Genomic DNA, 71,590 nt, shown 5'->3' with positions numbered 1-71,590 from the left:
TGACAGATCTCATGATAAACTCCTTAACAAAACAATAAAACTGGGAGGATGTCAATTGGCTAATTAGATAATAATCAATATTCAGCAGCAGCAGCTGTGACGAGATTGCAGACAGATACTAGGCTCTGTTCAAGGACTGGGTACTTTGTTGGTTCAAGTTTCAGGGAACATGTTGCCAAAACAATAACAGTGTCATATGACGATAGTTAGGAGAAAGCAACAGCAGCCTAATAGTGATATTAATCTAAACTGAGTACTTAGAAGGGCTTTCTCCTACATAGATTACTATGAAATAGTTGATCCTGGCAATTCAAATTTTTTCTTGAGATGGGTATTGGACAGGGCAGATATGAAACGCCCTGGGTAGAACCTTAAATTCATAAGTCTCAAAGGAGCCAGCAATATGAACCCAAGATATATTAAATGTTTAATTATAACTCCACAGATACAAAGCTGATCAAAGTACTCCTTTACAATCTCAGAGGCAACCAGAGCAGGATTTACCTCATTTAACTGTAGGCATCTACAGAAAAGACATAGCCATTTAATTCTGAGCAAGCTATCTCAAGTCCCATGATATCCAGAAACAAAAAACAAGAGTTGTCTGTTCTAATGGAAGTGTCTGCATTATGATGGAGATGAGATACGTCCTGGAAGTCTCTGGTTCTGTTCATTAACTCCAGAAGCCTAGACAGCCACGTCAAGTGCCTGAAGTTGAGAGAGATGAATCTCACCATGATTAACTGCACCACAAATACTAGTGGTAATGAGAACTTGTCTGGTGGGTCTATTTGTATGGTAGCTCAAATGACACAAGTTATGCTTCGCTTACTGACATACAGCTGAAACTTTGCTTACCAAAATTCAGCTTATTCCAAATGTAATTTGGAGGTATGCAAGGGTGAGTACAATTTGGCCTTGCATTTCCACTCACTTGCAGTCCATCTTCATTGAAAAGGGTGCCCCCATTGTGCTCCATTGCACTGGGTTGGTGAGAACCATACAGTATCATGGACAGGATATTTCCTCAGAAAATTAAGCATGATCCTAAATATTGTTTTAATCACCTAACTGCAAGACATCTTCGTGCAGAAAACCCCTAAATTTCCCAGAATTACTTCCCACAGTAGCTGGGGGTGCAGGGTTTTTTCTGGGCTTGTGTGAGGTAAAGAAGCAGGCAGGAGAAGACAGCGTGGCCTGGATGGTCAGGGCTGTGCTAGAAGCAGCTCCCTCCCGTGTAGTGGAGGAGGCTGTTAAAAAATGCCTCCTGCAAGCTTCTGCCCCTGGTGCAACTTCTCCTGAGGGTTGTGCTGTGCTGCAAAGCACCTCAGCGATTCTTCTCCTTCCCCAACAGTTTCTGTCAGGCCTGGCTTGCGCTGTCTGACTCAAGCCCAGAAGAGATGACCACTGCACCTTGCACCTGCCAGCGGCTGAGAGGTCTTCAGTCTGGGCTTGGGTATACAAGGAGCGAACAGCATGCAGCGGAGAGACGCAGTAGCTCCGAGTTTTGCAACTGTAGGGCTAATGAAAGACTCAGGCTTGAGGTTTGGCTGACAAGTGGAAAATAAGGATTGGGGGAAAATGAAAAAAAAGTCAAGAAATGGCAGTACAGCAGAAGCAAACAGTTGACACAGCTTATTGCGTCTTAAAGCAGGTTAGTGTTCCAGGGTTGTACTGCCGGGTGAGTTTGACAGGTTTATGCTGAAAGACACCACTTAGAAGTGTTAACTTCTTTTAGCTTAGCCTTATGGAGCCTTTTCACTGCAGAGTATAAAGCTGGCTATAGTCTTCATAATTCATTCTTAAAATGTGAGGTTAATGTGTAGCTACATTGGATATTAAGGGAAACAGATGGAGCAAGGAACACAGTGAATCACAGGGAATCTGTTCAAGAATTTTTCTCAGTAAGAGAATTTTTCCTTACTGAGTCTGCCTTAAATATCAAAGAAATCTCAAGTCACCATATAAATGCCAGTTCTACTGTCCCCTGGTTGGTATTTGAAGTTTCGAGCTAAATGTTGAGTTTGTCTGTTCGGGTTGGGGGTTACCAAGGAGAAAAAGAAAATTCATTCTCATTGAATTCAAGTTAGATCTTTGTTCCCGGTCTCTCTTGAAAATCTAAGAGTTTGATTTCTCTGGTGACCATCTGGACTATTATGCTTCGTAAACCTTACAGTTTGGCCATAACATGCAGGTCTGCTTATTTCAGCCAGAAGAAGACACTCCCAATTCCTAACACAAATCATACCTCATATCTAAACTTACTGTAATTCCAGACTACCCATCAGCTTCCTGGCCAGCTGCCCCAAGGCAGAGGAAGGCTGTGTGGTTACATAAATAGGGTTGTTGGAAGCATCAAGTGAGGTCAGCTGGCATGGTTCCCACAGTCAGAAAGCCCAGCCAGGATTTCCATTGCTCTTCAATCAGATAGGATGGAGGAAGAATGGCTCTGATGATCTCAGCTGCAGCTGGGGGCTGATATCTTTCCAGAGCTGGATAAATAATAAATGGCCCTGGTGATGGATGTCTCCAAAATGTGCTAATAATTTTAATATAATGGAGTGGATGGTATAGGTGTATGTTTGTGCCCTCCGCTGGTTGGAGCCAAATGATCTGGTGTTTTTCATTTGTGTGTAAGTGAACAGAAAATTAGGGCCCATTGACAAATTCATGGTTATCCCCTGGAGGAAACGATCAAGGGATGTATCACTACCTCTTAATGTTTTCAAAACAGGTTTGCTTTCAGGAAGTAGAAGCTTTAGCTGAATATCTCTCATTGTGCTTGGTGAAGAAGTGAATGGATGAAATTGAAGTCTATGGAACATGAGGAGACCACACCAAGAGATCAAATGGTCTCTTTGTGCTTAGATTCTACAGAAAATATTTTCCCTGTATTTTCTGTTAAGAGTTTTGAGTGAAACTTTTCTAACCATCCTTTGAACTGATCAAAAAAAGAAAAGTAACTTTTTGTCTTGTTCCCCATTTTGAGAAAAACATTTTGTCAGCTGGGTTTCATGTCTCTTTTTTCTTTTTTTTTTTTTTCCCCCCCCATGGCTCATATTGCAGTAATCTGTACTTTTGGAACAAGATGATCAGAGTTTTGTATATGCCTTTACTGAAATAATCCTCTTGGCTATGATGTGTGGCAAAGTGGCAGGTCTGAAGTCTTTTGTAGCATTTGACCTCACCTGCTGGGTAGGATGTGGTAAGGAGCTGTGCTACTTTGCGTGGAGCTACAGCAAAGTATCCCCCACTGTTCCCTGTGCAGAAACGAAGGCTTTGCACCATGCATTTGGCTAGAACACCAGGCTCATCTTGGCTTACCTCCTCACAGGCTAGTGATGGGGAAGAGTGGATGTGTCTGTGAGTCGGTCCTCCCCTTTGTCAATTCCACCTCCTTTGTCTTTGGAGTGTGAGCTACAGTCAACTAACTTTTAACCATCTAAACCCCTTTTTGTTCCCCTATAGCAAGGAAAGGAAACTCAGCTTCTATTTAGAGGGGACAGAAATCTGTGCTGATGTCAAAGTTCGGAGCTCCCATTAGCAGACGTATGTAGTAGTTCACTCTCCAAAAGGCTCTGTCTGGACTTACACTTGGTTTCTCCTGAGGCAGAAGAAGACAGAATTGACACATTTGCAAAGTCAGAGATGGAATTCTGTAGCTGTTCTGCATAAGGCCATAGGTTCACTATACTGGGGGTCATGAGCAGCCTGGAGAAGGTGTAGGCAACCTCCTTTCCATGGTGTCCTGTTGGTTTTCTGCGCTAATGTGGTGGCAGAGTGGAAAACTGCAAGCTGCTGGGCTAGGCAGACAATCCCCTATATGATTCTGAAGCAGGCTGTCTCTCTCTGCTTGTGTGGGGTGTTGGTTCTTTCAGTCCGTAGCCTGAATGGTGGAGCCCTCAAAATGAGCTAGTATTACACGGCCCTGCAGGTTTATGTGTCACTATTCAGGACCTGAAATGTGCCGAGTAATCAATAAAGAAGAAAAAAAGCCTCATCCTGTCCCTGCTATTTCTCCTTATAGAATATGCTGTGGTGGCATCCAATGAGCCAAAGCATGGGGCTTCTCTTCCCTTTTCTGTGTGTTGGTTTTCAGCAATGGTGTTTCTGGATACGTTGATACATCTCTGCCACCCTTTATTTCACAAGGTTCCTTCTTTGCCAGCCCTTATGAAACTTGTGACCTTTCCTTAGTATTCATGTCACTTCACATCTTCTGGGCACTAGCAGGACGCAGTGCAATACCAAGCCTGCTGGTGGTCAGAACTCTTTTTAGACCAGAGGTGGCAGGAACACTGGGCCTGGTTTACACTGTTGTTGTTTCTGTGGCTTGAGCAGAGATGTTGCTTACCCACCTCCTCACCTATGAAGTGATGGGAGAGTCAAGGTGAGCATTTCTCATGTTCTTTTGCAGGTGGGTGTTGTGTGGCATGTGGCTTTGGTACCCTGTGTCACCGTAGTAACAGCAAGTCATTGTTTCCTGGCAACTGTCAGGGTTGCTAAGAGAAAAATCGGCACCATTCGTAAATCTGACGTCCTTGACATCATCTGCTCACATTACATTGGGATGAGTTTGATGGAGAAAAGAAGACCTGGTGGCCACTCTCATCTCCTTTAACCCATCTGTTTGTTGGTTTTCATAAATAATTACAGTCTCTATAAGGCATTGGAATAGCCTGTCTGAGAGTCAGGAAACATGGATGCTGTTGCTTGCCCTCCTTGATCCATTCAATAACTAGAGGTAACACTTTCTGCCCTCTGATATAAGATGGAATGAGTTCTGTGGATAAAAATCACTATCTAGGTGCTAAGTGTTATCGCTGATCTTTGATGCTGTGGTTCCCCAGTACATTTCATAGGTGGCTTCACTGAGAAAGAAACTTTCATCGAGCCATCTACTCTGACAGTCCTTCATTCTTGAAACATTTTGCTTCATAAACCCACCTGTCCATAGGCCATTGTGTGAAAGCTGTAGTTGAAGTGGGGAGTGTGTGTATGGGGAGGGGAAAGAACAGCAGATTCAGTAAGGTATTACTCCAGCTTAGCTCTGTGGAATTCAGTGGAGTTATACCAAAGCAAATCTAAAGCAACACAGTGATGGATTGATAAATCCTATTTGCTTGCATCTGCCCACTCTGAGCCAGAGCTGGAGACATTACTATCTGCTGGTGCCTGCCAGAGCATGTGCAGAGTGAGTTGTTGTGCTATCTACGGTGCACAGGAGACAGATGGTGAAACCCACCCATTCTGAAGCATGCCTACAGAGAGTACGGGTTTTGCAGTGTCGTGGTGCTGGCAGACAATGCCACAGCAATATTCGTACGTTTTAGAGAACTGGCTAGTCTCAGAAGTGCTATTGTACCAGTATTCTCTTCTGGCACCTTTTTGTTCCGCAGCTGCCTGCACAGCTTTTGGCACAAACCACTGATGGAGACTGGGAACTGATGTGGCTGGACCAGCTCTGTGATTTAATGTGAGAACTGGACTGCAGGCAAGAAAGCCAGATCATCTCAGCTCCTGAGGTGCTCTTAGGAGAGGAGAACCAGCGGAGTGATGTTCTTCACCCCTTCTGAAATTACAGCAAACCCTCCGAGTTAGCACTGTATAGGCAGAGCTTCTCTTGGTTGCGGGGTGGAGGGCAGAGCAGATTAATGGAGAGGATGTTTCCTCTACCCTAAATGGCTAACATTTCTTTAGCTGTACAAGTGGCGCTTGTGACAAGACAATGAAGCCCTGTGCGCTTTTGCAGAAGCCATCAGAAATCCTGGGGACATTCAGAAATGCTCAGTTTTCCACCAGTTCCCTGCAGCTGACAGTACATTTGTGTTGACCTTGGTGACAGCACCAGCCTCACAAATGAAAAGGACACGCATCACTAAAAGAAGAATTAAATTTGCAACGAATGGCTTGTATTTCATTTTCTGTTACTGTCATTTTTATCTGTCCCGGCTAATCCTCGTGTCCCTAGAAAGCCTGCCCTAGTGTTCTGTTTCCTGCAGAAGGAACAACGCCTGTGCCCACGGCAGGGGTAGCTTTCTCAGGTCTTTTGTCAAACGCTGTTGTGTACCCCCCGAGCTCCTTGTTCCTTTGCTAGTGGTGGGGAGCCTGCGGCTCGCTGATGTGGAGTCTTCTGCCTCCTTCTCAGACACAAAAAAAAAATCAGCTCTGACTTTTGAATGGAGTTTGTAAAAGCAGCATTTCTCAAATGAAAGTGTTGTTACCAGTTTAGCAGACAGGGACTCTGTATTGGTGTGAGAAGGGGAAAAAGTAATTTGTTAGACTGCAGCTGTCACTTCTGAGATTTTCATCCCTTTTTCTCTTATGTAAGCGTGAGAGTATTACGGACATGAGATATGGGGGTTACAGGCACGTGACATGGCTTCACACACCTATCTAGACATCCCTTTCAGCCTAGCTTGAGTTAGAAGAGGTGGGGGATTAAAGAACATATCCATTTCTTGTTTTAATAAAATGTAGGTGTTTGGCATAATTACCAGTGCAACAGTGACACCGTGGGTGAATCCAGATGTGATTAGTGTGTTATTTTTCTCCTTTTTTTTTTTTTTTATTGTTGTTGTTTGTATAAAACGCCACTGTGGCTCATTTTTCAGGATTGTGTGATTATTATTTTATAGTGATCTGGCTTGGCTCAGAAATTCCTACCTGGAAAACCTGATAAGGTGAAGGTGTCCCTTAGGACCAAGAGACAGTCACCTGTAAAGAAGTGGGCTAGTAGTCTGAGCTACCTAGAGATGTTTGCCTGAGTTGCAGAGGCCCGTGATCTGAGTTTTGGGGGAGAGAAATTATTTGGTGTCAGGCTTTAGTCCTTGGCTTCTGGAGCCAGGCCAAATCCACTTCCTAGAATTAAATCATAGTAGTCAGGGGCACGATGATAGCTGGAAATGACCAGGTGATCCAGTAGCCTCTCCTGTCCTCCATCAGAGATGAGGAGGAAGAGGGATCAGAGCAACTGGGGAATTGAAAACGGAGCCCGTGACAGGTGCCACTCGTGCCCCACTACAAGAGGCTGGCTTACAAAAGAGGGAAGGGCGAGAGGCTGGCTCCTTTCCACCGCGAGCTCACTGACTTTGTAAGGTCATGGCGGGGCTGCCTTGACTCCCTGTGCACCGCGCTTTCTGCTGCCCTGCCAGCGCAGCGGCTGCGGAGCTGTGGAGCGGCGCTTCAATTCAGCACACCAGACCGCAGCCAAGTCGAAATGACTTTGCAGATGCCGGTGTTGCGCATGAAACGACCTGAGATGAGCCATGATGCAGCTCTCGCTGCAGGACTGGAGCACTCTACCCAGAGGAACAAGATGGTGGATTCCTCTTCTAAGCGGAGTCCCTCAAAAAGGGTTTCTTTTGCAAAAGGTTTGGGATTCATGCAGCTGGCCAAAGTGAGAATGCGTTTGTATTTCAGAGTCAATGGGAGTTTTCCTTTACCCTCTGTCAAAAATGAGGGAGACAGAAGAGCTTGGGAACCATGAGAAAAATGTTCCCAAGAGCTCTGTGGATAGGAGAGATTTTGTAGCAGCAGCTTGCTCTTTGTATCCCCAAACAGATCTAATCCAGAGAAACCTGAGCACAGCAAAGCCTTTTTCTTGGCAGTATCCAGCACCATTTCCTCTCTATGGAAGTACATGGCTCCAGTTCTATGCAGACAAAATGCCAGGGCTTCATCTGTCTCCCTCTCTTCTACCAGCTGAGAAGCCAGCGAGTGCCTCTCTAATGAAGGATTAACTTTGCACTCAGATATGTGCTCCTTGTGCCCTCCCCACATACTTATGCAATCATACTCAAAGCATATTAAGACATGCTCACTGAATAAAGCCAGGTCAGATGTTGAGGTGTCAGTCTGCTGGCTTATAAGTAGCCCTGGCTCCTTGGCTTTGACTTGGCTAGCAACAGCAAGGCTGTGCTACAGGTTCAAAAAAGTACGATTGCAAAGGTTTTGCTCCCCACCTCCCATCTGAAGGCCATGGCTCCCTGAGCTGGCTGGCAGCCTTCTTTTCTCCATTGTGATCCACATGCAGCCCCCAGCAAAAGTCCTGAGGCATTTAAGCCCCTTAGCGAGGCCGGGGCTGTGCTAGCTGCCGGTGGGTGGAAGAAGAGCCGGGGAGGCACAGCAGTAGCAGTCCAGCAGCAGGGCTGTTTTGTATGTTTTTGAATGTTCTTGGATGCCAGCCCTAGCTAGAAAAGGGGACGTGCTGGTTGGGTGACAGGGAAACGGGAATGAAAATGAACTCTGGGCATTTTTTGTATTAAAACATGTCTCCCTAGCACTGACTGAACTAATCCTGCAGGACTTGGGGTGCCCGTGTCCCGACAAGCAGGGTTTTCAAGGCAGGTCTGGCTGGTGGGCAGTGATGAATGTGCCCTCACTTTGCATGCAGCAGGGATGGGGAAAAGAGCCTGAGAAAAACAGTAGCTCCCGCTGCCAACAGCGTAAGGCAGCTGACTTCTCAGATGTCATGCAGATCTGAAACATCAAAGGGGCTTCTCCTGAACTAGCTGACCTTTTATTACATATATCCTTTCGCTAATACCCAGCAGATTATCTTTGCCTTATTTTCGCTACTGTGTTCTAGACGTGTGGCAACCCCCTTGCTTTGAACATGCTCCATGATGGCAGAGAGCTGGTATTCGCAGTGACTCTGCTGCTGCAGGTGGCTCCCAGTGGGTGGCGGTTGTTCCTCTCTGAATTTTTTTTTTGCATGTGTGTTCCTGGAAGTGCCTCAAAGCATGTGTCACCACCCCCATGCTTCAATCTATCTGAGCCATAGGTGAGCATCAGTTCAGCGGACACCGAGAGAAAGTGGGTTTAGCCCTGTTGCTGTGAATGCAAGAGTTGACCATGCTAATACACGTGGTAGGCTGCATCCCAAGACCACTGAGGACAGTAATGTCCAGTGGCTTTCTGTCTCCCTTGAGCAGTCTTGCTGGAATCCACGGAAGGGTTCATGGAAACAGATGTGAGAGAGGTGTTTCTGGGGAATGTGTTACTGGTAACTTCTGGAGATAAACATGATTATGAGATCATGAGATGAAGGAAAGACAGCACGGAGGAGAGAAACCCCCTGCTTTTAAGTACTGTTCTGCTGTGTCTTAAACATGCTGTCATTGGGCCCATCACGTTCTTGTTGAGAGGCAGCTGCACAACGCTGCCATGCCCGCAGATTGCCTCTGACTCTGCTCTCAGGGCTGTCTGCAGCATTCTTTTTCCTGGGTCTGCTGTTCTGGTCCTGGACTTTTTCCAGCCAACGCCTCCCACCTGCATTGCATTCTGGTATCAGTGATTCCCTTATCATGTTCTAATCTGCTGGAATAATTTGCACCGTGTAAGCAATTCTTGAAATGTGCATAGAGCTTATCCTTAGGGCAGAGGACAGACACTCACAAAGAATACGAGAATCACTAGAGTAAAAACAGTTCCTCTAGGAAATAAAGGGTAGAAAACTTGTGTAATGTATTACTTGGACCATTAGGAAACCCTGGTTTCTAGGAGAAGAGAAGAAATGAAAGAGGTGCCCGTGTGAGCCTGCCTGCGTTGGCATACTGGCCCAAACAGTGAGGGTCAGCTTCAGTCTTCAAGAGTCAAGACCCTGGATGTCTGTTGCATTCACCAGCTATCATGTCATGTCAGCCAGTCGTGAAAGCTAGCGGCTTGAGGCTGTGCCTGTAAAAATGGGTGTCTGGTTCTCTCCACTGTCCTTTTGCAGCCTTCAACATCCATGCAACTTGTGTGTCAAGTCTTTCCATTGTGATCTGAATTCATCCTGCCTTCATAGTCGGCCCATGGGGAGAATGTTCAGTACTGAGTTAAATTATCCCCCAAACTGACTTCCATCTACTTGAACAGCCCAACTTTCAATGTGCTTGCACAGGTTATCTTCTTTGCCAGCAAACTAGCTTCACTGTTTGAGGGCTGCACTCTCCAAGTGGCACTCAATTAGCATTTTCACTCCCATTTGATCAATTTGTTGCTTCCTGCATGGTCTGTCCCTTTCTCAGTATAGAGATGGGCTGCTCAGGAAGGCTGAAGTGCCACCGTGAATGTGCTCATGTGCTACGCGGAGGAGCACTGGAGCTGACAGAATGAATAATTCTGTTGGGCATGGCTACAATTCAAAGTACTCTTTGCCTCTTTCGTCTCCTGGGCACCTATTGACTACCATCCCTCTACTAGTCTTAAAAGAGGCAGGGGTCCCTACCATACCAGGACCAGTGGATCAAACCCTCTAATTAGCTCTCTGTATATTTTTTTTCCATTTTTCTCAACCCCAGTGAGTTTTCCTGATTGAAAGATAGGTTTTAATGCTGGACTTAATCCTTAAATAGTGAAGCTGAACATTTATATAGGGTCTTAGTTTCAGGAAGGATGGCCAGGAACTCTACTGACAGCAAAACCACGGTGATTTTTGTTGTTAGCAAGAACACAAATAATAATTGATTATAGTTAGCTCAGGTTTGCCATCTCAGAAAGAATCTGGGAGCCACTGGATGAGACATAGAAAAATCAGGCAAAGCTGTATTTGTAGAAGACATGCATGAACTGTACGAAAGGTAGCCTGTTCTATATAGGGATAGCTTTGCCTAGGCTATGAAATATTATTGAAACAAAATTGGAACAATCCAGTTAGGTCATGCAATGAGATATGTGATTTATGAGGGTAAAATCAACTCAACATCATCTTAATGACACACTATTAAATACACATTACTAAATTTGATATCTCCAGGAGCACGCTGCCTGAGAGCCAGTGTTCCTATCTAATTAAGTGGTTTCTACTCATTTTCAAACACGTTGCATAGCCATAAGAAAAAGAGTAGAAGCACTGTTTTGGAAGGTTACTCTTCTGGATACAGGTAAAGGTATACAATTTCCAGAAGCCTCACTTTTGCACAGCACCTTTGTTTTGACCTCCTGAGCAAAGAATGACTGATGTTTTAAGCTAATACACCATATATAAGGAATGGCAGCCAAAGAGCCAACATATGTTCGCTTCTGTTTCCCCTGCTGCAGGTAAACTAACCTCTGATTGCAGCATGGGTGGTGGCAATGTCTTAAACAATCACAGCTAATATAATGGCGTATCCATGGACCAAAAACATAGCCAAGCACAAACACAGAGTTACTTAGACTTTCCCTGCTGTAGCAAGGAAGGGAAATAGTGTAAGACTTCCTGTACTTCATCTACCTGAGTTACCTAGATGACCTTTCCAATGCTAATTAAGCTGAGTCAAAGATGTGATATGAATAGTTCTTGAACACAGGAAAAAGCAATAAATATACATACAGAGTTCTGAAAGCTTAAATTACTCTTCCTGATGCAGAGAATGTCTGTCCCCTAAGATAAATGCCACCAAACAATGCTGGATTCCTGTCAAAGTGGCAGCTGATGGCCATTCTGGGAGCATGACTACCAATGGTTCAGCATCTGACATCTTGGCCTGCTCTGCTTCTGCAGGATTCAGGCATCAGTTCAAGTTGGCCTCTCTCAGCAGAGCTCATTCCAGGGACTGAGAGGCGGAAAATCCCTTGCATATAACATACCTTTGACACCCCAAACTTCTATCCCCTCTTGAAAACTGGAAGGTGTCCTGTGCCTCAATTTCTACATACGAGGAGAGAGCTCTTTCCTGTGCTTCTAAGGTTTTGCCCCAAAGACCACAAAGTTCTTCCGTGCTATTTTGATGGGAATCATGTGGAAACATGACATAGATCTTTTCCTTATAATTGTAGTTTATGATTTCTGTCCTTTTCATGAACAACAGCCAGCAAGAGGAATGAGCAAGCGGTTTATTGGTATCGAAACTTGCTTTTCTGTTCTTGTGACCATGCAAAATCCATGGGGTGTTGCAGCGCTCCACATCCAAGCAGAGTGATATCTGGTGATACTCCAGATGATACCTGGAGTGCAGGGGAATTTGTGAGGAAAGTCACAGCATCCTAGAAAGCATTCTTGGACCTGCAAAGAGGACCTGTTCTGTTACAAAGTCAACTGAAGTTTCTAGGAACGATATAATCATGTGAAGGGAGACCAGATTTAAATTACCAAGTCAGTAGACGTCATCTGGAGGAATGCAGCTCTGAGGTGAAAACAGATAGCAGTACCAGGGTGAACCAGAGTTCATTTGAATTAGAGGGCACTATGCATGAAATTAACTATGCTTTATGCAAAGCAGTTGAGTGGATGAGCAGCCAGCAAGCCCCTGTAGAAGTGCAATAGGTAGAAGGTTATGTGTTGATGTCTAAAGCAGGACAATAAGTTATTAGTCTCTAGGGGCAAACTGTCACACAGACTGAGTTGCTGGGCTGGGTCCAGGACAGACATACAGGAGACAGGACCACTGCTTCCTACAGCAGAGCGGGCCTGCGTCTTCTACTGCAGCACAGATACTATATCAGTGTCCTGAAGTGCTCCATGAAGAGGAAGAGGTGCCTTGGTAAAAAGGTGCAGTAGTGGTGGGATTAGCATGATGCTACTGGATGAGATATGCAGGTCGTGTAAATACGCTTGGTATCAGTGGACCTCCATCCACCTTCTGTTTGTCATCGGCAAACAAACTCACTCCATCTCCGTTCTGTCTTCATCCCCTTCTCTGATCACGCATGGCGAGTCAAACAGCTTGGTCTGTGCCAGCCTTTGGGTCAAAGTTCTTGAACCCAATATCAGCTCCACTGAATGCTCCTGTTAGCCTGCATCTCAGAGCAACCCTCACTGTATGCACTAGACTGTCACGTTCGACGGACTATTTTCACACTAAAAGTCCCCTTGCGTTAGATTAACAAATGACAAATAAGCTGCTGCAAGTTCTCATGAGAATCCTACAGGATATGCCAGTGTGGGGACATTTTTTCTTGGGGGAAATCCTGTCACCTTCTATGCATAGAGAATTGCAACAGAAGGGTCCATATGGATTCACAAAGGAAATGCTTCCTGAGCATTTGAGATGGCAACAGCAGACAGGATTCCCTGTCAGTATAAGCGTATGAATGTCCTCTGCAAGCGCATGAAAGTGCCAGAAGTTCTTGGTGTCCAGTCTTTTCATTTTTATTTTTTTGGGGGTGACTTAATTTTAGTTTGCAAGTGCATCAGGTCTCTTCCTAGGCACTGATAGTCAGAAACCCAGGAAGACTGAATGTGATTTACAGTCATTTCCCCATAAAAATTGGAGGGCCAGCACAATCAGGGTCAAAGACTGAAGTAATAGCAGCTTTCACAGTAACAACCAGTCTTTCATTTCTAGATCACTAGCTCACTAGAGTAGCTCCAGGTAAATTACGACAGAAAAAAGTTCTAGGCCAACTAAGCCAAGTGCCAGAAACGCCAGAATGGCAAAAGGTCTGACAGGAAAGAAAGTAGCCATTTCTATGCCACCTTCCTCCCAAATATGCTCATAAAAAGCTAAACCAGGAAAGATAAGAATGACTGGTCTTCATTCTGCCTTTACTTAGAGCATCCTTATCTGAATTTAATAGTTGACCACAACAGCTAATATCAACATGAACAACAGCACAACAGCAGCTGTAGCTTAGATGTTCAGGTCTATATTTCAGGAGAAATCTTCCTGTGGTGTTAAACAAGCCTTTATCCTTCATTTTCCCAGTTCCCTGTTTCATAATGCCAGTAAATGAAGCATATCCTCCTGCTTCATGTGATTTTTAGACTGGCCATTAGGAAGCATTTCTGTACCAAGAGGGGGGTCAAACACTGGAACAGGCTTCCTAAAGAGGTGATTGATGCCCCATGCCTGACAGCGTTTAAGAAGCATTTGGGCAATGCCCTCAATAACATGCTCTATCTTGGTCAGCCTTGAAGGGGCCAGGCGGTTTGACGAGATCATCATTGTAGGTCCCTTGCAACTGAAATTATTCTATTCTATTCTATTCTATTCTATTCTATTCTATTCTATTCTATTCTATTCTATTCTATTTTTGCTGTCATTGCCTCCCCTCTGAGTCTGGATAGCGGGGGGAAAAGGGAATGAGAGTCCCAAAGGGCACAGCTGTTCATTGAAACTATGGGTAGCAGATTTCAAGTGAAGCGGCTGCCAGAGCAGTCCACACATGCCAGGCTGTCAAGGAAGTGCAGCTCAGGAGCGAAGCACATTAACAGCACTGCAGAGGCTGCTTACCCAGCACCTGCCTGCTTTGAACCTGGCTTGAATCAAATACATGAGCCTGTGAATGCTCACAAGTTCTAAATCTAGTGTTTAGTTTCGAAAGCCCCGTAGGAACTTGCTTTTCCTCCCCCCTCCACGCCTTTCCCCTGTGTCAAGCCTTTCTCCTCAGTGACTCTGCTGTGTGGGCTGGGAGCAGGATGCTGAATCTCTGCTACCCACTCTGCTCCCGGATGGGAACAGGAAGGATGCCACCATACCGTCGCTGCCCTGTGCAGGCTTCCACTTCCACAAAAAGACATAAGCTGTGTTTGCATGCAGGGAATCTCTGTGTTTCCCATGCCTGTTTTGTTCCACACCTAAACCTCTTCCGAGTGTGTATGCTGAACAGAAAGCTGGCAGAAGCAGTACCTCCATCAACTTAAGAAGAATTGTTCTTTAGTTATATCCATACAGTAAGAAATTGAAGTGCGGGGGAAAAAGTGAAACTTGTCATTATTTCAAGTGTACATATGTTTTACTGCATGGAATCCTGTTATTAAATAACACTCTCTGTGTACATACATAATAAGAGCGAGTGTATTTGCATGTGTGTCTGATTTTCCCAGCAGTCCCACCGTATTTCTCTTGTCAGGAAGGCGAATGATCATACTTTGCACTATTTTTTCAGTATATGATGCTCCTGAAAGAGTTGGTGCTTTACTTAACTACAATTTGATGTGGCCATTTCTTCTCTTATAGAAGGCAGAGGCTTGTGTTTTTAAGGCAGTAGCTATGCTGCTTCTTTCATTTCCCCCCATAATTTGCTAACCTAGGGTTATAAGCATTTGGTGATTTCCTGGCTTGCAGGATTTAAGCACTGACTATGTTTATGTTCCAGAACATGGGTAGCTCCTGCAAACCCCTTGTTCATCTGCAAACTTTCCGTCCTGCTTGTTGACAGGTGGCTTTTCACTCCAGTCAAGGTCTGACAATCTCCAAGCATGCTGATTCCACGGTAAGTCTGGAATACCCGTTCCAGCACTGCACCACTCTCACTGTGATTTTCTTTTCCTTATATCTAGTCAGCGTATCCCCTGCTGCAGCTTCTGAACAATCAACACAGATTAAGAATATTTTGACTAGGGTTTCATGAGTCTGAAATACCTCCATGGCTCTGCTGGAATAATTTCATTTTGCAAAGTCTGAAATACTTTATTTGTATTTGGATCTTTTCTAATGTGTTGAATACTTTAAAATAAGCTAATTTTAAGTAAAATTTGAAGCTCATAGTCATCCTAAAATTAGGGAAACAACATTTTCACTTTTTCACTTAAGCAAATGTTGTTTTAACAATTTCTGAGGATTTTTCCATAAAATTATCAAAGCCAGCCTTTTACTTTTTATATTTTGGTATTTCAGTGTATTGTGTTTTTTTTTGTTTTGGTTTGTTTGTTTGTTTGTTTGTTTGTTTTCAAAAAGTATGTTTTAGTCAAAACATATCCCACTGTATCAGTTCAGGAGCCCATGGAAATGTCTGCACAATCAGGTACTGATGAATCTAATGCTAAGTGTGCACTGGTGGGACATGATCCAAACTGATGAGCTTTGATCCAAACCTGTTAGTCAGTGAAGGTCCAGGCTCCACAGGAAAACCTGCTGAGATAGAGATAGCTCTCTCTTCTTTCATATTTACAGTCTAGATTCATTCTGCATAACTATGAACTCTAAGTAGGTTAGTGACTCCTTGCCCCTCCGTTGCATCTGAGGAGAGAGAAGCATCTAGAAAGGGCAGCTCAGACCTCATCTGACCTGGTTTCCCACCATAGGTGTCTGCCTCCCTGTGATAACTACCCAAGGATCTCAGCTTGATCCAGCTGCTAATTTAAATGCTTTACAGAGGTGGCAAAAACCCACTGCAGCAAACAAGGGCTCAAACTCCCACAAGGCAACTCCCTTCGGCCTATTGCAGGTATTTTCATCATCTGTGTTAAGATTTAGAAGCCGTTCGTAAAACAGACATTAAAGACTTGGTTTGTTGCACAGAGATTGAGGAATGAGGGGATGTCTCCAGAGTACTAATGCTTAAGCTAGTACTCTCCATCGGGACAGTATGAACACCTTCCCTCCCAGAGAAGGTGGGCAGAAGCAGAGAAGGTGATACTTGTGCATCTTTCAGTGGTGGTTTGAGCTCACTTTTCTAAAGGATATTGGTGTGAACATCCATTTTCTGTGAGAAGGCTTTCCAGAAGTGCTAAAGCAAGCTTGTTGTAGAGTTGGTGGTGATAATAAAATTTGGGACGGCAGGTTTCATCCCCAGCCCTGGTTCCTGGGCTGTTATCACCTCCTTTTCATCTGATGGCTCCCCATGTTTTTTCAGCGTAGCATAGAGAGGGAAACAATTTGCAACTGAGTCGCACTGAGGCATTCTGCCTCCATCACCAGAAGGCTTAGTTTTGCTTTTTATTAATTACAGGAGTTGAGTGACTGCTTAAAATGCAACAGTATGGCACTGGTGTCCTGTGAAACATATGGGCCCAGAAGAAAGGTCTGACCTGAGCCTCAGCTGGTGTCCCCTGACGTCAGACCGACTACACCTGTTTAGAGCCGCTGAGGGAGCTGGTCTCTTGTGCGCAGAGCTAAGCTGTTTGCTAAAGGGCAGCCTCGGCTAGGCTGAAGGACTTGTTTTGGGATGAGAGAAGGGATAGTTCCGTACTTCCCACCTATTCTTTTGCAATGTTTGCATCGGCTTACCGATGTGGTCTTGAGAAAGGGAGAAAGCAAGCCTTCCCTGATGACTCCAGTGGTGCATGTATTCTTTAGCAACCCTAGAAAGGGAATGCTGGCTTCCTACGGTGAGAATTTCCATGAGTTAGAAGCTGATAAGTTTCCCAGGGTCACCGAGTCCTCTGGCTCTTCTGCTTTGTCAGAACAAGTAAATATACAACTGTGCCAGGGACACTGAGGCTTAGATGGTCTCTGTTCCCTAGAGTTACTGCACCAAATCTACAGCTGGGGAAAGGCAGCATAATTCTGCTTTGCTCTGTTCTCCTGTTTGAAGCTTCAGCCCTGAGGATTTGTTTATCAGCGCTTCAATATGCCAATACGCCATATTTCAATATGAAAATTCAGCATGTTACAATGCTAACTGGAATGACGTTTAATTTTAGAAGACACCTCCTTTCTGTGTGTAGGAAGATGGGATTTGCTGTGCGCTGAAGTGCACAATAAGGCTGTTATCGAACATTCCCATGCTGGTGTGAATTAGAAGCAGCACAGTTTTAAAATCAGCAAAGCTGCACCCACTTAAAACCAGTCTGTTTTCAAAGTCTTTACAGGGGCATTTTGCACGCAAGTGACCAAGTACGTATTAAGGGTCATCTTTTTTCTGGAGCCACATCGTTTTATATCAGCTGAGAACCTGACTTTGCACCTGTATTCTACCAAGTGTGCCAGATTTGCTATGCGTTTGTGCAGCAAATGCCTAAAGACTGGTATGGTACCTGGAGCAATGCATAACAGGACTCAGATATGCCCGTGACCAAGCAGAAAAAGTCACGTTCTGGGGAAGGACTGTGAGGGAAGTCACTCATAGGGAGAGGGAGGACTTTTTGGATCACTGCTAAGGGGAGGGAGGGAAAGGGGAAGGAAGGGAAGAACGGCCCATGAAGCTTTCCATGACAGGAGCTGTGCAAGAACTAGTGCAGAGGAGGATGAGTCACCTTCAGGCTTTGGCTTGGGTGGCAAGGGAGGCAATTCCACCCCCCAGACTCCCCCTTCTTTTGCTTTATCACTGCTTTTCTGCTCTCAGACTCTGCTGTGACCCCCGATTCTCCGTTCAGAGAGGGATGGTGGCAGTGCCACACATGTGGGAAGAGCAGAGCAGGGAAGCACAGCGCCTGCTGTGGGGGGTCTCAAAGCCATGCCTTTTGCTGGGCTTTCATTTGGCTGTTAGAGGGCTGGCCTAGGGGCTGTGGGTAAGTCTGACTCTCCCATGTTTTACGTAGTCATTTTACACCCACAGAAACGGGGGAGGAAGCACCAGCAAATCAAGAAATCTCCATTTCTTTACACTAGATTTTGCTTGCTTTGCATTATATTCCACGGAGGGAAATTACTGCACAGAGCCGTAAGCAGAGACCTTCAGACCCTCATGTTTTCAGTACTGCTGCTGATATACAAGACTGGAGGCAGCGAAAGGGACGTTTCGCCTGACTTGAACTATCTAACACTTAGGCATAAAGTCAGTTAATTGTCTAGGCTCTTTCTGTTGTTAGTAAAAAAGCTAGGCACTGCTAACGGGTGATTCATGCCGCACTATGGTAGATCTGACAGATAGGCACGGTGACTCACCTCCTAATAACCCTAGTATGCCTCCGCTGGCTGTGGGTTTGCTGAAGACATCTAAATTCCAGGTGGGTAAACTTAGGTGAGATGAATCTTACCTCAGGAATCACTTTTTGCTGCCATCTCTCACCTTCCTGTGCAAACACTTTCAGTGAAACATGTGCGGTGACTTGTGAAGAAATAGGCTCTTCAGTATGAAGCAGAACCTCCGAAATGAATATTGTGAAATGTCAGTGGCTCTACCCATGTACCTATGGCCAGCTTGTAAGGGAGTAACGGTTAGACCTGGAGTTGGCAGCCTGGAGTGTGTCAGCAGTAGAAAACCACCAGTCTGAGTGCTCGGTTTGTTTTCACCCACAGAGATTCAATTACAGGCTGAGATCTCACTGGTTCCTCTGAAATCCCCAGAAAAAAAATAAAAAAATTATTTATACCCGAGGAAAATATTTCCCTATCAGAGCAAAGCAGACTGATTAAATGGCCAAACCAACATGAAACAAAAAAACCCCAAACATTGTAAACAGCACTATTGTTTTGGAGATATCCATCTCTTATTAGAAGAAAAAAATATTTATCTGATAGCATTAAATATAGCCTTTATACATAGGTGAGGTACTTTTTTCAGACTACCAACAACAGGGAAGATGTCAGATGTGCTGTATTTGCAGATCAAATGCGCAAACATCCTAGATGTGAAGATTTATTCCTAAATTTCCATTTATTCCAAACTTGAAACTAGCCGGCTGGGTGTCTGTTCAGTAGATTCCAATCTGAGCAATATTACACATGAGTTTTAAAGAGAGCTGAGGAAAGTTTCTCACATGCATAAATAGTATCTGATTTGATTATTAAGGGTCCTCTCATATTAAACCACTGAGTAGTTGCTTATTTGAACTTGCTCTGTCATTGGCAGAGAGTTGTCTTTGGAAGTTGAAATTAAATATGTAGAAACTTCTTTAAAAACATTATGCAAATTTGTACTCACAGTACTGTTGTGCCACTGGCAGATAATGTGGATTTTGCCAAATGCACGGCACATTACAGGCCTCTAGTTGTAGAAATAAAAATATATATATTAGGATCCATCTCTGTAACAGTTCCTGATGGTACTTATTGCAGTCTTACTAAATTGCGTAATGCTTTCTGTTTATAGATTTGGCCTGCTAGTTTGCTCACTTGAGGGATATGGAAATTCTGCAGAGCTCAGAGGTGTCAGTGACAATTTTCTGTTAATCTGAAAACCACAATAAGAAAGTAAACTAGGTTGAAAAAGAGAAAAGTACATAGAGTATGTACATTTGCTACTACTCTTGCTCAATTTCAAGGGCTATTTGCAGTGCCCAGACATGGCAGAATGCAAGCCCTCCCTGTGAGTCTGGCAGGTTACAACCATGCCACACCATATATGCTGAGGCTCAAGCCTTAGCACTGCTTTTTCTGCCAGGTCTGTGCATGCACAGGGGCCTACCAGTACATCTCAAAGCCTGGCCATTGCCCGGTTGGTATCACCTCCCTGACAAATTTGAAGGTGTTAGTTGTCCAGAGGCATCCTCCTTTCAGTCCTTGTCAAGGAGCATACCATCCTGCCAGGCTGATCTGGCAGCATTTAACACTTTATTTGCCCAGCGCAAATTTATTTGTCTTGCACAAAGTACAAGACAGTGACTAATCAACTCCCAGAAGGTTCTTTGGTGGTTTGTCTTGGGTTTTTTTGAGAATTACAAATTTTCACTAATATTGAGAATAATACTCTCAAACGTGGCTTCAATTCTAAGATAAACATGATGTGTGAATTTATACCTCCCAAGGCTGGACTTCTGTACCGTTTCCACTACCTTCTTTCTTCTCAAGCTTGTGTTCAAAAGGAGCTGAGAACTGCAGGTGAAGAACAGGAAGAGAGATGATTTGGAGGATGTGAAGGTAATGATTCCTGTGTTTTGGATAGTATTAAGTGGAAAGTAATAATGAAACCTGAAGAAGATTGGAGGTGTTGGGGGAAATTATGTCTGCTTGGTAGAACAGAGATAGGAATACTTGCACATATTAAATGCTGATGGTAACAAGGCCAGCGGTTGTTATACAGTGTCTCTAAATGGAAGAATTTCAAAATTGTGCATAACTGCTAATGAGCTAGTAAGGCTCGCAGGTTGTCTGTAATGAAGTTATCCCTGTTTTATAGGAGTGATACCAAAGAAAGCGTAAAGGTAAACACAGCCCTGCTCACACAGGAATAACTCAGAGCTGTGGGCTGTACTGTGTCCAGTGAACTGGACTGACATGGTATAACCAGGATCTAGGATCTCCAAATGCTGGTGCATGCCTCAGTCTCAGCATTCTACTATATTTATAAAGGAGTTAATGGTTCATTAAATATTGTTGATAGAAGTACTATATGTAAAAAAAGTGAAGAGTGTCAGAAGAGACTGAAGCTAGATAAACTACTCCACTCTTTTTCCCACTTAGGTGTTCTTTATTGGACAGTGGGATTCATCACTGGTCACCGCATTTTAGTGAAGTAGGCAAATTTGAGAGGCTTCAGAAGAGAACATACTCGGAAGTGAATACGTTACTGTAAGATGCATCCTCTTGTGCTTGAATTTCTTCAGATCCTCTTATCTCCACTTATCAGGCAGGGGAGGAAGTATGTACGTTGTTGAAGTTTGTCAGGTAGAGTAAAAAAGAACTTGCTCATCCTCTTATTGCTTTCATTTGGTTTTCTCTGTTACACTCCTTTATCCTGTCCAGGGGATGTGTGAGTTTGGTACACAGAGCACCCACATTTCTCAAACATTCCCACTCACGATCCACAGTGAAATTCTAGTGACCTGCAGCCACGAGCTTGGAAACAATCACTCTTTGTGTTACCTGTTTGTAGCTATGTTTGAAGACAAGTTCAATGTCTTTGGTGGCTGTCCAGTGAGATGAAATTCGGTGACCTACTGGAAATCATATACAGTTCAGGAAATTCTGTGGGAAAAGGGAAAAGTCCTACCATACTATTAAGTAGTACCTAGTTATGATAAAAAACTTCCTTCACTTATCCCAGTAGCCCAGTTGCAGGGCATCCTGCCGTTATTGCTAAGCCAACTCACACCAACATTTTAAAGAGATTGTTTTTGTAGCAGATCCAGCTGCTTAATGTTCCCAAGTACAGAAGAAGAGACTGTCGTGTCTGAGACACGAACAAAGGCTCATGGCTACATGGCAAAAAAAAAATGCTCAGCTAATAAAATAACTGGCATCAGTCCCTAGTCCACAACTGAGCCCTGGCATCTATGGCTGACTTCCAAGTAGCTCACAGGGAATGAATGTTTGCCTGAGATCTACATGATAGCTCTGATAATCCATTTAACTGATATGTAAGGGACCCAACAGAAGTGATTTCCTGATACTGCTAAGGGGCAGGTTATTCTATTAATTTAGGACCACAACTGGTCTATCCTTTTTATGACTAATCAGTGCCTCTCGTGGGAGTGGAAACCTGCTTGCCTCCCCTCCACTGCTGAGTGAACTCCCTTGATGTATCACCACGTTCCCAGAATGACTGCAAGCACTTAGATGTCACTTTAGGCCCTTCACTCGTCACCTTTTACTGTGGCAGATGTTGTTTGGCTAAGCTGTTACTCCTGGGGAACAGGGCTGGGCAGACAAGGCTGTGAAATCCCAAAGCGAATCTATTTGTAAGTGGGTTGAGAGCGACCTACTGATGAATTATGTGGAGGGCGATTATGACACTGCACAAACCAGCCTAATCACTACTTCTGCTGGAAACATGACTTCACTATCAGAATCCTAAATGCATACCTTTGGATATGCTTTTGCAGGGAGCAGCAGGAAACCTTTAAATCTGTGCTTCTGCCTTACCTACTTAGTATAGAAATGGAACTATTAAATTGGGCTTTAGCACATTATTCTAATTTCAGTGCACAATTTCTTTAGTTCAAAGGAAGCCCGTGATCCATGTGAACATTTTTTGCAGAAACAGGTCCTTTTTATTCTATCTGCTTTCTTTATATCATTCATTTGGGCATTGCTTGCTATGCAGTCATTATATCATGTTTTAATTATCTAAATCTCTTCATGACAAAAAGGCTTCCTTGATATGCTAGGCATGAAGGGAACAAGTTGTACACCATCCACTTTTTTAACGAACAAATGAGACCGAGGTATGTGATCTGCATGCTCAGAAATAGTCTTTCTTTCCAACGTCAGCATCTGCTTTGTATTGCATTGTATCTCCTGTGGCAGAGATCAGCATTTTCCTCTCAAGAGGGTAGTGGGTTGACTTCCAATTAGGAGTGTACACTATCATTAAGAGTGTGTTTCCTATACTGGAATATAGAAGATTGTGTCCCAAAGCACTGTAAGGCAACAAGGGCAAAACTGCAAGTCCAGGAGCACTTACAATCCTGACTTGATCAGTTACAAACTTCTTACAGTAGTTAAAATAGGAAGGAAGACTGAAGTATATTGCAGCTTGAGGTACACTGAGCTACCAAAGCAGGATGGCTAGTCTACATCATCACTCAGGATTTGGCTGATAGCCTGTAAATATGACAAGACCTATGACTATAGGCTAGGTTAACATTCCCTAGTATGTAATGCTATTGAAGGGCAATGGAAAGCAGGATGTTTCCCATTGCTGCATACTGCAGCAGGAGGAGAGAGAATTCCTGCATTCCTCTGGCTAATTTGTTGTCACATTTATGAGGACTGTACTGGCCAGCAGCAACAGTGACATTAATGATGCTACCCATGAACATATTGTCTTTTATCCGAAGATCTTCCAGCATATGTAAACAGTAATTAAGCTGCATAACACCTCAGGGAGTCACAAAGGATTCATGTCACTTTTAGGATGCAGCTCTGCAGCTGTTTGACTGCATATGGCCTTACTAGTTATTGATTGATTCACCACGAGCCTAAGGAGTCTGCCAAAACTGGAGTCACAACTGCATCCGTTTTCTGCAATAAATGGAGGGGGAATAGCACTTTTTTTCCCCCAGTGATCATACACACTGTTTTCATTGCTGTGAAAGCAGTGTATAGAATCCAGCCCAAGTACTCTCCAGTTAGGAAGTTGCCACTCTTTCAATTTGAAGGAAGGTATGATGCCTCAGTAAAGATTTCATGTCACTATGCCTTTTGTTATGAGTTATATTAACTCAAGACAAAGTCTTCTATTTCACATAGGCCATGCATAGATAGACACTAAGGACGGGCAATAACAAAACTGAATCTTTTTTGCTATTGTAAATATAAGGCAATTTCAGGAATGTGTCTGCTGTATTCCAAACAGTAATTGCATTAGATGGACGGAGATCGGAACATTATGTACTACCTATTGGCTACACAATCCACCATTAGAAATTGGAAAGTTGAGTTGTTCACTTTCTGACTCCAATAAATATCTGCTCTGTTTGGCTTCCAGAACACCGGGAGCAGATGTACCAGATCATTAAAGGTGGAAAGAGGATTTTGCATCCTCAGTTTTTATTGCTACTATAAGTACTTTAGTAGTCACTGCATGGGGAATTGGACCCTGCAGAGCTTGCAATCTGCACGTTAGACACGATCAAGTGCTTTTCAGACATGGGCAGGATAAAGGTAGGAGTAGGCAAAATGGAAATAGAAAGTAAAGTCGTAAGAGTTAGGGAGACATCCTGGTTTGGCAGTTGCCTGTTGACCACCACATGCCAGCAATTTGCAGGCATTAGTGTGAAAGATTTGAAGATGAAAAGGAGAGAGACATTTCCATGAGGAGGTTTCTCGAGGTGTAAGGCTGAAACAGAAGGGGATGAAAGCATGGTGGCATCACAGAGAGATTTAGGTAAGACTAATTTGATGTAGACATCTTTGCAGAGGGAAGATCATATGGGTATCTGCTGGGTGAACAAGAAGAGGTAGAGATGTCTTAGACTTTCAGAATCCCCATGAGGCTGACAGATGTTGGTATGGCAATTCAGAGCATCTGATTTCAAAACCAGAATACATTTTTTGCTTCTAATGCCAGTATTTCAACTATGAGAGCAACCTCTTTCCTGTAGTGGGAACCCCAGTCATTTTTAGGTAGCCCACACAAAATCTGTGCACCGTTTATACCTCTTGTCAGCCTCTGAAGTAGCATCTAGTATGACTGGCATGTTTGATCAGATAGGTCATATCTCTCTTCAGCCTCTGAAGTAGCATCTAGTATGACTGGCATGTTTGATCAGCTAGGTGCACATAGTGGAGGAATATCAGAAGGCACGGTACAGGCAGAAAAAATTAAAAAATCCCTTCTCCAATGGCAGTGGATGCTCAGTTGCAATTACTATTATGTACTTTCCCTTTGAAAGGAACAGCTGGTCAGAATTAATTTCTCAGTTCACTGCGGTTGGTTGTTTTGTGTGGGAGTGAAATGTAAGAACAAAAATTCTTAAAAGAATTGAAACATTCAAGTATTACAAAGAGAGAGGTTTATAAAGGTTTTGTATCCCCTTGATTTCACAGGGGAAAACAAGAAATAGGGCTCATCATTCCAGATCAGACAGTATGGTGGTGCAACCTGCCCTCCACCTCTCTTGGCCACTTGGTGCTTGGTGTGATTCCCCGTCCCTGGGCCACATATCAACCTAGAAGTCAGGCATGAATTGCAAAAGACAAAGGACCAGAGTGTTAAGGCACTCCCTTAACGCACCTGGCTTCTGCTTCCACTATTCCTTAGGAACGGTAATGGCAATCAATCACCCCCTGACAGCCCAGTACATCTCTACCTGGATCATGGCCAAAGGGAGGTGATACCAGAACTCCAAGATCTAGCAAGCTCTGGACTTGCACAACTGATGGAAAGTACCAGAATATTCCATCGTCTGAGTTGGGCTGGAGTAGAAAAATACCTGACGAAAGTCAATTATCTCCCTATAAGTAGCTATTCTAGAGAGACCCTTTGAGCTCTTCTGGATCACAGCAGGCTGTGATCAGCATCTCTCCTGAGTAGGGATGCTGCTCAGGTGGACACCTGGAGGATTAAAATGCCAGGGCAAGTCAACCCTCGAGTCTCAGTTATTGCCTGCTGAGGAATGCTGATGCATTGTGACTACACCAAACTTGAAGATGGAAATTTTAACTGTAGGCTAGCCTCTATTTCATCCACCTCTCTATGTACACATTAGCTCTTATGAGCATGGATGTTCTTATGCTTTACTGGATCCAAATATCTCTCTGTGCCTCCGTAAAAAGGGGCACCTGTTACCTAATTGGAGTCGTCTGTTGCGAAGGGACCTTTGGTCCTAGCAGTTAAAAACTCCTATGTGTGTGTGTGCACGACCGCTCAAGTGGTGTGTGTTTGTATGTTTGTGCTCATATGTGTATGTATTGATTTGGGAAACCTTATAGTAAGTTAGTGTGAATCACATCACCAGTCACAGTCCAACTCTGAAACAATACCGATTCAAGACACAACGAAAGGTCAGTAGATTTTGAGGTGAAAGTCAAAGGTTTCTGAGTTCTCTAGGCCTAGAAGTTGTTTGGGAATGCACTTTTGGAGACGGGTCTGCTTCAGGCTCCAACAACCAACACTGATGCTTGGTCACAAAAGCACATAATGAGAGAAGATTCTTACCTCAAATAACTGGTCAAGTAAGTAGGTAAGACTGACAAAAGGTGGGCATAGAAGCAACAAGGACTCAATTCAGATGCTGACACATAGGTATCTATTGCCTCTGGAGATGCCTTAAGATAGCTCTGATATCCACGTGGAGCTCCCAGATATGGCACAGAACCTGCAGGAATCCTTTGCAGGAGCAGCAGGAGATTAGGTGAGGTACCTTAGGGCACGCTGAATGTCAATAGGTTCCTATGTGTGGGCAGCTGAATCAGTCCTTACAGCTCCCCTAAATATAATAGAAGCTAAATCAGATGTAGATACCTATAGGTAGACACCTAAATTTTGTATCATCTTGTAAGATGATTGCCATCTGAAATCAGTTGTCCAAGGTCACAAAGACAATAGCCTCAGAGCCAGAAGCAGAACCCTGTTCTTGCACCCAGATGGGCAGAATATGGCTGATATGGCTGTACACTAACTGCAGGTCACCTTCACCACAATCCTATGAGATAGGCAAGTTTTCCTTCTATTTTACAGATTTGGAAACTGAGGCATAGGATGACTCTTCTGAGATGACAGGGTATGCCTCATATATCGTATGCAGAATAATGAAACTGAAAAATCTATGCTGGTAGAATTAAAATTCTGGGGTTTAAGACCATAATTTACGCAAGAGCTGCTGTAATCTTCCAGTCCTCTGCATAGAGACAGGCTGCTCAGTACCTCTGCCAAAACCTTTCTTCCTGTAATCTGTGCTAAACCTTCCAAGGTCTGTGCAATTGGTTGCATGGTGTGTAAGTGAGGCAATCAAGAAACAGAATCCCTATGCCAGAAGGAGCTTCTTCCTTCAACTGCTTCACTGTGCATCTTAAGGGCTTCTGTTTGCTCTAAATATATATGGGTTTGGATTTTTCATGCACAAGACCTTTGTGGACTGGACCCAAATATACTGAAAAGTTTGGTTAGGTTTTCAGAGTGGTTTAATGATGGTTGATTGTCACCTGAAATCACTGTATTTCTCCAGAAACATATATGAGCTGGTAATTGCATATTAGCAAAACAAACTGAGTCATTCAATTATTATTCTGTAGGAAATTCTATTTCTGTAAAAACACCTATTATTATGTTACCCATTGTTGAGAGAATACTCATAAAAACAGCTGTTATTTATTTCTGTTGTTAGCAATTGAAAGTTGATGTGATTGTTAAAGAGCGTGAAGTAAGGGAGATTACATGAACACTCCTCAACAAATAAGCTCATGAAGATGCCATTTCAGGAGTTCAGAGCTTTCTTTGGAGGATGGTCTTGCCAAGGAGTAAGGTAGTGCTTCATCTGCTGGTAGTGTTGACAATCTAATCCTGTCCTTGAACTTCTTATTACTTAGGTACACCCACCCTAGGAGGTATGTTATTCCATAACTACCTGTAGACCTTGCTTAGCAAGAGTGCAGCTGTAGATATGAGCTGAATGAGAGATTTGGGTTCCTTCCTGTGCTGTGGCATCTGCAGCTCTGACATTTACATCTTTTTGAAGCATTTTTCCAGCTCCAGGACCCTCCATGCTAGATGAAGCTGGTCATGAAAGTGCCACCAGAGATGTATGCTGCAAACTAGTGGCGTACATCTTCCTTTGGACTTCATTCCTGATGAGGTGGCATCAGTTTCATACATAAGTTGCAAGTAATTTTAAATATCTGCATATAAAACACTGATATGAATATCTGCATGCATAAAACACTTGAGAGATTTGGTTCAGTTTAATTGCATATGAGATGAATTTGATGCCATTCGAGTTTTCCAAGGGCCAGGTATATGCAAATTTTAGAAGGTATCTGGCCACCTCAGATCTTTAAATGTGTGCTGGTAGCTAAGGTTGTGGTGCCTTAACTGGTTAGATATTCTTAGACCCAACTTAAAATTCCTGCTGCTATTATTTGGTGTTTTGTTGATTTCAGCAGGCTGGTGATATCACTTGAAGGTGTGTTCTGCTACAGAAGAGATCTTGTCTGTCACTGCTTTCACTATCACCCCATGCATCCCTGCAGTTTAGAAGCTCATATAGAAAGTCAGTTTGCTTGATTGGTAAACTTAGTCATTTTTTTTCAGGCAGATTTCTTGTTGCTTATTGGTGTTGTATGAGCGTGGCTTATACCTTTGTAACATTGTGGAAATGAACAGAAATGGGATATCGGATCTGAGACTTTCCTGCCCTATAGGACTTGGCCTGGATTCAGTGGATAACTGAAGTAATAACATATCAATGGTTCAAAGATCAGATAAGTTAAAAATAGGTCTTAAATTTGGTGAAACAGTTTGATTAATAGCAAGAAGCAGTTCTCATTTTTCAAGCAATTTTATCTATATTAAAAGAAACTTTTTAGGTGGGTAAGTAATTTTGATCAAAGAGAGCTAAATTGCTATTGCTCACAGCTACAAAGAGCATTGCTACAAGAGATGAGGTTAGAACCCAGTAGGTTTTGGACTTCGACAAAGTACACCTCCTTCATATGAAGTGCCGGTAGGAAAAGCAAAGCACCCAGGCCTATCAGATCTGATAAGCCTCTGCTGTGGTGTTGAGAGCATATCCATGACGTAGCCTGGATATCCAGATAAAACTGGCCCACTGCTCCTTGTTTTTTTCAAGTGTTGAAACAGGTCTGTTTTGTTAATTTGTGCTTTTAGTACAGTTTTCTTCGGAAGGAACAGCAATCAGAGGACCAAATCACAAAACCTGCATCGTCTAGAAGCTCTCAGAATTGTTTTACTGTTGGTATTTGTTATTGGTAATGATTTTGTGGCAAACACCCATGCTACATGCAGGAGATGCCCAGCTTTTAAAATAGTTAGAATATGCAATCTTTTAAATCTCTGATTGACTTATTTGAGCTGTCACATGTTGTACATAACTGAGTTGCTTATTACTGTGGCATCCATGTTCCTGCAATACCCTTTTTTTTTGACAAATCACTGAATGAAAAACCCAATTCATTTTGGCATTCAGAGCTCCCCTGATACTATTTCAGTGAAGGAGCAATGTTTTTTCTATTGAGTTTTGGCTGAAACTGAAGGCCCCAATGGCTTTTGTGTGTGGTCCCCACAGAGCTGCCCTCACAGTTGTACTCACATCCATCAAAGGACGCCCATTCTCGAAGTGTAAAAGTACCATGTTACTGATGTCATATCTCCATCTGCCAGCCATGCTAGTGAACACCTGCAACAGTACCACTGGGAATACTTCAGGAACAGGGCAGGTTTTAAAAAATGAAATACGGTTCATGTTTGGTTTTTTTTTATCATTTCAGTTCACATGAACAAATAAAATACTTTGCCCCAAATGCAATGTGTTTGTGAAAATTCACTTCAGCCAAATGTTTTTCACCAGGGTAAAAAAGTTTGATGGAAAAGTTTGTGTCTGTAATTCCGAGTCTTATACATCAATTTAAATAGTTCAACAAACATTACTTAAAGTTACCAGACAGGAGTAATAAAATACAGTCCCATCTACAGATAATAGACAGGTAGAAAGGGCTGGTCTGATTTATTACCTCCATTGATTCACACAGATAAATAATCAAATCTTTTTAAGGATTTGGGCACCAAAACTTTAGAAATTAAACCTGTTGGTTAATAAGCAAGTACAAACTTCAAGAAAGGGCCTTCATAGGAAGCTCTGCAAAAAATGGTATGTTCACTATCATTGTGTCCCTGAACCTGAATCGACAATCTGGATCAACAGAAAAAAAACCCCAATATGTCACCAAAGGTCAGTCAAACCTTATCCTAAACTGGGTTGCCCTTCTGAGGCCCCCACCCCTACAACGCAAAGCCTACACCCTAAATAACCTTTTCCAAAAGTATCTGTTTAATTTCTTTCATAGTTGCCACAAGCCATGGAAACACAGTAGTTGTCCATCAGCATCAACAAGTGATGTGTTTCAACGAAAAACTACCACCACGTGGCATGTCTAATTATCCTGCTTTCAAAAGCTGATCTTTGGCATTTTGCCCTTCAACAGTATTTGTGATGTATCTAGTGACAGACACAACGCAGTGGTACACGGCATGACGCTACCCTCTTTTTTTCAGAGTTCTGCTAGTAAAATGTGCCCACTGGGAAAATAAGAGGGCGTATCTACGCTGCAGGTGCAGGTGCACTTCAGGTGACCAAGCAGAACCCCATCATGTGGCTTTGCATTATTTCCTGGTGGGATGGGGCCCAGGTGCTGGTTCTGCGTTGGTACCTCCACATGGGACTGACTCACACGCACTGCAATTACTGACTTGAGCCACTGCCGACTAAGGCTCTCTGTGTTTTTCCTTGATATGGTTGCTGGAGATCACGAAGGGGGAGACTTGGTATCACTGTCAAACTCCTCACAATTTTTTCATATATCTTTAAAAACAGTAAACGTGACTCCCCTAGGGACAGAGGCTGGATACGAAGGGGTGACTCCAGCTGACTGTGCTCTGCCCTCCCAGAGTGAGTGAGTGAGTGGATGGGTGTTCCCACCATTCTCTGCTCCCTCATTTTATGGTTTGGACTTACTTTGAATGCACAAAAGGCTCATTGACAGCCCCTTGTGATGGGCTGAAGGAGTGCTCCGAACAGACTGTTTTCCAGGGTCTTGTCCAGGCATGATTCCTCATCTTTTACTATTTGAAACGCTGTCATGGCATGTCCTGAAGAAAACTGCAGAAGAAATGCTGGCCTGGCTCCCACTTGGCCAGGCTCCCAAGCGTGACACTAAAGGTCAGTGGTTCACTCCTGGGGAATCCCAGTCCTCTTCCGCATTCGTTTTCCTCCTCTTTCCGGTCCCCTAATCTGATAAATCATGTGGGGAGAGGCAAGAGAGGGAGGGGGAGGAGTATGTGATGTAACCTCCACTCCGGCAAAGTTACGAGACAACACCACGGTGCCTGCAGCTCGCCGTGGTTTTACCAGTGGGTACTGCTGGGAGACCCTGAATCGTGCTTAAGAGGTGTGAAGACCCACCACCCCTGCGTGAGACCCAGCAGGTGACGTACTCACCTCACCTGCAGAGAAGAAAGCCGAGGAGAAAGGCGCCTGCTTTTTTGAAGCTGCTTAATTGCAGCTTCTTGTTTTGCTGCCTGCCACATGCAGCCGGAGTGAGAGAAGCAGCGGCTGCGTGCTGAGGACGCCCCTGAAGAAAGGGAGGCGCGAAGCCAGCTGCACTGCTGGGGTAAGTCTGTTCCCGCTTCCTGGGTTTCCCCCTTCATTACAGGCTGACGGCTGGGGGGAGGCAGAGGAAGCGGAGTGGAGTGAGCTGGAATGCGTATGGATTGTTTGAGGGCATGTTAACCGTATGAAATCCCTGCTGGATTGACTCTGAGCCAGCTGATAATCACTGTCTAATCTCTCTGCTGGCAGATTCGGCCCAGATTACAAGGGCGTGTGTCTCTGTGTCAGGATGCGTATGAGATGTGTTTGTGCTGAGGGTCTCGGGGTGCGTGTCAGAGAAACGCACCAAAAAGGGTTTTGACTGCAGTGATTGACTGCCGGAGAGAAATTTGGGCAAGTATGCTTCTGTCACCAACATGGTGCTGTATCTGCGGTCGCATGCCAGGCTGTGAGGTCTGCAGCCAGGGGGGCGTAGGTTTCGTTGCGTGTCACGTTTCACCAGAGTGAGTCTGTATACAACTAGGATACAGCAACGCCTTGTTAATTTGAACAGGTTTTATCCAGATGTGCAAAGTCAGAAGTACAGTTGGTAAACGGTGCCAGGCACGCTCTATGCATTTGTAGTTCCAGCAGAACTATGGGGTCTGGGTGTTAAGAAACTGTTCATATTCATAAGGCTCCACAAGACACATTTATACCGGTATAAGAGGCCTTATATTGGGCTACAGTTTTCTCTGCTGTGTATTGCACAAGCAGTAGTGCTGTTGTAGGAGCCCAGTGGGCACAGGAGAGTAGGGGACAGGTGCAAAGGAAGCGCGGCTACTCTTGTACTCAGCAGTCTGTTAGAAGTCAAAGGAGAAAATGTGCTTTTCTCTATACTGGGAGGAGATGAAACTGGAAGGAAGCTGGTCCTGTGTATTTGCTAACGGACAGAACTAGGGCAGATAACACAAGCTGTTGAAAGTAACCGCAGAAAAGTGTTTTCTAGGTGAACTTCCAAATGCCATTAAGAAGATCTCCCTGCTAAAGGAAAGAAGGGAAGAGGAGGAGCATCGTATTATATATGAGTATTCTAATTTCATATACTATATTATAGAATATATACGAGATGAAGCAAAACAAACTTAATGTATAAACCGGGCCTCAGAAAGCCAAATAACCAACGTAACTCAGTTAACATCTCTGGAGTTGCAGCAGTACTGAATTAATCCCAAACTGCCTGCTAGCAGTGCGAATCTCCAAGAATGCCTGCAGAAGGATGCAGTTATGCCACCTGGCGTGTGTCCTTGTGTGAATGTTGTGCCTACACTGCTTTAGGAAAAAGTGCCACGTGACCAATTTCCCAACATGGTACACAGAGCTCTTGGCTCTGGTATTTTGCAGGCAGCTACTCAGAGTATTTTTAGAGGCGAAACTTCAACAAAATATCAAAAGCTGGAAATCAAAGTTAAGTAGCTAATCATTGCACGGTGTTCTCTTCCTTCCTTTTTTAAACCTGACCCTAATTCTGGTACGAAATTTAAATTTCTACGGAGAGCAAACTATTTTCTTTTCGTTAGCTGTAATCCTGAGCCTTTGTCTAAGGAGGCTCCTTATTCAAGACTCAGTCAAGGCTAGGATAAAAGTGGTTAATCTGATCCTGGAGATGCTAATTTTAATTTCTTTCCAGAACTTGTGATGGCTTCAGTTTGGCAGAAAACTCAGCAATTCTACAACTGGATCATTGAAAATGGAGGTAGGTGTAAATGCTGTCTTAAATAGGAATTTCCACATAAATTGCTTGAACGTGAAGAACAAACCTTGAAGGACCACGATCCTCATATGAGCACACTTTTTTACATATGAGCACACTGAAAGGAGGTTGTAGAGAGGTGGGGGTCGGTCTCTTCTCCCAAGTAACAGGCGATAGGACAAGAGGAAATGGCCTCAAGTTGCACCAGGGGAAGTTGAGGTTGGATATTAGGAAAAATTTCTTCACTGAAAGGGTTGTCATCAAGCTTTGTAACAGGCTGCCCAGGGAAGTGGAGGAGTTACCATCCCTGGAGGTATTTAAAAGACATGTAGATGTAGTGCTGAGGGACATGGTTTAGTGGTAAATTGTCAGTGCTAGGTTAATGGTTGGACTTGATGATCTTAAAGGTCTCATCCCAGCCATAACAATTCTACGATTCTTGACACAGCCCATAACAGGAATAGTAAAGAACTGGAAGGTTTAGAAGGGACGGGGATTAAGAGAGTCATGTGGACAGGGGTGGCATTTAAAAAAAAAAAATACCCTGAGGTCCATGAGCTCACCAGTGAGCCAAGGACCAAAATTCAATAGAGGACTTCTGCGAGGATCCCAGGCCTAGAACAGTGAGAGGGGTCTAGGGCTTGGGGCTGGCAGGTCCAGAAGCAAAGGGAGATACTGAGGGAGTTTAGCAGAGCAATGACCAGAATGGGAATAGGAGATGAAAGCATGAATGGGAACTGTGATGTTTTTGCAGATATCATGTATCCTGCAGTTCTGTGTGTCAGGGATGAGGCAGGTTTAGGAGGAGGTGGCATGACAGAAAATCTGTTGATCTTTCCTTTGCTGTAGGACTGAAGAGCAGTTTTAGCAGGGAAAAGTGTTTTTCCTGTGTCATTTTCCATTGAAATGGCATGCTTTTAATAGAGTCAACCCTATGAGGAGATGTGAAAATGAAGGGGTGGAAAATTTCAGATGTCTTGAGCATTGTGGGGCAGGAAGGAAATAACACCAGTCATTGAAACAATTTTATTGTTCAGCTGTAAAGATTTACACTCCTGAAGCGCCAGGAACCGTTTGGTTTGTTCTGTGCATCCCTGCTGCTTGTCTCTTGAACTACTTCTTTTGCCCATGTGTGTGGGACAGTCTCGCAGCCTGTGGTGGGGGCTCCAGGTCCTGACAAGAAAGGTCTGTTCCTTGCTGTGCTGCAGAGGGCTGGTGCTCAGCAGAGCAGTCTTCTAGTATTCCAGTCTCAAACTGAATGTCGTGCTGAAGCCTTTTAGCACAGTCTGGCACATGGAGCTCCAGGGGAGGAGAAGGACTGTGGTACTGCCTTGTACAGACACGTGAGACACCAGTTTTCTTCCTGCCAGAGAGCATGCCGCAGAGACCATGCTAAAGGGAAGTAATTAAATGTATTTGCCCTATAGCGTATGTGATGTGCCAGCTTTGCCTGTGTGTTTTGCTTTTCAGATCCAAGGACAGACCCGTGGCCTCTGGTCTACTCTCCACTTCCAGTCACACTTCTCTTTGCCTTCTACCTCTTTGTCGTGGCACTGGGGCCCTTCTGCATGCGTCAGCGGAAGCCACTGAAGCTGCGAGGCCTGCTGATTGCCTACAATCTAGCCATGATGACATTATCAAGCTACATGTTTTACGAGGTGAGGAGACAGGATTGGCTCCTAGGTAAGCATCCGGGAAGTGTCTGAAAGCCAGAGCCATTTCAACAGCTTTTGCTGATGGACTCTAATGAAGGGAGTGGGAGCTGACTTGGACATGTCCAGGTTTTGCTACAGGAAAAGCAGTATTGCCCCGTTGAAAGCATTATTTCCAAAGCATACCTCATTTCCTCTCATTTGTCAATCTTCCTCTCATTCATAAAATTAACATTGAGAGGTTCCCGACTGAACGAGTTGAAAGTTGAGATCTCCCTGGTAGACACAGAGCATACAGAAGATGTGGAAACTCCTCATTTCGTCTTGGGTCTGGCTGGTGAGGGACACATCTCTGAGAAAGAGAACCACTTTTCTAGACTTACGCAGTCCTCCCCGAAAGTGCCAAGCACACTTCAGCTTCCTGCTGCTGAGAGTATCGATGACATTGTTTTCTGATTGTTCTCAGTACATAAGCCTGTCTACAAGCCTTTCCCTAGTTTGTGTAGGCCACTGAAAACTCTTCAAGGGAACATGGCTGAATAGGTTTGAAAAAGCATTTTGATGTCGACAAACTTGCCCTTTTAGTTTATAACACAATCATTACATTTAGTTAAAGCAAATTGCAATATTTTTGAGCAAATACTACTCAATCGGAGGACAGGTATGAAAACTGCTTGTCTGTGCTTGGTTGTTCAGTTATACTGGTTACTCGGTCCAGGTTTTGTCTGTCCAATTAATAGGCAAATGCAACCAGCCAAAATAAAACAGTATGGAATCTTTGCAAAGGAAAACAGTGTAGTCTCAGAGAGATTCTGAAGCCTAGAATTCACTGTTCCTACTGAAGTGTTTTTGAGCACTCCAGTGAATACATAAAGAGTTACAAATATGCCCATACCGAATTTTCTTTTTCAGATTACAAACAGGATGTGAAGCACTTTGTTTTAGGTTTTCACTATTTGCTCCACTTTATAAATTACAGGGACTTTCTGTCAGTGAGTACTAGATTAATACCCTATTATTTTGGCATTAATAGGCACATCTTTTTGGAACAGATGGTGTTGAACAGAAAAGGGATCTCTATTGCTTTTCTTTTATTTCAGTTTCTGGTAACTTCAATCTTGGACGACTACAGCTACCTGTGCCAGCCAGTGGATTACAGCCGAAGTGAACTAGGAATGAGGGTACAGTTCTATACAAAGCTTGCCTTAGGCCCTGCTCCTCCCATGGGTATGCAGATTGTTTTGCTCATAAAGAAGGCTTTTACTCCAGTTTGTTGCTTGTAAAATCTATTTCACTGAATTGTCTGCTTCAACCGTTGTACTTTGCTTTAGTTCTCTATAAATTAATCATCTCAGTCAACATAGCCATCGAAGTTCCCTCTTTGATCACTGGAGAGAGGGTGATCCTACCATCTGAAGATAGATGTCTAGTGTAGATATTGCAAATTACGTCTGAAATATATGTGATTCTCCATTGACTATCTAAGGATTCTGGGTGATCACTATCAACACAAAAATCAATTTGCATGACATAAATCTTACTCAGCATTGCTTTTAGCGGAGGGATTTGGCTAAAACTATTCCTTTTCTGGTCGTCACAGGGTGAGATGGTTCCCACCAGCTTCACCTTTCCAAAATACTGCATGAGTTTTTTGTTTGAATTCAAACCTATTATGCTTTGCTTCCAGATATAAATAGGCTTTGAACAGATGCAAGCATGGGTATTATCCTTTCAGTTTTTTTAATACTTGCCATCAGGCTAGAAACAGTTTCTGAGCAGCTCACCCTTGCCTCATCAAAGAGCAAGCAAATCAGCAAACCAATCATCTGACCAGCCAAAGCAGCCCTGAATGCCTATCCTCCTCACACATCAACAGGAAAAAAAAAAAAAGGCAACAGCCATAAAAAGAATCCCCTTAGTTTTTCCCTTTCGCTGTCGATCCCAGGTGGGAAGCCTTCACATAGTGCATAGTTGAAAATCTCAGGCAGTGAGACTGAGCAGTGATTTTGCTTTGAGGTCTAACAGCTTTTCCTTGTGCTGCCCAGCAGATGGCAAGAGTGTGTTGGTGGTTCTTCTTCTCCAAAGTCATCGAGCTGCTTGATACGGTAAGGAGGACTCAGCTCCGCTCCATGGCGGGACTAGTGCTGTAAATAAATCGCTTCCTTGTCGGAAAGGGGCAGGGTGCCAAAAACTAGTGTCCTCAGTTGATCCTGTATTGATTTGGTTGATGCTTTTCAGTAAATGCTGTTTTCATGTGTTCTGCTCTGCCTGTTTGTGGGAATAAGGCTAATACTGTTAAAGAAGAGGGCTCAGCTTCATCATGCTGGTTTTTGACAGCATTTGGCCTGCAAGAGTCCAGCACCGCCACTGGATATCGTACTGCTAGGCTTCCTCAAAAGCTCCTTTCCAGAACAAAAGAACCACTGCTGTCCAGTTTGCTGGTCTTTGTCGCAGTGGCTGCACGCATTCGCTCCCCAGCACCCTTCCTGCGGGTGGGCATTCCCTCCTAACAACAGCGCTAGGGGAGGAGCTTTGACGGTGGCTATTGCCACATGGTCCCCCAAGTTATCAGCTACCAGTTGATTAAGGCTGCCAGACAGTATCCATCTGTCTGAATAATAGCGGTTAGCTGGGCAGTAAAGAAACTGGAAATGTACAAGTATGTGTCCCGGTATTTTTACTGCCACAGATAATCCCAAAGTTGTGGGTTAAAGGTTTGTGCCCCGTGTGAAATTGAAAGTTAACCTGAAGACAGTACCATTTTGTAGCTTGTCTTCAGGTGTCTTGTATTACAAATAGTTGACTGAACAAGGGAATCCCATCTCTCTGCTTTGTCAGCAGGAGTAAACTGTGTCCAAGCCTGTCTAAGACTTCACAGACTAGTGCTCTTTGGGGGATAAGTTGACAACACACTGTCTGAAAAGTGAATCAACATGTGGAGCCCTTCTAGGCCTATTTCCATTGGGTTGACCAATTTTGTCACTGTTTCCATCATCAACAAAAGCAGCTTTATGTCAGTCCTGAGTCCCTGAAAAGCAGATTCACTTTGTATGCATGTGTGTGTGCATGTGCGTGCTGAAATACAGTGACATAACACGTATTCATCTGCCAACATAATTCTCTTTACTATGCAAATTCCAGAAGAGCTTGGGCATTCAACACAACACAACACTTTTTCTGTGGATCATTCTCTGGTACCCGTAAACATCTAACCCATGAACTGAAAAGGACCAGACGCAAGCAGCTGCAAATTATATGGAAGCTCAGTCTGACACTCAAATGTGTCTCCTTTGGACCTTGGGACCTGAATCCAAAGTTAAAAATTGCTGGGGTTCTGTGGAAGAAATTCTACCTTCCAGTTCTTCCCCATGCCAGATAATATACAATCTATTGCATGTGTTGAGATTCAGCAGTTTTTATCTGCAGCAGAGGAAATGGGTTTGGGAGATTCAGAATCATATTTTTACCACATTTAGTGTAAAATCTTTTGTCTAAACACATCAATTCAAGATTTTCCTTTGTCTCTCTTCTTTCAGGTTTTCTTTATTCTGCGCAAGAAACAAGAACAGGTGACTTTTCTGCATGTGTACCATCATGGCACGATGCTGTTCAACTGGTGGTCAGGGGTCAAATATGTGCCTGGAGGACAAGGTATGCTTCTGTAGACACCTTGTGTTTCAATTTTTCTTCTGCTGTGGAGATAGCATAAACAGTGCAGATGGCCTGACTGGCAGGTAGGGAGCTCACCTACTTCCAAAGGTATGAAAAATATGTGTGTTTCAGTTGATACCATCTGCTCAGCTCTTTGGGCTATTTAGACTGCTATATTCACCACCTCATCCAAAATGAGAATGTGCCACTCATTCCTTGCACAAATCAAACAATAACATCCTGTAGAAGGTCTACTTATATATCTCCACCCAGACCAGTGCTCTCTCAGTCCCTGTTCAGCTGGGCCTGGTGCAGCAGCCCAGGTTCTAGCTCTCCTGCTCTGAATGGGTCCAGCCTAGTCCTCACTCCTTTTCTAGTCTGTATCCAGGCTGATTCTCCTTTTCGCCCCACCAAAGAGAAGCACCTGTAACTGACAGAGAGAACTAGACCACTATAGGTAGGCCCTATACAACATTCTGGGGTATTTCTTTTTTGGGAAGTCATTTTGACTACACGGTCTTGATACCAAAATGGTATGAAATGCTTAGGTCAGAAGATCAAGAATTCTTTCCTCTGCCGTTGAAGCTCTCTTCTCTGTCTCTGAACACTAGATATGGGATGGAGATATGCTGAAAGGAGAAGGGAGAATATGACATTCTTCCTAGGCAGAGTCTGGATTGAAGGTTCATGCATAGGTGTGATGTGATGTATTTTCACAGCATCATCGTAGTGGCTGTGGGGTCATCACAGGGTTAGTCTTAAATGGTTTGTGTGTCTTCTTCATCCTGTCTTCTTTACTCCTCAGCCTTCTTTATTGGGATGCTAAACTCCTTTGTACACATCTTCATGTACGGCTATTATGCCCTGGCCAGCCTGGGACCACAAATGCACCGTTACCTATGGTGGAAGCGTTACCTAACCATCATGCAACTGGTAATTAATTTCATGTGTTTGTCTCTGCACTTCCATGTCTCGGGTGTGATGACCCCTGCTGTCTATCTCTGTCCCCTCACTGGCTCAAGTCTTTCTGTTTGCTGCCTGTGGAAATCACTGTGTCCTTAGGTGTCCACATGTACCACTGCAAGATGTGAACTGATTGGTGACCTGCTCTGAATGGTACTCAAAAAACCAGCAAGAGGCCTTCAGTGACCACATCAGCTAATAAGTCCTCACCTGTGTAATGGGAAGGAGAGAGAAACATTAAAAATTAGACATCTCTGTTTTCTGTTGTATATGGCAGGCTTTTACCCTCTGGAGCCCTGAAAACAGCTTGATTTTGAGAGGTGTGGGGCAGCAACTAGGGAAAACTTCGGATTCTCAGGAGGACAGGAGAGTGGGTGGCCTTCATTCTGTTTCTTCAAAAAGGAAGAGTATGTCTAACTGTAGGCAGAGGCGAGTTAAAGAAAAATATGTGAGTTTTACTCTTTCTGTAGAGAATCCCTTTGGATTTTCTTTCCCTCATCTCTGAAGAGGTGACAAATCCTGACAACCCTATGGTTTTTCAAAGATACAGCATAAAAACAATGTTCCAGACAAGGACAATGACTATAGTTAAGCATGTTGGAGAGTTAATTCCATACAAAGTGAGGTTTCACAAACAAAAACTGCAGTTACCAGAGAAGAGGAAGAAGAGCTAGGGTATATGTATAGTGGTGTACTGAAGGCTGGTCCAGAATTCTTATTTATACTTAATGGCAAAAGCAGAACAAGAAAGCATTGCATAAAGTGAAAAGGTATTTGTCATGCAAAATATAGCACAGGAAATCAGTTTTTATTTAACATATTTTCAGTAGGTGAAACTCATTGCTTCAGGATATTGAGACAGGTGAGTTAGTTAAAAGAAAAAAAAAGGATTAATGTTTAAATTAATAGAAGTAGCATCTGTAATTCTTCTATGTAAGCTAAAATACAAATCAAAATCTTTATGGGTATAGTAATATGATTACCATCAGCGAAGAGGAGTCTCCCACCTTTATTTTCCATATTCCAAGATCTCAGCTACTGGCCCATGGCAGAGAAGTGGCACAAGGGCAGTGGTCTGCTTCTAGGTGGGAGAGGCTGGGTTCCAAACCTGCTCCTTGCAGCAGTGGGCAAGCCTCAATGTTTGGTGGACACGTGACAGCCTTTCATGTTGGGAAAACAGTGTTAGGCTTGAAAGTCAAGTTTTTCAGGGATGTCACTGCTAGTTTGTTGTGATACTTTTGGTGATGGACCAAACTGTCAGTTGAGGTATGTCTCATGTAGGATCCCTAATCTGGCTGCTTCTTTTTTCCCCCTCTTCCAGTGCCAGTTTGTAGCCATTGCTGCTCATTCTTCCTACAACCTCTTCACAGAATGCCCATTCCCTGATGGCTTCAACATTGCAGTCTTCCTCTACATTCTCAGCCTCATTGTTCTCTTCCTACACTTCTACTATCGGACCTACATTAGGGGAAAGCAGGAGAAGCTAACTTAAAGAAAATCAAAGAGGAGAGTGAGCGCAGTCCGATGAACCTGCACATTCACTGCTGCATCTAACATGACTGCATGAGGAAAATATATTTGGGGAGTGCGTGCAAGGCTTTTGTGTGCAGACTCACGGTTGCCTTCAAATATCTTAAGTTAGGAAGAAAAAAGGAATGACATAAACTCAGGGACTAAGGTATTGAGGAGTACACTTAATTGAAACTGATGCAAAGCCAAGCCAAGTAGTCATCAACATAGCAGCCTTCATGAAATTAGCACCAGAAGATCTCCTCCTTTCCTTCTGTCTGTTAGCTCAGTTCACAAGGTCTACCATTCAACCATGACTCCTTTTCTCATTTCTTAGGCTATAAAGGATTTTTTTGCATTTCTAAGACTCTATCAGCTTACTGTTCTAGATCAGGCAGGGTCACGTGCCTCCAGCCTGAAAGCAGCGTCCAAGTAACAACAGCAGCCAGGAACTCACTGGAACTGCAGGATGCACTCACCTGTACGCTGCATCCCAGCCTTTCCTATTGAGAAAGCTCCCACTAGGACTGGGGTGAATTACAGATATATGGCCCTGATGGTTTGACTGTATATTAACATAAGCAGGAAGGAAACTGGACATTACATCCAACTGGACAGATGCCTCTGTTCCTTCACCATTCTGAAACTAAAGAAGGCATTATTAGCACTTTCATTGTAAGAAATAAACTAATGCATGATTCCATCACGTATCACTTTCTGGAATGCTTGTTTGCCTTTAGTTGTGCTCCTAACAATAGAGACCGTTTAATGCATGAAGACTACTTGGCATTCCTCCTTAGAGATGCTGTATTTTTTTAATAAAAAGAATAGATTGAGATTGCCTATTAATACCTTTTTCCCTCAGAGTTGTTGTTGTTGTTGTTTATTATTATTGTCATCATTTTAAAATTTTGCTTCTCATCAAAGATAAAAAGTCTTACATCACTATAAGCAACTATGTCCGCTACCAATGTGTACGAGTATTAATACAATATGTATAAAGTCAATTCACTGGCTAGTGCAAAGATACATAGCTCCATTGACTTTATCATGTCCCTTATTGGCTCCTTTTTTGCTTCTAAATTGACTGCAACTAGAATTTGCCACTTACATTCATCTGCAGACAGTAAAATACTGTTAAAGTCCTGACCTGGTAGTGCTTTGAAAATGCTAAATTCCGATTTTAAACTACAATGTGATATTTATTGACTGCACTCTACTTTTGTTGATTAAAACTAGTATTATGGAGCAGTGATTTTTTTCACAGTTGAAACACAAAGCTCTTGAAGGAGAATATTAGAATTAGTAATTTAGATGCATTGCCATTGCCAAGCCAAATTCACCTCAAAAGTATGAAAGTCTAGCTCCTCTGGGAATGTTCAGATGCTACTCTGAACCTAGCAAATGGGCGTGCACAAAAGAAAAATTGTGTGCTCTACCCCAATCTGGAATTTAGTGGCTATGCAAAAGAAATGCAACTTGTTCATCATCGGTCTGTATTCACCTTTCCTTTCACCTTCCTTCACCTTGCCAAGCCTTTCCTTTAGCTACTGCACGCACATGTATAAGATAAAACAGTATTCTTCCATTCCTTGCCCTCCTGCCCTTCACACACATACGCAAAGGATTCGTTTACATTACCACAGTGATACATCATAGATGTAATTTCATTGATTTGAATAGTCTTTCTTCTGATTTTCACTGGTGAGTATGGAAGAAAATCCTGCTGTGTATCTGACATACTGTATTCATGTTAAGGGCTTCCCCAGAGACCTCTCCAGTACTGAAGATTTAGTGCAAGTAAAGCTGTTTCATTACTCCTATGCGCTTAATGATTCACTTTTGGTCCCCTAGTTTCATAGTAGAGTGTACCTTCCTGCAGCTGGATAATTTATCTGTGCTTATAAAGAAATCTAATTAATTTAACTCTTTTTTCCTATATGTGAGGGGATCATGAGTACGTGTCAACCTTAGTTTCCCTTCACATAAGCTTTTTCAGATTGTAGTTACTAATTTCAAGGGCTTCACTAATAATTTTATACCAGAGTAAGCATCACATATTTTGATTTTCCTTGATTCATTCATAGTTCATGACTGCTTAAAAATTAGAAATAAGCAGGAAATTTGGATGTGATTAGTCAATATTTTTTGCAAATCCACTCCTTTTTAAAAAATATAAATTTGTAAACACATCATTTAGCTTTTTTTTAAGCAGCCTGTGAAGCTCAAGTTGTGTCCGTGTATAACTGAGCTTCCTGCAATGGATTCTGGACTGTGACTGGCCACAGAGCTGGTAACAAAATACAAAAGTATGAATTTGCTACCTAACAACTTGAAGTAAGTGACTGATCCCCTAAATCATGTGCCAGTGTAACTATTTGTCCTAGACATGCAACCTTTGATCTATCTGTTCCACTCACAGCCTGAGTGAGTGGCCTGATCTTGCACTTTTGAACGAGTAAGAGCTTTTTGTCAGTGTGACTTCAATGGCCATAGGATGAAAATGAAGTATTTGCAGTTGGGTGATAAGGGGGGATCAAGTTTGCCCAGGAAGACCATGCTTTGCATACCTAAATATTGGTATGGAGTACAGCCATTACAAAAAGAATCAATGCAAACAAAATTCACTTGTGTGAGTACTTGCACTAGCAGTGAAGATTAAATTGCATAGTATAGCTGAGTGGCTCTGCAGGTCTTGATTCTTTCCTCCTTTTGATTGCGCTCACTTGTCTTCATTCTTCTGTTTTACACTGGGATATCACAGTTGGCATTGTCCACTTGGGGCATCCTGTTGTGACAAGAGCAAAAAGCCGAGAGTAGAGGTACATGTTCCTGGAGTTTAAAAGAGAATAAAGGCACAGAATGAGATTTTCCCTTTAAAATCAAGTCCCTAGAGTTAAAGATTACAGCACAATAAAGCACTGTAAGTCAAAAAGGCTGGGAATTACAAATGGCAAGTTTGGATGATTCATGCTGTCTGGCAGAGTCCAAAGCTTTGCGGGTGAATTGAAAATACCCTGTCACAGCTGGATTTATAAAAACCTCTGGGCCAAATGCTGATTCCACCAATATCAATGAGAAAGCCCGCAGATTTCACTGGAAACAAGATAGCACAGCTGTGTGAAAAACAATGCCCTCCGCTACAGGGCCTGGTTTGCGTGTGAGCAGACTGGAGTGTTTTTCAAGCTTAATAGATGACTTTTAAGGGCACGGTTGTGTGCAAGTTTCCCCCTTATAAAATGTGGGTCATTATATGTTCTTGGAGTAGTTTACATTCACAAGATGTAAAGCATAATGCAAGTAGTCTGTTTAAATGAATAAGCCTGATATCTGGTAGTGCTCAGCATCTTTTCTGCTGTTCCAGTCAATGTAAATTATGGATGTTCTGATCAAATTACTTTTGAATTAACCAGACCATTTACTCAATGCTTACTTTCTCTCTGAAGATAAATGAGAGGGATTCTCATTTTAATCAAAACAAAATACAGAAAAGAAAATCAATTACTATTTAATGTTTTTTCCATCAGTGTATGATGGAAAGTTTCCAGAGGAACTTGGGTTTAAAATTGCAAAATAATATAAAATGCAGGAACGTGGTTGGGGTTTAACTATCGGATTTTTATTATGTACTATCAGAAATTATGACAGTGTGTGTGGTTTTTCAAAAAAAGCAGAAGAATTACTCTAAACAATTAATTAAGCAAAACCAGAATGCAGTAGATTGCTTGTACAATAAATAAAAATCTGTTGATACAGATGTAAAACACCTCCAAGCCAAACACAAAAAAAGATCAGCCGACTCTATATATAGAACAGTGTGAATTTGCTGAATTCATTAATGAATAACTTCATGGATTAGGCCTTGATAGATGGAGTGCTCACATCCAGATGTTTACTGTGATTTGTCAATGGCCTTGTACTTAATCCTCCCGAACAGGAAATAAGAGTCTTTTCTCTGGGGTCTCCCCTGGGGACTGTGGCAGTCTCTCGCTGGCCTGAATCATCTCAACATAGGATCAGGCTGCTGGGGAATTAACCAAGTGGAGGAGGCACAGATTTGCCTTTAACCCCTTCGGTTTCTTCTCAGCCTCAGATGGCTTCCTTGCCATCTGCCATGATGGGAATGTTATTTAGTCATGGCGAATTAAAAAAGGAGTCACCCATGTCGTCCCGTGAGGCATATTTGTGGGGTCCCTGTCCCCACAAAATGTGTCAAAGCAGGCACGTCTAGTCCCACCGCCACTGACGGGGAGGGCTGAGGGCAGATCAAGCCTCTAGATGCTGGTGCATGCCTCTTCACATCTCAGCATCATATTTTTTATTTTGGTGAAGCTGCAGCGCCACAGCCACTGCCAGTGATAAGGGATGGCCCAAGAGGGAGTATTTGTGAAAAGACTGGATATCCCCAAGATGTCCTTAGTCAGGTATGCCAGAGGGTGTGTAGTGTGTGTGTGTGTGTGTAGGTAGATGAACGCAGCCTCTGCAGACCACCTCTATTTCTCATTTCTCAACATGTGAGACACCCACATGGGATGGGTTACTCATTTTGCTGTGTGCAAGTGTCCCACTGAATGAGAGCTCCCAGCAGCCACACCACTGCCGCTCCTGCTATGTAATGATGTGTATTTGGTGCTGCTCATGAGCCCATGATGGCTTGGATCAGCCAGTTGTATCTGTCCCAGCACCCAAGAGCAGGGGCAGGTGAGAGAAAAGCTGAAGATGCAGCAGGGCTTCGGGTGGCAGTTACAGAAGTCTCATACCTGGTGCACATGATTACACTGGTCTGAGCACGGGCATGTATTATTCATGTCTCCTGCATGACGGCTGCACAGGGCAAAAGGATATGATCCTTCTTTTCTCCCCATGCAAGAGTTGGTAACGTAGCATTGGGGATGCAGCCTGCCTTTAGGCGAAGGCAGATAATCTCTAGCTTGGACAGTGTTTCTTCTTCTGCAATGCCTGTATGAACCTCTCATAGGCGCTAGGTGGTAAAGTAGGGAATCTTAAAAGATTCACCGTTGGGCAGCCCCTTGATGCTGCCTAACCAGGAGAGTCCCATTTATTAGCCGCCTGTCCTGCCTCAGGAGAAAACCTGCAAATGAGTCTGCAGGATAAGCCACTAATGGTGCTGTGTGGACGAGGTGGAGGGGGGGAAAGCAACACCCCAGTCACAGAGGATGACAAAAGGCATTATAACTGGATTAGAAGAACTGAGTGTCAGTGGGAACTGGAGAGAATGGCAAGTTTTGGTGTGGATGTGCTGGAATGTAAGGGACTGATTGCGTGTGTGCGTGTGCTCAGGGTAGAAAATACTTCTTGCTAAAACACAAGTAGGGGGAGAAATAAATTCTTTGTCAAAGTATGCCTGGTTAAAATATTAGTAGGCTATTTCTTCGGCACTTGATACGTCCTGCTATTCTCCATGTTATATTTTCTCTCCAGGACCTTCACTTTCTTCGGTAGGACTGCTCTTCAAGAAACTGTTCAGTGTCTTTTCATCACATTCAAAAAATAAGGGATGCTAAATAAGAATTGCCATTTGAAATTCCCTGCTTGGAGTACATAGATGTTTCTTCCCCTTTAACATCATCCTTCCACTTTCTCTTCACCCTTCTTCCCCTCTTCCTTTGTATGCAAATATACAGATACCGTACTAGATTCTCAGAACTGTTAAAGCTGCAAAGAAAGTAGTTATATTCTACTCAAACACTATAGAGAGCAGCGATGTTTTCCTGCTATATCAATTAATAATGTACAATTTCTTCATAGGGTTTTCAGTGAGGCTTTCAGCAAGGTGAATGGGGGCAAGTCTGTCTTTTTCTCCATACTTTAGCATTATCCCATCTGCCTGCAAATTCAGGACATGAACACTGCAACGCAACATTTGGAAGGGCTAGAAACTTAGGGTTTAATCACGGGCGAATTTAAAATCAGTGTAATCACTCCCGGGCGTCAGAGAAGTGCTGCTCCCCGTTGTTGATGAAGGAATGGCAGAATGGGTAAAACCGTTTGAGAGGCAGCAAGTTTAGCAGCCCTCTGTGCACTTTCTTCTACCCTGTACGGTGTCCGTCAGCCTCCCTGGGCTGTGTCCCCAGAGGCTGTCTGCCACAGTCCTGAGGACGCCTACTGCATAGCAGAATTCTTGAAAGCGACTCGAGGAGCGGGAATTGAAGTGTAGGAAGAGGGTTGAGAATGGATGGGGTGAATTTTGTGAAAGAGGGGGGGAGATCTATGATGGTTAGCATGTAAATGTCCATCTAGGGGGCTGGGGTTTGCTCTTGTAGCCTGTGGGGACTTGTCTAATGCAATGACAGGTCACATAAATGCAGGGTGATTGCAAGCAAAGGCAAAATGTAACCCTTGTGGGAGAAAGTCCCTGGAAGGGGGTTTTGCAGGTGGGGACAAGGGTGTATATGTTCAAACACATGCAGAAACAGCAGACTGAAACAAAAAAGTACAGAGGTGAGGGAGCAGGCACAGGTGCTGGCAAGTCACCTGTTTTGTGTTGTGTTACTGGTTATATTCGTATGCAGATGAAAGCACAGATGAGCGTCTGTGGATGCCTGTCACTAGCCCTGTGGAAGGGACATACTCGCTGAGTAGACTCCAAAGGTGTTTGTTGTGATAGCCAGGTGCCACGGTTCCTGCCGTGCAAGTTATTGAGTGGCATTGCCTCCGGGAGATCTATATGAACTTGTCTAGGGATGTTTCCCCTTGAAATAAATGATTATTCCTGAGGCAAGGTTTGGAGGGAGAATATCTTGCATTAGAGGAGCTGACAGAGCTGGAAAACCAGAATAATTTTCCAGTTGTAATCGTCTGGTTATAATCCCTGACGTGCATGGGTAATAGATCAGCCGTTACTTGTTGGGGTGCACAGGTGTGTATGTATTTATTTCAGTGTTTGCTAGTCCCAAAGGGTATTATGCTACATTTTGCAGGTTTGATAGATTATTCCATTAAATAACTATAAATCAAAGGGCAATTATTTTCAAAGGGCTCCTTTAGGAAACTTACCTGTAATTTTGCTTCTAGCAATTACTTGTGTGAGTAGAGTGGTCCTTTACTTCACCGGCACAGTGGTAAAACAGGTCAGTGATTCTGTGCTCAGTTCTCAGAGATAAATTATTGAATACGACCATGTCATGGGCAAATCATCACTTACAGTAACCATTTAATATAATTATGGTTTTTTATTTTGGCACTGTTTTTAATATTTTTGGGCATATTTCATACACAGAGATAATATTTTAAATTAAGTGAAGCTAGGTAAACTATTCGAAGGAGCTATGAGTACTACCACAAGGATGTAGTAAAAATGTCACTGCAGTGAAGCCAACTGGAAGGCAAAATGGTTTTTCACTTACTTTAGTATTTTCTATACTTGATTTTGTTAGAAACCCAGAAACTCCGCAAGAGTGGAGTGGTATATATATGTATAGGTTTTAATCCTACAGTATTTGTATACGTTTAGGATATTCCCCTGTGGACCTTGAATAGAATAGATGAGTTCATGGTTTGAATATAGAAAATAAGATCTTAGCATTGATTGTATTACTGAGCTGTAATTGAAGTAATTGTGTAAAGCTGCTTCAATTCCTTTTCTCTAATAAAATGTGCATCTGCTGAAATGTACCAGCCTTGGATGTGGGTTTAAGAATGCATCAAAGGGGAAGTACGGTCCCTGTCTGCAAATGCTAACATGAAAGTAGCCTGGTAGAAATATTGTCATCTGCTGGCTTTGGAAGCACCTTTTGGAGCTGCACCAATTCCATGATAAACTCGGGGGAGGAGGAGGGAGAGCAAAGCAAAGCAAAGCGAAAAAAAAAATATACCCAATCCCTTCCTTTGTTCTCATTACGCTGAGGAGGGGGAGGATGGAGGGGGGGAGGGGGAAGATGGGGGGGTGAGGGGGCACACGCCAAGAGGCGCCAGGAATCCCCGGGGCTTTCGATTATCATTTTCATTATAGGTGAGTGGGGGTTTACAGCCAGAGCCCTCCCTGCGCGGCAATCCCTTTAGCGAGTAATCCACGCGTGGGGCCCGCACGGTAATCCCCCGCTGCAGGGGCGGGCGGCGTGGGGGCTGGGGAGCGGGCGGAGGGCCGCCCCCTGCCCCCCTTCCTGGGCACAGCTGCCCCCCGCCACCCCCTGCGCCCGGCGTCCCCCTCCTCCGGAGTGCCCCCCCCCGCCCCGATCCCCCTGGCACGGCGGTCCGGCGGCACCTGTGGGCATCCGCAGCGGCCGCCCCGCCGGGGGCCGTCGCGTTGCCGACGGATGAGCTCGGCTGCCGCGCTGCGGAGCCCCCCTCGCCGGGCGGGGCGAAGGGGGATGCGCTATCTCGGTTCCCGGGGGAGGCTGCCGCTGCCTGCACGGGGGCGCGGAGGAGAAGGGATCCCTTTTGACGTCAAGTGACCATAATATAATGATGGCTCGTTCATATCCGGGTCCCCGGGCGGCTCCCCCGGGCCGCGCTCGGCTGCGCGCCGCCGCGCAGTGAGGCGGAGGCGGGCAGGGCAGGGCAGGGCAGGGCAGGGCAGGGCAGGGCGGCAGCCCGGAGGTAGCCGGCGGCGGCGGCAGCGGCGGCGGGGCGGCGAGCGCAGCATGCCCGCCGCCTCAGACGCGCCTGCCTCCTGCCGCCGCTGCCCATGGAGATCGCGCTGGTGACTCTGGAGAACGGCGGCGCCACGGCCATCGCGGGCGGCGAGGATGCCGCGGCCGGCGGCGGCGGCAGCAGCGCCCGGGCTCGGCGGCGGAGCGACTTGCTCCACATCGCCGGCTCCGCCGCCGCCGTGCCGCGGCTGAGCGACGGCAAGGAGGGCGCCCCGCCGCTGCCGCCGCCGCCGCCGCCGCCGCCGGACGAGGAGCGGGAGCGGCCCCCGCCGGCCCCCCGGGGAGGCGGCGGGAGGCACCGCAGCGGCAGCGCGGGCAGCCCCAACGGCCAGGCGGCGGCGCGCGGAGCCCCCCCGCCGCCCCAACCGCCGCCGCGCGCCCCGCGCCCCGGTGCGGCCATGGAGATGGGCCCCCCGGAGGAAGGGGGGCACCGCCGGGGCATGGCCATGGCGGCGGCGGGCGAGGAGGAGGAGGAGGCGGCGGCGGCCAACGGGGGTGCCATGCACCACCAGCGGGTGCTGATCAACATCTCGGGGCTGCGCTTCGAGACCCAGCTGGGCACCCTCAACCAGTTCCCCAACACGCTGCTGGGGGACCCGGATAAGCGCATGCGCTACTTCGATCCCCTCCGAAATGAGTACTTCTTCGACCGCAACCGGCCCAGCTTTGACGGGATCCTGTATTTCTACCAGTCCGGTGGCAAGCTCCGCCGGCCCGTCAATGTCTCCATTGACGTCTTTGCCGACGAGATCCGCTTCTACCAGCTGGGTGAGGAGGCCATGGAGCGCTTCCGGGAGGACGAGGGCTTCATCAAAGAGGAGGAGAAGCCCCTGCCCCGCAATGAGTTCCAGCGCCAGGTCTGGCTCATCTTTGAGTACCCCGAGAGCTCTAGCTCAGCCCGGGCCATTGCCATTGTCTCTGTGCTGGTCATCCTCATCTCTATCATCACCTTCTGCCTGGAGACCCTGCCGGAATTCAGGGATGAGAGGGAGATGCCTGTGCCCCTGCCCCCACAAAGTGGAGGTTTGAATGGCACGATCGGGGACTCCCCACCCATGCAGACACCCAGTAGCCTTGCTGACCCTTTCTTCATTATCGAGACCACCTGCGTGATCTGGTTCACCTTTGAGCTCCTCGTCCGCTTCTTCGCCTGCCCCAGCAAGCCCGAGTTCTCCCGCAACATCATGAACATCATTGACATTGTGGCCATCATCCCCTACTTCATCACCCTGGGCACCGAGCTGGCACATGAGCAGCAGCAGCCTGGGGCTGGCAGCAGCAATGGGGGTGGGGGCCAGCAGCAAGCCATGTCCCTGGCCATCCTCAGAGTCATTCGCCTGGTCAGAGTCTTCAGGATCTTCAAGCTCTCCAGGCACTCCAAGGGTCTGCAGATCTTGGGACAGACTTTGAAAGCCAGCATGAGGGAGCTGGGCCTCCTCATCTTCTTCCTCTTTATTGGGGTGATCCTCTTCTCCAGTGCTGTCTACTTTGCTGAGGCCGATGACCCCGAGTCTCATTTCTCCAGCATCCCTGATGCTTTCTGGTGGGCAGTGGTAACCATGACCACTGTGGGCTATGGGGATATGCGACCTGTCACTGTGGGGGGCAAGATTGTGGGTTCCTTGTGTGCCATCGCTGGTGTGCTCACCATCGCCCTGCCTGTCCCTGTCATTGTATCCAATTTCAACTACTTCTACCACCGAGAGACTGATCACGAAGAGCAAGCTATCCTCAAAGACGAACACAGTAGTGCTCAGGGCAGCACAGCAGGGGGAGATGCAAAGAGAAGATCCAGTAGAAACTCTCTGAACAAATCTGTTGTGCACTTGGAAAACAATGAGGGGTTCAACAATGACGCCAGCTCCTTAGAGAAAACCAATATCAAAGCGAAAAGTAACGTAGATCTCAGAAAATCCCTTTATGCACTCTGTCTGGACACCAATAGGGAAACAGATTTGTAAGGAGAGGAGAGAGTTGGAGATCGGAGATGCAGAAAGATTTGCTGGTGTCAGAAACTTACTACTATAACTATTGTTTTGGTACCAATTAATTTTTTAAATCAGGCTATATTTTATAAATTGATCAGTGTCCTGAGTAGTCCTCCAGAAATACATGTTTTTATGTTCTTTTTCCATGACACAAAGGGTCACCTATTTTTAAAATAGACTAAGAATAAGCTACGCTCCATGATGCAGGAGCTGGTAAATTGTGACAGTGCAAAATCTAATTTGTAGAAACTTATTTTAGCAAATGGTGGTTGGTTTTAAATGGGTCATTTGTAACCAATTCAGTTGCTCCAAGTTTAGTATTAAAAGAGTTGGGGGATGTGTGTGTGGAGAATGAATGGACCGGGGGTGGGAGGGTTTTTGTACTGGAGTTTCAAACTGAAATTATTCCGATATATTTTATATCTGTATAAATGTATGTATGGTTGAAAGGGGATTTCTTATTCCTGTGAAATACGACATCGTTAAAGCACTAGAAACATTAGCAGATAAGCACTTTCAGTTTTCCACTTGTGATCAGTACAGATCTGGTTATCTAGTATGTGAAGTGAATTTGGTGCTTTTAACCCTATAGCAGAAAACTTTTATTGTCATTGATATGTTAGTTTCTTGTGAGCCTTAAATTATTAAATATTGTAGATATACTTCTTTATAAATAATTTTATTAATTACCTTACCGTTTCAGAATTTCTAAATAATTCAGTCCTGTGCTTACTGTCCCCACTCAAAAAAATGTATGTGCAGCTTTTTTTTTTTTTTGGTAGTTTTACAGTTTTATACCTTTGTTATATTTTTGAGACCGAAAGAAAAAAATTGTCTGCTGTTACTGGTTTTGATCCAAGTGCACAACAGATCAGAAGAATGAGGGAATGGATAGATGTAACAAGAAAGTAGAATACGAGTGCAGTATCTGCAAACCTATTTTCATTGTACACTCCAGATTATTTTGGCATGTGTATAAGTCACCTTCATGTATCCATACCATTTGTGTACACAGTTCACTCTTTTTAATTATCATAGACTGGAAACGGACGGCACTTAAAGAGTCTAACATGGCATGCCGTGCTACTTAAATAACCATTGCGTGGCTTATATCTTGGACTCAGACGGAAAGCATCACCTTTCATCAAAACACATGCTTGTTTTCTTTTATTTCCAAACAAAACCTTTTCAGTGCTGTGGATTTTACAGATAAGATGTTTCTGAAAGACGAGTGACACATTATCTTCATCGTGATAATACAGCACTGTACAGCTTACTAGTGAAGACTGACACAAAGTTGCTTCTTTACTTTAAATCAAAAAGCTGTGTTACCATTTGCAAAGGACATCTCTGTTTTCCCCTCAAACTGTTTTATTGCTGAAGGATGTCTCATGCCTTTACCATATACAGTGGCACAGCAAGACTAGCAGAAAGAGAAGTCTTGATTGTCAACGCTCAAGGTTTGTTTCTAACAGATTTTATAATACAACTAAGTAAATACTAAATCAGGATTATAATTTATGCAAGTACCTCAGATATATGTACTGTGATAATTTTAAATCAGCTTTACAAAACAGTGCTTTTATATTCTTTTGTCCAGACACAAATTCTGCTTGCCCATCCCTTACCATGCCGTTTAATGATAATGGCCAAATGCATGATGTTTTTCTTTCCTATTCAGTAAAACAGGCATGGTAAGGGCCAGGCAAGTAGTATTTTTCATGTTTGGTATAAAGAACTGTCACACAGAGCTCAGCCCAAAACCGAGGGGTGAGGGGGAAGGAGGTTGAATCTGATTATAGAGAACAGGATCTTTCACATTAATTGTAGATGTTGGTTTCTTGGTTGGTTTGCATGTTTATTTAGACGGGGAATGATGCTGTAGTATGCTGAGAAACTGCCTGCAAGAAAACCAGCAGACAAAGTACCCAATCCGGCTGCACTTGAGATACAGGCAGATATCCTGTTTGCTTTAGTGAGAGTTTTTCTATCCTGGTGAAGTGCAGAATTGGCCCTTTGGTGAGACTGAATCTAAAATGAAACGAGGTGGTATTATTGCTTGTTGCACATGCTGAGATCTAGGTCGTTGTTGGACTTAACATTGAAGCTTTTTGCTCAAGCAAATAGTTTGATTTACTTTCAGTGATTAAATCCATGTGACTCACCTGAATAAGTACCAAACACTGCAGTGAGTCTTTTGGGATCAAATTTTGGTTGTGTCTTCCTTGAATTACTGCCCCCACCTTCCTGACCGCTTTTACCTTCCATAGTTTGCTCTTCCAGTCGTGCGTTGTGCTGAATGAGACCGTCAGCTCCTCAGAGCCTGGGCAATGTCTTTATTATATACAGTCCCTTATTTAACAGTGGAACCCTGCTTATGGCTGGAGCTTCTGCATATTAATGATCTGAATTACATAACAGTAATTACTGCAATTAGTGGAGTAACACCAGTGTAAAACTGATGTAGGTGAAAGCAGATCAGGGCTATGGGGAGTGGGTTGATCTGATCTTAAAAGCCCATTTCTGATGGAAAGGGAAGGCCTTGTCTTCCTCATTCCTTTTCAGTTTTCTTCCTCCCATTGTGTGCCCTTTTGTTGCTTACCCTGAACTGGTTCTGTCTTTGTGCAAGTACGTGTGCAAGTGCTGCCTTCTCTTCCAGGAGCTGTTTGAGCTCACTAATCTGGCAGAAAATCCAATGGAGAAACAACAGCAACAACAACAAAGTAGATATTTTTCTGTCAAATTAGTGAGTTGGAAAGCAAGTGAATGCCAGTGCCAGTGCAAGGAAGGGATGGGGAACGTCAGTGGTGCAGGGAAGTGAGGAAAGAGGGAGGAGTGAAATCCTCACCCTTCAGTGGCAGTGAACTCTTAAGTTACCATGGCTGCTTGTTGAACCCTAGTTCAGGTTTGCAGAGATAACACAGGACTTGGTCTTGCAAGGTGCTGGGGGCCTTTAACTTCTCATTGGACCCAGTCTGCAAAATTCAGCTCTGGATTCCAGCGTATGTGCCCTGCTATAACTGAGAGGAGAATTTGTCCCAATCAAGATCTAGCTGTGTGAGAGCAAAATACCCTAATTGCTGCACAGGGTTCTATGCAAGCTTGTCAAATCATTCCTCGACCTTCAGTTTGAACACGCTGCGTTTTTCCATAATAAAACAACAGAACTTTCCAATAAAAAGAAAACCAATTATTCTCAGAATATGGTTGCAAATATTTGTTTGGCTTGGCTTTCTAAACAGTCGTCAAGCACAGTTCAGGCAAACTCAGCTTTGACACCTTCTTTACAAGGATGCATAATTTCTATTGGCTTATAAGGCAGTAAAGGATTTGCTTTCTAATGAGAGAGGTTGCTGCCAGACACTGAGTAATACGACCAGAAACATGGTTAGATCACAGTTCAGCAAAGCGCTTAGCATGGGCTCAGCTTTGAGCACATGCTTAAGTAAAGCATTGTTCAGCAGGTATTTTAGACACGCTGATCTTTGAGATCGTTACTTAAAGATGAACTATATACCCTGCTGAAAACTTAGAGCCGTCTAAGTTCCCGTTGGACTTTGGTGCAAATAATTAGGTACGTGGTACAGTTTGTGAGCCTGAAAACAAGTGGTGCTGCAGGGCACTGTAATCGGAACACCGGATTCTTATTACAGAAAGAGTGCCTGTTCCCGCAGCCACTACACATCCGAGCAGTCCTCTTGATGTGATCAGTCGCAAACCGAGTAGAGAGATTGTCTGCATGAAGAATTGCAACTTTGGCCTGGCTGAGAGTGTATTTTCACTTTCCAGCAGTGAGAACCTGCTTTTGCTCTAATTGATTTTGGTGTCAAGAAGCTTCATTGAGTTCAGCAGGCAGCATGTATCTGTGCCTGGGATACAAGCAGTGCAGAAGCCTCGTAACATGCGGATGCAAATTTCTGCCGCGAAAGAACATGAGAGAAAGAGAGAACCAAATCACTCCGAGAAAGCTCCTGTAAATGTGAAACAGGAAGAGAGTTTAGGCTATGTATGCCAATTCTAGGCTCATTACAAGAAAGAAATCTGTCCAAACCATTATTGATTTTATGTTAGCTGACCTGGAATGAAAAGCAAATGGAATAAAACCTCTTTGGAATATCAAAAGCCACAAGATACCAGAGATTAATGAATAGCAAATCATTGCAAACGTAAAAAAAGACCCAAACCAATGCTTTTTTTGTAAACTCTGTTGACTAGGAGCTACATCACTGAAGATTTCTCACCCCACACATGCCTATATGCTATAGTTATTAATGTCTTGTCATTTTGTGTGGGACAGTATGTACCGGAATGCATTACCCTTCCATTCTTCCATTTTGGGGATGCTGAAGTGAATATTCTTTTGGGTCACCAGTAATGTAAGTTTAGTTTGCTTAGCCTGGCCCCAAGGGGAGTCTACATTCCCATTTTACTTTTCCATCATTCTAAAAAATGATAAAACAGTAACTATGAGTTATATAACACCATTCATCTCCTAGTGCTTTAATAGCACGATGATCTTCTATATACAAACCTGGTAAAGAAAAGGCTGTGGAAGGGAAGACCAAGCCTTTCAAAGGGGGAGAGGGCTAGGAGAAACACAAAAATGAGTGTGCTTGGCTGGACTGGGACATCTCAAATGTGAGATCTCAGGGAGGGAGGGAAGGGAGGAGAGAGATTCACCCTGTGGTCTCCTTTCTGGTCTCTTGCATAGCTCCTGGTGTCTCTGCAGGCAAGGGCTGTATGCCAGCATCTGTGCACTGTGACCCATCTGGTGGGGTCACTGAACACAGAGGGATAGTTAACGCTGCTTTGAGCAGCACAAACAAATCCCTCTTTTGTGTGCTCTTTTTATTTGGACTCTGTAAGGAGAAAACGGCACTTCTGCTGCCTGTTGCCTGGCTTCTCGTGCTGCAAACACCACTGTTCTGGTGGTGGTGGTGGTTATGGGGCCTCTTGATTCACAGCACGCTGAGCACTGCTCCGAAGTAGCTTCTCTTCTCCACGCACTACTGTTCACCTCTCATTAGGTAACAAAGGAAATACCAGTGCACTTTCAGTCTCATGAAAGATATATACATATGCAAAAAGCCTTACTCTTCTGAAATTTATCAGTGAAGCTAGTTCTGAGGTAAAACAGGGAGACCATTTAGTGGCATGCAACAATGCCACTTAGCCGTAGTGAGGAATGTAGCTACCTAGCTGAGATTTGTTCGGGTCACTTGGAAGGATGTCCTGACCAGCAGTGGCATTTGACAAGGGCCTGCAGGCAGATTGCTGCTGCACTTAGGGAATAATGAAAGGAGGACTTTAAAGACCGTATCAAGACTCGCTACTTGGCCAGTGATGGGATTGGTATGTTGTATGGCAGTGTGTTGGAGAGACTAATAGACAGACACAGAGCTGTTGTGAACCAGTGCCTTGAAGATGGCTTGTTTACCTGGAAGCATTTTTTTTTTCTCAGTAATACCAGTTGATGCAATAAAAGCTCTTTTCTCTCTTCATAAGAGAGTACAATTCTACAAGTAAGCAACTTTGTATAGTTAGCATAGCTTTGTTGAAAGCACCCAGTAACTGCAGCACCAGATTCTCACCACAGTATCAGCACTAACTGACTTTGTTCTGTTCCCCACTGTTGTAAATACGTGGGACTTGATTCTATGCTTGTGCCAGCTTATGTGCCACTTTCCCTTGAACTTACAGCTCAGCTGCCCTCTAAGATAATCACATATTTTTTGACAATGTGATGAATCCGACTCAGCAAGGAGTTTGCCGTTGTGTCCTCTGAAATCCCACTCCAGGGCACAATGAACAGGTAGTCCAATTTAGGAATAGCTTTGCATTGCCACCATTGGGGCTTTCTTTAAGAACTTTGTGCTAGGGATAGATACCTGGATTTTGTTCTCAGTGATGCCTGGGTGAATCCAAAACAGCATTGTTAAAATCCAGTGGCTCTGACTGCAATCTTGTTTCCATTGTTCTGAAAGAGATGCAACATCCTTTGTTTTCAGTTAATTTCTCCTCACTTGACTTGACTTGAGATGAAAATGAGGTTACCCTTTCCAATGGAACAATGTTACTTTGAATTTTCAGCTAATTGACCTGATGTCCAGAAATTACCTGATCTAATAGTAAAACTAATAACCTTTCTAGCTGACAACAAAGTGTTTCCATTAGAGCATGGGCTTCCCAGCACACATAGTCTATATGTTTACTGCAAAATTAATAATTTTGATTTTATTTATAGATAGATAGATAGATAGAATTTAGAATTTACCAAAAGTAATCTGCAAATTCTCTTCTGTAATTCACTCATGTTCACTGTCATCAGGAGGATGTTTCCACAGAAATCAGTGCAGGTTGTAACACTTGTGTGACATGCAGAAGGCAGAAAAGAAAGATATATCTCATTTCTGTGTTTCAACTACAGTGTGCCAGGGAGACTACTTGCAGTCTTATGGGAAATGGCTTTTAAGCAGCCAAGGATAACTCAATTTTTTTTAAAACATTCTGTGTTGTTTTATTCTATTTAGTTTATGTCACCCATTGAAGTCCTTCTCACATGAATAATGACTTAGACGCAGGGTTCCCCAGTCTTCACTGATATTATCTGAGAAGATGCAGATCCAAGATGAAGAGTTGGTTCTGCAAATAGGAGTGATTTGCATTTTTGCCTTCTCTTCCAACTCCCGTTAATTTGTTCTTGGATTACTCTGGCTCTTACCCTTTGGATTAATACCTCAGTGCTCACTTCCTCCCTTCACTTTTATCATGCAGTGTATTTGATGGTGATAGCAGTCCTTATTGCAAAGCAGTAAGTGGCAGAGCTATCCTGCTGCTGTATGTTGTAGGTGGGATTAGTGCTGGGCATTCTACAGCTCTCTCCTTTCAGTTTCAGATGGATGTGTTGCTAGAGGTGGTTGTGTTAAAATTGACATAGGAAATCATGTTGCTAGAGAAGCCACGTTGGGTGGAAGTCCATAATAATTCCCCTCTCAGGACAGTAGTAGTTCTGCACTTCTCCAGTTTTCTGACAAAGACAGTTTGGAGATAAATGTTGAAATATACAGTCTCTTCTGTCAGATCACGTCTCCAACCCAGTCCAGGCAGTGGTGGTTTCCCTGTGGTCTGTTTCCTGTAGGTAAGGAGTACAATGAAGCCTTGAAGCTTTTCTCATGAGAATACAGTTGCATAATAAATACTCATATTCAGTGTGGCAGTTTGTATGAAGATCCTGGAAGAAGTGGTGCAATTTAAATAGATTGGTAGTGCAGCTATCTAAGGGTCTGAGGTGTGTACAGGGGCCAGAGGTTGGTAATGTTAAAATTCCTTCCTTTGTATGGTTTCACTTCAATGGTGGTGTCCTAGCACTTAGAAATACCCCCAGAAAATCTCACAAATCCATACGAGGGTTTTCTTTGTTCCCCCCAGAGTTAGTAGGGATTAGCTAGACTCTGCCATACTTAATTCTCTCGAGCAAGTTCAACAAACTTAAAATCTCCTCTTCCTCTCCCTCCTCCCTGTTTAATTGTTAGTAGAAATGCACATGACTGGGGGCAAGGGGGGCAGCTGAAAATTGTATGAATTATTTAATCAGTGTAGCCTTATTTTTTTTTCTATCTTGTTCAAAATGATTTGAAGATATGAGGGGGTGTAATTGAAGGAAGCCTTTAATGTGAATTTGCAGTGCAGATTTTATGAGTTCCTTAGTTCAGAAAACACTATAATTTTCAAGGCAGTGCTGCATAAGAGGCTTACTTAAAGACACAAAATGTTAATGTGAAAATACATGTTGTTGTTACTATTTTATTATTATGCAATTAATTTTAGGAATGTTTTAATTAGGAAATATAATCTTTGATGTGCTGAGAAATTCTGGCCATGCAAGAGGACTGATGCAAAGAAGCAGTCAATTTGGAGGGTGACAAAGATTGTCCTGGGAAGGAATACCCTCTAGCTAAAGCTTAACCACTATGCTTTGAAGGAGACAACATTCCTTGAGCCAAATAAGAAGCAAAGGGAAGAGCAAGAGTCTATAGCTGAGATATCAGGGCATTTGCCTAAGAAAGCAAAGGTGAATCCCAGAGTTGTTTCTGGATTTCAGCTACTGGGCAAAATACCTACACAATATCTGTCAGGATCATGTTTCAAAAGTCTGCTCAGTGATTTGAAAGAAAGGATACAGGTACCCGTCTTTAGGAGAGTGTGCTAAAAGGTGCATCCAAAGCAGACACTGACATCTTCCTGCAGGCCTGGTGGAGTAAATCCCAGTAAATAGCAAAATTCAATTCAGATTCCCAAAACGCACTTTTCTCACAGGGTATCTCTAAATGACCTATTCCTTGGGTTAAGATGCTAACTTTAGGGGCTCTGATGCCAGTGTGTTGAATATTTAGAGATGCCCCATATCTCTCTGTGGGCAAAAATTCTGTAGCCAAGGCATTTCAATCTGGATTTCTCTGGAGCTGAGAACAGCAGCCATTCTTCAGTGGCCCTATCTATCTCTTTGACTTACGAAGCACAGAGGAGCACCAACAGGTGTGTATAGCTCGCTCACATACAGTGGTTGCAACAGGTAAACTGTTTCAGCAATGCTAAATATTATTATTATTACACAATGGAAAAAAGTAATTTATTATTAGAAGATAATTAATTTTCTAACTTGGTCTGATAGCTTTGCTCTGATAGCAGAATTCATTTAACTGCATAACAGAGTGTTCACAAGCTTGTCCTGGTTGTGTTTTGAAGGATTTTTTTTTTTTCCTTCAAATTTTAGCTGTCGTCTTGACATTCTGAATTGAAACCATCTTAAGGGGTTGCTGGAAGGTGTACCAGGAGATGTAAGAAGGATCTCAGTGACGCATACTCAGCAGAGGCTGAGGAGCATAGACTTTTTGTTTTTTCTCTCTCAGCGTAGAGTATGAGAGAGAAATCCCTCTGGAAGCCTTGGAAACACTGTGCGTTTCAAAATGGAATTTGCAGTTCTTCTTGCTAGTGGAAAATGGGTTAGGTTTGTTCTTAATAAGGAAGGTGGATATTCCACTAAGGAGGACATACGAATTCTATAGACATCCTGACTGCATCTATATTAGAAAATGAAACGTGCCCAGGACCATTCTCTGGCACTGAGGCCAGTTGGCATACAGCAGCCTGTGTTCATACTGTTAGACTTTCCCTCCGAAACAAAGTGGCCGGAGAGAGACCAACTAATAGGCTTGGTTCCTGGCCTGTGCTGATTCCCACATCATGCCTAGGATTTGGGAGAGAGCTCTCTGGTACAGACTTACAGCTGTGACCAGGAGCCTTTAACAGTGTAGTTGATTGTGATTAATTGCCTGTGAACGTTCCCTCAAACTGTTTTTAACTGACAAATGTAGATACCACTCAGTTTCATACTTAGGGCTGAGAAGTATGCCCTGCTTTGATGGTATAAGGCATCTTGCCCTCAGACAATTTTTTGGAGTATCTTAAAAGCTTTACACTTTTCCCCTACTGGTACTTTCTTACCTTAGACAAGAATCAGTCTCTATTCATTAAGCACTATTATTTCTGCAGAAATCTGCTCTCATCTAATTCTGCTGCCACCTGAGCAGAGTATATGCAACTATACTAAAAGTCACCACACAAATCCCCAACTTTTTAAACTGCAAATGGAAGAGCATGAGTGAATCTGACAGTGAGAGCAGGATACTGTGCTTTGGTTTTGACTGACTGATCTTCCTGTTTGCACACCTCTACTGTAGGCTATACCTTGTGTTTCAGTCACTGTCACTGCATCTTGTAATTCTGTTTAGGAACTGTGATACAGTTGAGCCCCTGGTGGCCAAGCGCATCCCCTGTTCTTGCTATCCAGCAGGCTGCACTAGAAACTAACTGGAAATGAAAAAAAAACACAATCAAAACAAAACAAAGGGGCTGAGGAGACAATCCTAACTGCATGCAAAGAAATACAGGAATTCAGGTAGTCTGAGAACTGCAGAGATCTCACTGAGGCCAGCCTCCTTCCCAAAGAGGTGGTCAGCCTCACCTGAAAGATCTTCTGCTGATGTTAACCTGGCCTGTATCCGACACGGACAAGGCCCTTCTGTGCTGGTCCATGGTGTTTACACTGTGAGTTGAGTTTCCTTCCCTTTGCATATATGCCAAAATGATAATTTGGTCCTAAACTAATTGCAATCTGAAAAAGGAGTAACTGAAGGTCAAAACAAATACTCACTTTCTGAGAATTGTTAGCTTCCAAATGGCTTTGACTTGTCTAAATCCATTGAGATAGCCTCAGAAAAATGTGCGTGCAAGTAAGGACTGTTCTGAAAGCATCACCAAGCTTCTCTTACAAAGCATTGGGATTTTAGATGTCATACTGGAAGGAAAGCTAATACAAGCATGTGTAACTGTATTACTGCTTCTAGTGCTGTAGAAACCGTGGACCGCCCAGCACTGCTAGGAAGTGGACCACCACTAGAATTCTTCTGTAACTTCAAGGTGAATCTATATACCAGCAATTGCTCTGCTGGGGTCCCCAAGGACTGGAACATATGTTAAGTTCTGTCAGACTAAAGAGTAAGAGTGCATGTCTGGAAGTAAACTTCCACTTGAAATCTTTTCTGATACTGTAATTTATGGATCTGGACAGCTCTAACTGCAATAATTTAAGATGTTAATGCTGCCAGCCACCCCAACAAGTGGGTGAGAAGCAAGTCCCTCTGAAGGGACCACTAAGGACAGGTGAACCTATCAATGACCTTTCATTTTTTAGTTTTTGTATACACAAGCATCCCATATGATCTTCCACTCAACATCTCCTTCCTTCTCCTAATGACTGTTTTCTCCTTTGTCTCCTTCTCTGTGTCTGGAGTACTGTGTCCAGTTCTGGGCTCCCCAGTTCAAGAGGGACAGGGAACTGCTGGAGAGGGTGCAGCAAAGGGCTACCAAGATGATTAGGGGACTGGAACACCTCTCTTATGAAGAAAGGCTGAGGGATTTGGGTCTCTTCAGTCTGGAAAAAAGACAGCTGAGGGGGGACCTTATCAACACTTATAAATACTTAAAGGGTGGGTGTCAGGAGGATGGGGCCAGGCTCTTCTCAGTGGTGCCCGGGGACAGGACAAGAGGTAATGGGCACAAACTTGAGCATAGGAAGTTCCACCTCAACATGAGGAGGAACTTCTTTACTTTGAGGGTGGCAGAGCACTGGCACAGGCTGCCCAGAGAGGTGGTGGAGTCTCCATCTCTGGAGACATTCAAAACCCGCCTGGACGCGTTCCTGTGCAACCTGCTCTAGGTGACCCTGGTCTGGCAGGGGGGTTGGACTAGATGATCTCCAGAGGTCCCTTCCAACCCTATGATTCTATGATGATTCTACGATTCTCTGACAGAGGTTGTCATCCTTCAGTAGGAGTGGCAGGAACAGACTTCTGAGTACTGAAGGCCTGATTGATGATGGCAAATGTTCTGGACAATAGAACTTGCTGGCTGAGGAATTTCTGCTTGGAGGTGGTTTCCTCCAGCTGATGGATAGGCAGGGGGCTTAGTGCAGTGGTCATGTCTTAGGTGGCTATGGCAAAGACCACCAGAACTTGGGGTCTGGAATGATGAGGTCCACCATCTGGAAAGTCTGATGGAACTTTTTATGTCAGGGAATCAGTCTTTAAGGTCTGTTTCAACAACAAGTAAGGTTAAAAACTCTGTTTATCATATTTATGTGTTATTCAGTATTTAGAGACAGGATACGTACTTTAAATGGACGTGTAAAAAACATGTAGATTTGCAAGAAAGTATAATTCAAGAGCCAAACACATCCCAAAACCATTGGAGCCAGTAAGGGGAGGGAGCCTTTCTATTAATTTCCCCTAGAAAGAGAAGTTGTAAAGTCATTATTGCAGCATTCATGGAAAGTGAAATATATATCTAAAGTATTTCAGGAGCACATCCTGCTCTCTGTTCACTCTGTAATTATGGATTAGTTCTGCTGAAGTCAACTTCTGTTCCATTCCAGGAGAGCCACTCAGATAGACTCGAGGGCTGCAGTCATATCTTCTGTTTTCCTTGAATCTTGACAGACCAAATTAAATGGAGATCTCTCTTACAGTGATAGCATGCTGACGGCATGTGCTATGGGGAGAAGGGAGTGTGGAAACAATCCTGCTTCTTGCTCGAACTCAGCTTGCAAAACGGCAGCACAGCATGTCTTGTTAGTCTACACTAGTTTCTCAGGCAAAGCAGGTGATGCTGGGAAGGTGTGTGAAGGGTCCAAATTTGGAAGAGAAAATAATCGGAGACTGATGACTGGAACAGAATTCTCAAGCCAAAATGCTTCCTCCCTGGGGAAGCTCTCCCACAGTCAGATGTAGTGTTGTTTAGCTGTCTGGTTTTAATTCCAGGACTGCAAAGAAAGCATGGGTCTTAAGGCCCTGCCTGGGACTTTTTTTTGTGTGCTGTTGGGTAATGAATCCAAACATATAGGGATCGTGCCTGAATAAGAATCCCACATACCATCCACGTCTCATGCCCTAAACCCATACTATTCCCTTGTCTGATTTTCTGATTGAATTGTCACTGGTGTAAAATCACACTTTAAAATTTCCTCCTGTTATTTGCATAGAGCTCAGAGGCAGGAGCCAATGTAACATACTTTGAATTTGTTTTCCTTTTTAGAAGGGGCCTGCAGTTTGGATTTTTTTTTCCCTTGGGCTAATGTACATCTGATGTCAGGCTTCCCAGATGAGAGTGGTTAGACTGGCGTTGACATTTTTAGAAATATGTGCGAATGGAAAAATATCCTGGGAGTGCTGCCAACGGCTGATTCTGTAAAGTTTTAGTCTCTGTTGAATAGGAAACATGAGCCAGGTACCTTTACTGAAAAGAAGCCTTACTCATGAAGTGTCTGTACTCAGGTGTGTGCCATGCATGCCGTCTCAGTTTAAGGAGAGGGCAGGAGTGAATTCCAGCAGGCTGTGACTCATTCAGGCGATATTCAATTCCCCTTTCTGACCAGATGATAAACAGACAATTAGCATCCTTCCCAATGGGAGGAACAGCTACAGCAAAAGATCCTGGCAAAAAATGGATTTTCCAAGGTTTAACTGTGAGGGCAACAAACAAAGTGGCTCAGACAAATCTCCTGCCTGATCCGTGGCTGTGCCTTCCAGTTTGGTGCTGACATGACTGGGACAAAACAGCGCAGAGCTGAGCTGATTTGCAGTGAATCAGGCCTGCAGCTTTCCATTTCACAGCGAGATGGTAGAATTTGGAGGATGAGTGCAGCTGATTAATGGCGCTATGAATGTCAATAATTTTTATAGGCTTCGCAGTATGCTCATTTTAACTGCCTCATCAGAGTAAATGTCTCGTTAGCAGATAGTAGATTTTCACACAGTGCAGGTCAAATGCGGCTCTCCCTTGAAGAGAAGCAGACCATCCTAAGTGAACAGGGGGTTGTACAGGGGTTAAACCAGTGCAGGACGTGCTCTCAGGGTGCAATATCACTGCTTGCTAAGAACACATTGGCTATGCCTATATCCAGGGCTACAGCCGGCTCCTGCTGAGTTGCTGGCTCTGTTCAGTTTGGATCTCAGTAGGAGCCTGGAGCCAGGAGCTGGTGCTTTTCACTGAGGCAAAACAGTGCTCAGTGAGTGGCAGGGCCTTGCGGCTCCAGCTGAACTCGGTGCTGAGCCCAATCTGCTGACTGGCAGCATCTTGCCTCTGTGAGAAGCAGAATCTGATGAGTTGCCCCATGGCTCAGTACTCCACGGGAGCTTTGGTGGCCGTGTCGCATGCAGCTGTCCCTCCGCCCTCCCCTGATGCATGGCAGGATGCTTGTTTGCAGCATGGTGTTGCACGCCATCGTTCTCCCAACGCTGTCTCTCTTTCGCAGAGTTAGCAGTCTCTTTCTCCTCATCATCTCTCTTTACCTTATGCTCACATGTTGACAAGGTTGAGTGGATGCGGCTGCACCTGGTGCTGCATACGCCAGCCCATGCATTATGGAATGCATATTCTGGCCTTGGCCGGCTCATGTTGTGGATGACTCCCCACACAGGGACACTGGCTTAGTGGTGGCCTTAGCAGGAAGTTTAGATGCAGCTATCTTCACACATTGTTTCGTGGTGGGATTGCTCTGTAACTGCTGCGTGGAGCACCCCAGAAATAGATTCTATCAGCTTTACAGAAAACAGTATGTTGAACTGAACTGGATTCACTCTGCGTCATTCTGGGGAAGGGTTTGGTGGTTTCCAAGGGAAACAAAGTTTGTTTAGTCACTCTTTTGTTCATCAGTAACTTTTGAGCTTGTTGGCTATTTTCAACTAAATATGGCAAAAGAACACCAGCCTTGAAGAAAAGAATATTTTTTTTACAACTTTTGTAAAGATAGCTGGTTGCACGGGGGGAAGAAAGACCTGAATTAATACTGTTTCTTTTAGGGAAAAGCTGTGGCATTAGCTCTCCTAATTGTTGTTCTGTCAAAACAGGAAAGACATGGTGAATGAAATGCACTATCAACCTGGGTATATTCACAGACTTCTCTGAAGTGTAGCAACTACTGATTAGATGGGATTTATAGAATAACAGTGAGAAGCAGAGTTGTGCTTAGAAATATGTCAAATAGTGCTGGCATATGGAGACAGAATTCTTTCCTTTCATCTAGCAGTACTTTCGGAATGTTTTTCAAACTTTTAACTTGTTATAAAGCCTGCTGTAGTTGCAGGGGGAGGGAGCACGGAGAGCGAGCTTGCCTGATTTCAGTGAGTTTGGGGTCAAGTTCATCATGGTCCATTCTCATGCCATCCTGGTGTTTTAAAAGATGAGGAAACAAAACCTTGACATTAAAGCTCATATCCTTTTCTGCTCCAGTGCAGTAAGGAGCTTGGAGGGGTAAGAAGATGGGAGGGAAGAGTTTACAAGAAGACTCTATCTTTACTATTGGAGTATTTACTATTGGGCTATTTGTATTTAAAATAGACTGTTTTAAGTAGATTGGCTTGCATGCCCCTTAGCAGCCCTGCACAGCAGCTGTACCAGCTGCAGCTCCGTTACTTCCTAGAGCTGAGTAATAGTTCATCCTATGTGCTTTTCTAAGCATAAGGCACTCTGTAGAGTTAGTTGATTCTTCACTACTCACTAACCAACTATGCAATACATATTATGCCCACCAGTGGCATTTGCTATAGGACTTTCTGGCCTGATTTGACAATGGACAGGAAGAAAAGCAAACCTTTTTACTGTGCCATGTTTAAGACTAGACCTGAAAAGCATAACTGAGCTCTAGGCAACTTTCCTGAGATCACACAGTAGTGGGGTGCAGAAGAGAGGGCACATTTCCTCATGGGGAAGCTTAATTTTAAGGACCACGTAGTCACACTTTTTGCCCACAAGTTTTACAGTCATAAACTAAAATGAATCTGTAAGGTACACCTAGCCAAAACAACTGTCACTTTACTGCTCTCTAGCAGGACAGCAGTTACATGCACTTTTCTGTGTTATCTGCAAACATGTTTATCGCTATAATCACTAGACTTTACCGTTCTGGTCTAGCCAATGCTACCTGTTTTATTTACATTCTTATACTGTATTCACCACTGATTCTGTGGATGAGACCCTTCCAATGATGCCATAAGAAATGTACCTAATAGCCCTTGTGTATTGGTTCTCTCAGTCTCTTCTCATGAGAGCTGTGAGCAGTGAAGCAGATGGAGGTTTTAAAAAGAAAATATAGATACACACGTATTAGCAATATGTGATTTCTGAGAAGGACGTACATCCTGGAGTTTATTCTTTATCCTCCAGACTTTGGCCCTATCCTGAAGGAAGTCTTATTTCCTGGTCCCTTATGGTAGGAGGTTTTGCTGCGTTGAGGAAGGCATTCGCTTGCTCTAACTATCAACTTGGAGCTCTTAGTTGATTTTTTAAATACCTTGGACCAACGTTCTGTTTCCTCAGTGTTTCCTCAGTTCTGTTCCAATATATTTATCAATGATCTGGATGCAGGAGTTGCACCATTAGGAAGTTTGCTGATGATGATACCAAACTGTGAGGTGCTGTTGACTCTCTTGAGGGACAAGAGGCCTTGTAGAGGGATCTAGATAGAATGGAGCTTTGGGCTATGATTAATGGGATGAAATTTAAGAAGTCAAAATGCTGGATTCTGCACCTGGGATGGAGTAACACTAGTCACACGTATAAATTGGGAGAGGAGTGGCTGGAGACCGGTCCTGCAGAAAGGGACGTGGGGGTGCTGGTTGACAGCAGGCTCAATAGGAGTCATCAGCATGCCCTGACAGCCAAGAGGGCAAACTGCACCCTGGGGTGCATCGAAAACATGGGAGATGCTCACCGGATCGGACACTAGCAATATTTCTAACTTTAAACCATGCAAAAAATACAGTATCTCTAACAAGCCAAAAGTAAACAGGAAGAGCCCCATATTTGAAATCTGATTTTTAAATTAATCTTATGATGCTGTGAAGTCTGACTCATGATTGTTGAACACCCAGACTATCCTATTCTGTCAAAAATCAGCCTTATTTTGAATGGTAAGAAATGCTGTAGAAGGGCTGCAGAAGAGGGGCAGAGTCCCAAACATGCTGGGCCAGTGAGGACTTCCAGGTTCTAGAAAAATCTTCAGTAAAAGCCTTGTGCATTATTTGGTTTCCCTTTGTATTCTTTTACCACTACAATATAAATATAACAGTCTGCTGCAAAAAAAATAGAACATAATCTGCCATTTTCTCTTGACCATTTTGAAATAGTCTGCTAGAATATCCAAAGAATGGCATGCAGGCAGTTTGCAGAATCATTTTGCATGAAGCGATTTCAAAAAGCTTCCCCAAAAGCTACCTACAAGTTATTAACTCACATTTGGGAACCATCTGCCTAGTGGCTTTTCAAAATAATGCTATAAGGACACATGCTAAAAGCAAGGACTGTCTTACAAAAGCATATTTTCCAGAAATAAAAAAAGAAAAGGCAAATCCCCAAATTGTTATACCCATAGGTGATAAATCATACGGTATTTGGGAACAGAAGTGTATCTGGGGCATTGACACAACATATGTATGTTCTGAGTATCATCTTGCAGTTTCTATTGCAGAATTTTGGTGCAGCTACGTTTGTTTGGGGAAAATGCAGTGTATGTAACAGGAACATTAATATGGCTCCTCAGACTTTACAGTCAGGAATTTACAGCAATTTTCCTGCTGCAGAGAAGGACCAGGCATTGGAGATAGGGTTTTTCTAAAGCTGTAAGGATTTGTCTACATGGGAACACTTGAGAGGTGTAATCTGAATGAAAAAAAAAGCTAGATCTGAAGTACAATGACTTGAAGTGGAGCATGCCCCTCTGTGGGTAATCACATTTGGAAGGTAGGCCTGACTCATGTGTAATTTAGTTCACTTCAGAATACTAAAACAAATTTAATCTTTATTATTTGAAAGGGGAATGACTGTGCAGGGACTAACCAGAATAAACATGGCTTTTCCCCAGGAAGACAATTGCCATTTTTAAGAGTCATCTGAGAAGTCAGGAAAGACACTGAAAGTCATTGGAAAACAGACATGCCATCTCTGCAATTTGCTGCACACAAAGAGCACAATTCAACAAGGTGCTGAGCAATATTTTTTTTAGGCTCTTAATTCCTTTTTCATATGTAAGTGTTGAAGGCAGTTTGATATCACCCATGGTGCAGTACAGATGGCATTGAGAATGACCTGTGCTACTCAATATGCAGACATATCATAGCTCTCATCAAATTTCATGGCCATTGAATGAAGAGTAACTTAGTCCTGTAAGGTATGAAAAAAACTTTTTGCAACTGGCTTCAGCAGATGTAGGATGGAATAGTACTGCTGCTGCTTTTGGTAAACTTTCACACTACTGGTTGGACAGAGTAGCAGTCGGTCTGAACCTTGTTCTGAACTAGTGAAAAAAATCACCGAGCGCGCACTTTGAAAAAGGGTGGGGATGAGATAATTATTATTCACTGTCAGCTCTGAGCCTAAATTATGATTCAGGCTGTTTCTGTGCTCCCTAGAAAGGCATCACATGGCATTATATAAGGCTGGGTGTCACTGTCAGTAGACAATGCTAAGCCTGAAAAAAATGGAGCTGCAGAAGATAGAAGGAAACGGAGGCAAATGGGACTTCTGTATTTCCTTAAGAAAAGTTATCTGAGGGGTTACAAGTAACAAGCTGATGTTTAAAGGCCTTGCGTAGCATCACGGCATGCCAAGCTAGTACTAAGTATTTGAAAAGATAGCTGGAATAGTAATCTATTCCATGTTTTTTTTGTCTGTAGTTTATAATTTTGGATAATCTGCATATTCCCATAAGTGTCCAATCCCTTTGGAATCCGGTTAAGTTTTTGGCCTGTATGATCGCCTGTGTCACTAAGTTCCATAGCTTAATTACATGTTGTGTAAAGAAGTATTTCCTTGTCCTGTTTTTAAATTTCCTGCCTTACATATTTGCCACTGTCTCTGGATATACATTTTTTTTTCTGAGAACAAAAAGTCACAGTCTGTCTGATATACTAGGTTCTATATAGCATACATTTTGCCCAGAGTCTTCCTATTTGTATCCTTCACGAGGCAAATAATCCAGTCTTCCCAACAACTTTCAGTATGACAGTTTATCGTGGCCCTGGATGATTAGCACGTTTCCTGTAAGCCTTCTCATCTGTTTTGAGCTCCAGCATCTAAAGCTGCACACAGGGTTCCAAAAGGGGCTGATCCACTGATTATTGTAAAGATGACGTGACATTTTCAGCTTTGTTTTCTTTTCCACAAGCACCCTAGCATCTTTGTAGCTCTGACTGCAGCTTGCATAGTCATGACAAGCCTTCTCTTTGCAAGTAATAAAGGCCACGTCTACACTGGTGGTCTCTCTCAGTAACTGAAGTAGAGCACTGACCTGAAGTGGTGGCAGCCAGGTCTCTTGAATGTTCACTGGGGCAAGTGTCAGGCTGATTCAGATTTAAATGCCAATGTTGATCATTTGGGCTAGCTTCTTTTTAAACAGCTTGTATAGACATACCCAGCGGTGCTCAAGCCCTTTTTTGGAAAGCATGCAAACATTTAGATCTCTGTAATACATGTGAGGAATTTTTCTTTAGAAATGATACAGCTGCAAGTTTCACTGGCCATTTTGGCACGTATTCATCTAGCTCGTTCCTCTTTCTCTGAAGGATCTCAAAATTCCTTTTTGTCCCAACTACTGTAAATAAATTGAGCATTTGCAGGCTACTCTATCTCACTTCCACCTTTCCAGAGAAAATGTAAACATTCAGTGAAACAAGATCATAGAATCATAGAATCTTCATGGTTGGAAAGGACCTTTGAGATCATCAAGTCCAACCATGCACACACAAAAAAACAAAACCCTACAATCTCTGTCACTACAGCATGCCCTGAAGTGCCAAATCTAGACGTTTCTTAAATACCTCTAGGGATGGTGACTCAACCACCTCCCTGGGCAGGCTGTTCCAGTGCCTGACCACTCTTTCAGTAAAGTAATTCCTCCTAATATCTAACCTAAACCTCCCCTGCCACAACTTCAGACCATTTCCTCTGGTCCTGTCATTATTCACCTGGGAGAAGAGGCCAACCCCCACCTCTCTACAACCTCCTTTCAGGTAGTTGTAGAGGGCAATGAGGTCTCCCCTCAGCCTCCTCTTCTTCAAGCTAAACATGCCCAGCTTCCTCAGCCTCTCCTCATATGACCTGGTCTCCAGACCCCTCCCCAGCCTGGTAGCTCTCCTCTGGACATGCTCCAGCGCTTCAATGTCCCTCTTGTACAGAGGGGCCCAGAACTGAACACAGTACTCGAGGTGAGGCCTCACCGGTGCCGAGTACAGAGGCATGATCACTTCCCTACTCCTGCTGGCCACGCTATTCCTGATACAAGCCAGAATGGGTACCCTTTCCTGATCTTCTTCCATGATTACAACCGATGTGTCCCTGACAGTGGACATTCATCATTTGAAGCAAGTCCAGACTTCACAGGAACAAACTGCTAATGGAAGACTGTCCTTTGAATATGAACTAGAAGATTATCACCTGCTGGGATCTAGTTGTGTTGGTCTAGTTATTTCTCTAGATTTTAGGAGGCCAAGCTAGGCTGCTGAGTGCTTTAAATGGAACAACAGTCAATGATTAAGGACTTCATTGGACACTGACTGTGTCCATTAGCCATTCTGAGTGCAATGATCTTATTTCTGAGATATTCAAGTGTTGTAGTGAAGGTAAAACTGTGTATCTTGGCTGTGGGTATGCGGGACTCTCCTGAATCACGCTTTCATCTTTTCCTCTTCTTC

The 71,590-nt window shown here is 43.8% G+C and overlaps 2 protein-coding genes across 4 annotated transcripts; both read left to right on the top strand.

Annotated features, from left to right (window-relative positions):
- Positions 1-30,928: 30,928 nt before the first annotated feature.
- Positions 30,929-48,254, top strand: LOC128904387 (elongation of very long chain fatty acids protein 4-like). 3 transcript variants are annotated; one of them, XR_008464491.1, is made up of 10 exons: positions 30,929-31,241; positions 32,169-32,247; positions 32,850-32,915; positions 34,383-34,570; positions 35,665-35,745; positions 36,613-36,669; positions 38,101-38,215; positions 39,021-39,148; positions 40,549-45,567; positions 45,607-48,254. XR_008464491.1 is itself a non-coding variant. In XM_054188633.1 (9 exons), exons 2-9 carry the CDS (start codon positions 32,244-32,246, stop codon positions 40,668-40,670), a joined length of 810 nt encoding a protein of 269 aa, XP_054044608.1. In that variant the 5' UTR covers positions 30,929-31,241; positions 32,169-32,243; the 3' UTR covers positions 40,671-48,254. The 3 variants fall into 3 exon arrangements, 1 of the variants encoding a protein (XP_054044608.1); XR_008464490.1 differs by having other exon boundaries at positions 40,500-45,567; XM_054188633.1 differs by having other exon boundaries at positions 40,500-48,254.
- Positions 48,255-49,296: 1,042 nt separating this feature from the next.
- LOC128913741 (potassium voltage-gated channel subfamily A member 5-like) lies at positions 49,297-51,597 on the top strand. Its single transcript, XM_054211839.1, has one exon. The coding sequence runs from the start codon at positions 49,335-49,337 to the stop codon at positions 51,258-51,260; it is 1,926 nt and encodes a 641-aa protein (XP_054067814.1). The 5' UTR covers positions 49,297-49,334; the 3' UTR covers positions 51,261-51,597.
- Positions 51,598-71,590: the final 19,993 nt, after the last annotated feature.

The sequence above is a fragment of the Rissa tridactyla genome, chromosome 1, assembly GCF_028500815.1.
Source record: "Rissa tridactyla isolate bRisTri1 chromosome 1, bRisTri1.patW.cur.20221130, whole genome shotgun sequence".
Taxonomy (NCBI): domain Eukaryota; kingdom Metazoa; phylum Chordata; class Aves; order Charadriiformes; family Laridae; genus Rissa; species Rissa tridactyla.
The sequence above is the reverse complement of the archived record's forward strand: the minus strand, read 5'-3'. Positions and strand labels throughout refer to the sequence as shown.

Bases quoted from the DNA above. Each gene is read 5' to 3' on its own strand.
- LOC128904387 (XM_054188633.1), top strand. The intron at 32,916-34,382 runs GTAGGTGTAAAT...TTTGCTTTTCAG, and splicing joins CTGGATCATTGAAAATGGAG to ATCCAAGGACAGACCCGTGG. The intron at 35,746-36,612 runs GTACAGTTCTAT...GCTGCCCAGCAG, and splicing joins GAAGTGAACTAGGAATGAGG to ATGGCAAGAGTGTGTTGGTG.
- LOC128913741 (XM_054211839.1), top strand. From the start codon at position 49,335: ATGGAGATCGCGCTGGTGACTCTGGAGAACGGCGGCGCCACGGCCATC.